Here is a 72,089-nt window from a genome sequence, read left to right as displayed (position 1 = left end):
TTTGTGCCTGAAGCAGTTACAACAACCAGGACCTCTATTTAAAAGATCTCTGCATTTTTCCACAACGATTTCGATAGTCAAGTGGCTCTCATTGCTCAGTTGCTGAGGAACTATTTGCACACTCGTGTGAGGAGCCAGGGAAATTAGAGAATGACATTTGTCCCTCGGGATCCGTCCATTAGAGAAGTGGTGGGCCAGAAGGAATGACTGGTAGTTCAAATCCCTAAGGGTGAAGATATTGCGTCTGCATCCCAGAAACACCATAAGGAAAATCCTCAGATGATCAACAGCCACCTGAAAATTGAGGAGTGGAAACCTTTCCCATAGATAATAACTGCTAGGTTACAAATGGGAACCATTATGGACAATAACACAGCCACGGATACCTTCCAATATCTGTCCTCACTGAGATCAAAGTATATTAAATCATCTGCCTTATGCAATGTCTGGTTTACCTCTCTGATACGTTGGTGAGGGGAAAATTGTGGAGTATTCCGGACATTTTGAAAGGCTGTGTGGTTAGGAAGTTGACAGTCAAGGTAACCTTAACTCAATGAAGACAGCAGTACCAAAACTAAACCATAATAATTAAACCATATTATCCTTATATAAAGAAGGGTCTTGACCCGAAACGTCACCCATTCCTTCTCGCCAGATATATTACCTGTCCCGCTGAGTTACTTCAGCATTTTGCGTCTAACATATTATTAAACCATATCACTTTAGAGATACAGATGCAGAACAGAAACTGGCCCTTCGGCACTCCGAGTCTGCACTGAGCAGCGATCACCCATACACTAGCACTATCCTACACACTAGGAACAATTTACAATTTTACCAAAGCCATATAACTTACAAACCTGTACATTAGTGGAGTGTGGTAGGAAGCTGAGGCACCTGGGGAATACCCATGTGGTCACAAGGAGAACGTCCAAACTCTGTACAGACAGCACCTATATTCAGGATCAAACCCAGGTCTATGGAGCTGCAAGGCAGCAACTCTACTGCTGCGCTACTGTGCCGTCCTAATCACTGAACCATATTTCAGTGATGACAGCCATGGAAAATCTGAGCCTGGGAATTAATAGGTCGGATATTGTATCTCTGAAGATTCTGTGGGTGTAAGTTCTTGGCAGATTGGAAAGTCCTTTCTTGCTGTGCTGAAATCCCTGACCCATCCTGTGTGGCTAAGCACAGACTCCTTCTGTGAAGGAATGCTGCTGGCAGAATCATTATTGAAACATCCATGAAATCCCAGGAGGCACCCAGTAGAGCATGTACTGCTTGTCAGCTGCAGCAAATGCTGTGGACAATGGGACGTGCTTGAGTAACCTTTGGTCATTTCTGAAGATGCCCAGTTACTCTTTGTCAGCAGATTGCCCCTTTAATTAGCTTTAGTTTACTTAGTTCAGGTTAGAGAAACTGAATTGAAACCGGCCCTTTGGCTCACCCAGTTTGTCTGCTTTCGTTTCAACCCCCCACACTCAGGGCAGTTTACAGAGGCCAATCAACCTTCAAACTTGCATATCTTTGTGACATGGTACGAAACAGGAGCACCCAGAGAAAGCCCATGGTGTCACAGGGAGAACAAGCAAACTCCACACAGACGGCACTCAAGGTCAGAATCAAACCCAGCCCTCTGGCGCTGTGAAGCAGCAGCTTTACCAGCTGCACCAACCAATATGCTGCCTGCCTAATGCACCAAATTAAATGGTCTGCTCTGTGTTGTGCTCTGACTACTCAACAAGCAGAACAGGTTGCAAACATTCCAATTTACATCTGTAAAGGTGGCAGCACACAACTACCAATGCCATAAGTTGAGTGAATGATGCTGCAAAAATGCCAAGCGGGTCAAAGTACACTGCACTGGTACATGGGACATTTATAGGAGGGTACAATGTCATTTGTAAGCTTTCATGAACATAATTTGATGCCGTCTGAATTCTTTTCATGTGATTTGCACATAAGGAATGAAAGGTCATCGATCCAATTTCTCTGCAAATCGCTGGCAAAGGCAAGAAAAAAAAACATTAAAATAAAACAATGATCGGATGGGAGTGAGGTTATAGTGTGTTGCAAATATGTTGTCTCTTTCAGCCATTTTTTGTCACAAAGCTGATAAAAGAGGATGACAGTCTCAATGCATTGATATGGATCTTTACAGATCTTTAAACTAAATCTCCTCATACTGTATGATCTCATTTTAGCAGGCTACTGAATATTGAATTATGTTTTCAAATTAAAATAAAATCTTTTTCTCTGCACAATCCCAGCAGAGGCTAGAAGTCACACGCATTTTAGTTGGTGGAGAACATTATCAGAGTTGAAATTTTGTCTGCAGTACATTAGTAGAGTAATTGCCTAGTGATAGGCGTTCATTGTTTTAAAAGTTTCAGATTGATCAAAGCAAATTTGCCACACAATGCAGCTCCTGAGAGGGAACGAACCAACAGCTGGGCTCTAAAATTGCACAGCATGTTTCAATAGAAGCCTTGCAAGGCAAGCGACTGGATCTTCTACACTAATGTAAGCCCTGCTGTTAAAAGGAGCATACAATTCAGGCATGAAATTCTGCAGGAAAAAAAAAGTTTCATGCTGAAGAAACTGGCTGTGCAAATGAACTTGTTTCCTGTCAGTTTCAATAGACTCAAGGGGGCTTTTCTCAAATCTTGGAAAACAACAGATGCAACAACAAACAGCATGGCCAAAGTCACAGTCTCCTCTCAATACTTTCTTGGAATTTGCATTGGTCATTCAATATTATTGATTTGCTTCCTGCATATATTCACAAGTGAAGTGAAAGATGTCTATTTCAGTTCAATATTTTTATTCTTTCTCCATTATTTTCTGGTGAAGGTACAGAGTATGTACATGGTGTCAATCAGCTCCCGCATTATGAGGAGAATTGCTGCTTCTGTAAATTGAAACTCTGTTATAAACAGTTATGATCATGAGTGACTTTGTTTCAATGCTTGGCAAATACATTCTTGACAGAATAAATTGAAAAATATACAGTCATAGTCATAGAACTATACAGCATAAAGACAAGCCCTTTTACCCAACTTGATCATGCCAACCAAGCTGCCTAACTGAGCTCCTGGTCCACATCCCTCGAAACATTTCCTAACCATTACCTGTCCATGAAACTTTTAAGCGTTATAGTTGTATCACCTCTATCATGTCCACTGGCAGCATATTTCATATACACACCACCCTCATGTGAAACATTGCTCTTCGAGTCCCTTTTAAATCATTCCCCTCTCATCTTGAAATGATATCCTCTAGTTTTAGACATCCCTGCTCTAGGGAAAAGATTGTGGCTATTCACCACTGCCAAAGGCCATATCATTTACCATGTAAGTTGAGTCCCGGTTTGTCTTACCAAAATGCAATACCTTGCATTGGTCTGAATTATCTTTATCTGCCTTTCCTTGGCCCAGTAGCCCATGATCAAGATCCTGATGTAATTTCAGATAATCTTGTTTATTATACACTATCCATGCCACTTTCATTCATATTCAAATCGTTAATATAATACTAACAACAGTGGACCCAAACCCCAAGGAAGTGGGAAAAGTCGAAGATGGTGTTAAGGCTATAGGCTCTCGCATGGGCCCGAGCTGTGCCTGCCTCTTTGTAGGGTACGTCGAACAATCATTGTTCCAGGCGTACACTGGCCCTATCCCCGAACTCTACCACTGCTACATTGATGACTGCTTTGGTGCTCTCCTGCACCCATGCAGAACTCACTGATTTCATCAACTTCACGACTAATTTCCATCGTGCACTCAAATTCACTTAGACCATCTCCGACTTCTCCCAACCGCTCTAGATCTCTTCGTCTCCATCATAGGAGGCAGACTATTGATTGACATCTATTACAAACCCACTGACTCCCATAATAATTGACTGTAATTGTAATTGCAATTGATTTTTATTAGGCAAGTACGAAAACAAAACAAGTATGTAAATCATACAAGGTATTTGATTTGCTATACATCATACCAAAAATGCAACAAACCACGCAACCACATGAAAAATTAACATAAACATCCATCACAGCGGCTCCTCCACATTCCTTACTGTAATGGAAGGCAATAAAGTCTTATCTTCTTTCCTCCTTTTTCTCCCGCGGTCAGGGGAGTCGAACCATCCACAGTTGGGGCAATTGAAGCTCCCACAGTCGGCGATCGAAGCTGCCACGTCGAAGCGATCAAAGCTCCCATCATATGGGAGGTTGAGGCTCCCGTGATATGGGCGGTCGAAGCTCCTGCGGCTTGGATAGCCAGAGCCGTATGGAGTTGTGCGGAGCTGGTCCGGACATCGCGCGGAGCTTCGAAAAACTGATTGTGTTAAAAAATTCTGTGTGGCAACGGCCTTCCGGCCCGCAGCCGCCTTGACGTCGTACACACCGCCTCGATGGGCGTGCGCAGCATCTCGATGCCGTACACAGCTTCATGACGCCGTACGTCACGCGCGAACTTCGCTCGAACTTCACGTCACTCACTCGACCTCTGCGTGGCCCCGCTTCCGGTTTGGTCGCGTTTGTAGCTGCATGCTTGTGGGACCGGCCCTGTACAGGGATCACTCGACCTCCGCGCGGCCCCCGCTTCCGGTTTGGTCGCGCTTGCCGCATGCAGGTCGCATGCTCGTGGGACAGGCCCTTAACACACTTCTACAGGAGGTTGCATTATGGATTTGTATGGCAATTCCAAAGTACAGGAGCGCAAGAGATTGTAGAGAGTAAGAACAAGGCACTACAGATGATGGTTTACCAAAGAAAAACACAAAATGCTGGTAACAACGGGTTAGGCCGCATTTCTGGAGAACATGGACAGGTCTCTTTTTCAGACTGATATAGTGGTGGATTTAATCTGGTTCATCACAGGCACAACAATCTACATGAACCGATGACTCAAGGCAGCATCTATTTTCAAGAATCCACTCCATCCAGTAAAGCCCTCATCTTACTGCAATTGCAGAGGCAGGAGGTACAAAAATCTGAAGTCATACACCACCAGGTTCAAGGTAGCTAGATTCCTACAGCTATCAGGTTTGTGTACCGGCCCGCACAATCCTAATCCTACCTTAGCATCAGAACTCAACAGATCACCTCTTGCAGTACTATGAACTTGTTTTTTTTCTAATTGTGTTTCACATTAATGCTTTTTGTGCAGCCTTTTTACTTTCTTGTAGAACTTACATGTAATTTATGTATAATTTATATTGTTGTGTGTTGTCTGAGTATGTGCCTGTAATGCTGCTGCAGATAAGATTTTACATGGTACCTATATCACTGTACTTGTGCATATGACATAAACTTGACGACTTGATTTAAAGCAACCCCAATAAAATAAATTATTGTTCTAGTTCTCTGAAGTGCCAACTCTTAGTACAAGAGTTTTCTTTACTAATGGTAAATTTCTATCAATGGTTTCTACTTCCTTGTACCCCATTCAAACGGTACTGTGAACTTATTATGGTGTATTACAGATTGGTTCAATGACAAATAATAATGAGGTGTACCTTAAGTGGGCTTCACCTGATCTCCACATGCTTGCTTCAATCTGAAGAGTGTTCAACAGAGTGCACTAGTTGATATACTTACCACTATGCAGGGCTGGATTTAGATGAAGAGGCCCAAAGCTTTTCCACTTGTGAGGCCCCTCCCAATCCCACAACCCCACCACTAGTGGAAGATGGTCCACCAGATTGATCGATTTGCAGCCGAGCGTGGTCAATGAGATAAGGGGCTGGAAAGCTGTGCTTATTTATTTATTTATTTATTGCCAATGCTCGTGTTGAGTTATTGGCTTAAAACACTATTATTCTGAAATGGCAGGCAATGAAAATTACTGAAGGTCTACAACAGTGTCAAACATATTATAAACCTTGCAGGGCTCTCACTTAATTTTTTTTCTCTGTTGTCAGCCGGGCAAACTTGGCAGATTTTTAAGTTGCCAAATGACAGTTTAGTTGTCATTTAAGACGGCTTACATGACTCGTACGATAATGTGCTCGGACGAAGTACGTAGTTACGTCAGAATTATGCTCAATGATGCATTCACATATTATTTCTGCTTCAAATAAAGTCACAAACTAAACATATTCACCAATCAAGACAAGATGTATACCACAATGACATGCAGCAAAATTATAATACAGTATCTCAACTGTTTTTACACATTGCAATGAATGCAATTTCTATTATTTCTTTCCACTTCCAAACAAAATGTGGTTGGATTATTCAGCGCAGGCTTGGCGATCGCTTTGCACAACATTTCAACTCCCCTTCCCATTCCGAATCCAACATTTCTGTTCTGGGCCTCTTCCTTGGCCAGAGTGAGGCCCACCACATATTGGACGAGCAGCACCTCATACTTACTTCGGTAGTACACCCCATAGGTTGTGGGCCGAGGAGCTTTATTCCAGTGTTTTGTGATCCAAGTCACAGAACTACATGATATTTTCACATATTGTGCAAAAATATTACATAAATTACCCCTGAAACTCGTCAAGAACAAGACTAGCACATTATTATTAAATTAGAGAAAAACCAGAAAAATGTCAGGTATTTTTCTTCCAATCAAAGCACGTTTAACATTGAGTTGTATGCCAGTTGGCCAATCACGCGCTTTGCTTCAGGCTAGCTAGGCAGGGAGCACACAACATGGCTTCACTGATGCCTGTTTTACTGGAGATTCCGATGAAGGTTCTTTCTAGTTCTGTAGAATACATGTTGTGGAAACTTGCAGCAGGGCAATTCAATTTAGTGAGAAAAACATTAAGAAGTCTGAAGAATGTGCAGCTAAGTGGATAGAAGTGGAAGAAAGTCTTGAAAGCAAAGTCCCTGCTGAGATGCTGCAACACAAAGTTGTGAAACCAGTGAAACTTTGTGAATCAACTCAATCTGAAAGGTAATCTGAAAGATCTAAAATCTGAATTCATGAAAATTAATCTGTATGGACTTTATTTAATTTAATTGCACCCTTTTATAATGTGAAAAAATGAGATTTGGAGGCTGTACATTCACTCATTCATTCATTCACTCACGCATGCATTCATCCCTTCATGCATTCACTCATTCATTCACTCACTCATCCATTCACTCAATCATTCCTTCTGCTGTACATAGCGGCTGTACATAGTGCCGTCCGTAGCGGCCGTTTCCAGGCCCCAACCAAAGGAGAAAAACAAATATTCATTGCACTTTATAGGCTGCCATTGGAGTGAGAAATTGTCAGAAATGGCTGATGTTTATGTAGAAATGAATTGGTGTATGTGAACTTAAACTTGAACTAATTTATCTATGGTAGTAACAGTGTTATTCTCATTAACATTAAGAAGAGATTGAAATGTTATTAATTAAAGTCCATGCAGACTTAATGATTATGAGATGGGGTTTTTTGTAGCCTCTGCCTGACCCTTATACTTAATTATATATTAGTCATATTTACGTCATATATATATAGGTATAATGATATATATTTAAGTGGACTGCAACACAGAAATAGGCTGCCCATGGTGTAATATGGGTATTGGCCACTAGATGGCGCTTACTTTCCCGATCTCATTTTCTAATTAGTTTAATTAATTAATGTGCAACGTTTGGCAATGATGAGTTATGACATCCTTCTCAATTATATTTCATCCAAATCTGTGGAAAATTTCATTGAGTTCGGTGATTTGGGTCACGAAAACTGATTTCAAGACACATATTTTGATGCTCGGCCCACAGCTTACCCTAATTTCATGTAGTCCTTGCTTTCTCCCTCCTTCCCCCCCTCCTTCCCCTCCCATTCCCAGATCTCCCACAGCGTATTGTCTCCGCCTCTTCCTTTATTTTCCGTGTGTGTGTCCCCCCCCCCCGACTTCAAATCTGAAGAAGAGTATTGACCAGAAACATCGTCTATTCCTTCGCTCCATAGATGCTGCCTTTCCCGGTGATTTTCTCCAGCTTTTTTGCCTACCAATGGGATCACACCACTGGCCACATCTTCCCATCTCCTCTCCTGTTGGTTTTCATCAGAAACCGCTCCCTCCGTAACTCCCTGGTCAATTCGTCCCTTCCCCCCCAAACCATCTCGTCTCCTGGCACTTTCCCTTGCAACTGCAGAAAATGCTACACTTGTCGCTTTACCTCCCCCCTTGACTCCATTCAAAGACCCAAGCAGTTTTTCCAGGTGTGGCAGAGGTTCACCTGCACTTCCTCCAACCTCATCTATTGCATCCACTGCTCTACGTGTCAGCTGCTCAACATCGGTGAGGCCAAGCGTAGGCTTGCCGATCGCTTTGCCCAACACTTCCGCTCGGTCCGCAATAACCGACCTGATCTCCCGGTGACTCAGCACTTCAACTTCCCCCTCGCATTACAAATCCAACCTTTCTGTCCTGGGCCTCTTCCATGGCCAGAGTGAGGCCCACTGTAAATTGGAGGAGCAGCACCTCAGGCAGTTTACACCCCAGCGGTATGAACATTGACTTCTTCAATTTCAGGTAATCCCTGCTTTCTCCTGCCTTTCCCAGCACTCCCTCAGCCCACTGTCTCCGCCTCTTCCTTTCTTCTTCCCGTCCCCCCCACCCTCACATCATTCTGAAGAAGGGTCTCGACCTGAAACATCCCCATGATCAACAGGTGAGTTGATCATGGGGAACAAGGATATGGCGGACCAATTGAATAACTACTTTGGTTCCGTCTTCACTAAGGAAGACTTAAATAATTTGCCGGAAATAGCAGGGGACCGCGGGTCAAAGGAGTTGGAGGAATTGAGTGAAATCCAGGTTAGCCGGGAAGTGGTGTTGGGTAAATTGAATGGATTAAAGGCAGATAAATCCCCAGGGCCAGATAGGCTGCATCCCAGAGTACTTAAGGAAGTAGCTCCAGAAATAGTGGATGCATTAGTAATAATCTTTCAAAACTCTTTAGATTCTGGAGTAGTTCCTGAGGATTGGCGGGTAGCAAACGTAACCCCACTTTTTAAGAAGGGAGGGAGAGAGAAAACGGGGAATTACAGACCAGTTAGTCTAACATCGGTAGTGGGGAAACTGCTAGAGTCAGTTATTAAAGATGGGATAGCAGCACATTTGGAAAGTGATGAAATCATTGGACAAAGTCAGCATGGATTTACTAAAGGTAAATCATGTCTGACGAACCTTATAGAATTTTTCGAGGATGTAACTAGTAGCGTGGATAGGGGAGAACCAGTGGATGTGGTGTATCTGGACTTCCAGAAGGCTTTTGACAAGGTCCCACATAAGAGATTAGTATACAAACTTAAAGCACACGGCATTGGGGGTTCAGTATTGATGTGGATAGAGAACTGGCAGGCAAACAGGAAGCAAAGAGTAGGAGTAAACAGGTCCTTTTCACAATGGCAGGCAGTGACTAGTGGGGTACCGCAAGGCTCAGTGCTGGGACCCCAGCTATTTACAATATATATTAATGATCTGGATGAGGGAAGTGAAGGCAATATCTCCAAGTTTGCGGATGACACTAAGCTGGGGGGCAGTGTTAGCTGTGAGGAGGATGCTAGGAGACTGCAAGGTGACTTGGATAGGCTGGGTGAGTGGGCAAATGTTTGGCAGATGCAGTATAATGTGGATAAATGGGAGGGTATCCATTTTGGTGGCAAAAACGGGAAAGCAGACTATTATCTAAATGGCGGCCGATTGGGAAAGGGGGGAGATGCAGCGAGACCTGGGTGTCATGGTACACCAGTCATTGAAGGTAGGCATGCAGGTGCAGCAGGCAGTAAAAAAAGCGAATGGTATGTTAGCTTTCATTGCAAAAGGATTTGAGTATAGGAGCAGGGAGGTTCTACTGCAGTTGTACAGGGTCTTGGTGAGACCACACCTGGAGTATTGCGTACAGTTTTGGTCTCCAAATCTGAGGAAGGACATTATTGCCATAGAGGGAGTGCGGAGAAGGTTCACCAGACTGATTCCTGGGATGTCAGGACTGTCTTATGAAGAAAGACTGGATAGACTTGGTTTATACCAAGTCTTTGTTCGGCATGGACTTGTAGGGCCGAGATGGCCTGTTTCCGTGCTGTAATTGTTATATGGTTAAATGGTTATATGGTATACTCTCTAGAATTTAGGAGATTGAGAGGGGATCTTATAGAAACTTACAAAATTCTTAAGCGGTGGACAGGCTAGATGCAGGAAGATTGTTCCCGATGTTAGGGAAGTCCAGGACAAGGGGTCACAGCTTAAGGATAAGGGGGAAATCCTTTAAAACCGAGATGAGAAGAAACTTTTTTCACACAGAGAGTGGTGAATCTCTGGAACTCTCTGCCACAGAGGGTAGTTGAGGCCAGTTCATTGGCTATATTTAAGAGGGAGTTAGATGTGGCCCTTGTGGCTAAGGGGATCAGGGGGTATGGAGAGAAGGCAGGTACGGGATACTGAGTTGGATGATCAGCCATGATCATATTGAATGGCGGTGCAGGCTCGAAGGGCCGAATGGCCTACTCCTGCACCTAATTTCTATGTTTCTATGTTTCTATTTCCTTCGCTTCATAGATGCTGCCTCACCCGCTGAGTTTCTCCAGTATTTCTGCCCACCTATTCACACAAGTTCTGTTATCCCACTTTCCTCACCCACTCCCTACATATTAGGGGCAATTTTACAAAGTTAACCTACAAAGCCAATGCGTCTTTGGGATGTGGGAGGAAACCCACACGCTTGCAGGGAGAATGTGCAAATTCAACACAGACAGTGCCCGAGGTCAGGATCAAACACAGGTCTCTGGCATGTGAGGCAGCAAGTCTACCAGCTGCGCCACTATATTTAGTTTTCCAACACACAAAAAATTATACGTTGATAACTTTGGTTACTAAAAAAATGAAAATATCAATTTTCAGTTTTAAATCTTCAAGTGACGCAATGTCCCCCTTTACAGCTACTGTATGTTTTAATTAAGTTCAGAACTATGAGCAGTACATTGGGCATAAAGTTGCTGCCTAAAAGTGTCAGAGACCTGGAATTGATCCAGAATATGTGCTGTCTGTATAGTGTTTGCTCCTTTTCCCTTTGATCGCATGGGTTTTCTGCGGGTGCTCTTGTTTCCTTCCACATTCCAAAGGTGTGCAGGAACCTATTTCAGACCCAACCCAAAACATAATATTTTTCTTTTGTCCAGAGATTCTGTCTGACCTGTTGAGTTACTCCAGCTTTTTGTGTCTATCTTCAGTTTAAACCAGCATCTGTAGTTCCTTCCTACACACACACTATACGATATAACTTTATTAATCCCAGGAGGGAAATTGTGTTAGTGTGGGTAAATATATTATACACACACACATATATTTATATAGTTATATATTCATATATAAATATACACCGTTTTGTTTTCTCGTTTATAACATTGTTTAGAGTATTGTTTACATATTCTGTTGTGCTGTTGCAAGTAAGAATTTCATTGTTCTAACTGGGACATGAGAGAATAAAACACTCTTGACTCTTGACTTACTCCGCTAATGTGTGGATTAGAACTAGTGATCGGTGGTCAGCGTGGACTCGGTGGGCCGAAGGGCCTGTTTCTTTAAATTAAACTAAAAACACTAAAACCAGAGGGAGTCTAAAGAAGGGTCTCTACCCGAAACATCACCCAATTTCTTCTATCCAGAGTTGTTAGCTGCTCCAAGGAGCTCCCCCGTACAATTAAAGCATGGAATAGTCTTCATCCTACCATAGATACCCAACCAGGCGCAACTAAATTTAAGGTACCTCTTTTTTCCCCCATGTACCCTTTTTTGCTTACGTCCAAGTCAAGAGTCAAGAGAGTTTTATTGTTTTGTGTCCCAGATAGGACAATTAAATTCTTGCTTGCTGCAGCACAACAGAATATGTAAACATAATTCAGAACAAGAGATAAAAGTTCAGTGTGTTTATATACCATAGACCATATATATACACAATAAATAAACAGATAAAATGCAATAGGCTGTTATTGTTCAGCCCTCCACCACCTCCAGTTTAAATTCCATTTAGAATATTTATGGAGGACCAGAAAACCAGAAGCAAGAGTTACTCCAGAGAGTTACTCCAGATCCAGGGTCAGGGGTCGATTCTGCGTTGATTTTCAGCGGTCGCGGCAAGGCAGCGACCAGACAGCAATGGCGGTCAGATCACCCACAATTCATGCCCGCAGGATGCAGACTCCCCAAGCGGAATACGAGGTGCTGTTTCTCCAAAACTGGATCTATTCTCTTCCAAATTTTTACTGAGCAGGTTAGATAATATTATCTGATGTTACTTTGGGTGTTTTTGCAGTTTTCTTGGGGATCTTTCATTTTTAAGATATTGATTGGAACATGGTCCTTACTGTTGAAGGATCCAGCAGTGAAAGGACTAGATTAGGCTGTGGCAAAAGGGAATGACATTGATTGACAATACTTTGTCATCACCTACATTTTTCACCAGTATGCAAGTTTGTAAACTCAACACTGTGGTTAGAAAGTAACACAATTTCATCGATCCAGTCGGTGGGCTTTCAATAAAATAAATATTTACAAGAAAACTATGCAGTGTGTTGCAGGGGGAGAGTGGCACAGTGGTGCAGCTAATGGAATTTCTATCTCACTGATCCAAGTTCAAACCTGATATCAAGTGCTGTCTGTGTGGAGATTGCATGCTTTCCCTGGACTGTGTGGTTTCCACCATTTACTCTGGTTTCATCCCATATCCCAAATCTGTATGGGTTAGTGCATTAATTGGGTATTTTAAATGTTCCCTAGTATAGAAAAGTGGCAGAATTTGGGGGAGAGCTGATGAGAGTGTGGAGCGATTCAAATGATCTGGGATGGGATTAACATCAAAAACATGTTTGACTGTCAGCACAAACTCAATAGATTAAAGGGCCATTTCTGTGCTGAATCTCTCTAGGACTCGAAGAGATCAAATATCCAAAATGTTTGCAGGGTTCAGGGTACCAAAGAATTGCACACATTTGGATAACAAAAACCGAGAATGGCTTGATTGGAGGGTTTTGTTGCTACTTTATTTTGAAACAATAAGTTAACATAATCATTTATTGACCATCATCATTTCTATCCATTGGGCGTAAATAAATGGTGCATATTTATGTGGAAGCTGGAAAATTTCCAGTCTCTTTTCGCCTCTTTCCCTCCAGTCACTGGCATTATTTTTCTCACAGACTGGCCACAATACCTACTGTTCTCTCATAAAGCACACGAATAACATGATCAGAGTAGTCAATAACTTCCAAGACCTTCTACAAACATATTTAAAAATAAGATTTTGTTCAGAAAGAAAAGCATCTTTGAAGTTATTTTTTATCTTACATTATTTATTCCCAAGCTAGTATGTTTTCATTTTAATAGGCACAATAGAGAACAGTACATATTGGGAGCATCCAAGAGTATTTGGCTCGTCCCCAAATGATCATTTGTTTTCTGTTCATAGTTGTTTGCACTAGATTTGCCATCACCAAGCAAAATTTGTACTGTACAGAAAAATGTTCATCAAAGCAACGTAGTTTATCACAGACATATAACCATATAACCATATAAAAATTACAGCACGGAAACAGGCCATCTCGACCCTTCTAGTCCGTGCCGAACACGTATTCTCCCCTAGTCGCATATACCTGCGCTCAGACCATAACCCTCCATTCCTTTCTCGTCCATATAACTATCCAATTTATTTTTAAATGATAAAAACGAACCTGCCTCCACCACCTTCACTGGAAGCTCATTCCACACAGCCACCACTCTCTGAGTAAAGAAGTTCCCCCTCATGTTACCCCTAAACTTCTGTCCCTTAATTCTCAAGTCATGTCCCCTTGTTTGCATCTTCCCTCCTCTCAGTGGTAAAAGCTTATCCACGTCAACTCTGTCTATCCCTCTCATCATTTTAAAGACCTCTATCAAGTCCCCCCTTAACCTTCTGCGCTCCAAAGAATAAAGCCCTAACTTGTTCAACCTTTCTCTGTAACTTAGTTGCTGAAACCCAGGCAACATTCTAGTAAATCTCCTCTGTACTCTCTCTATTTTGTTGACATCCTTCCTATAATTAGGCGACCAAAATTGTACCCCATACTCCAGAATTGGCCTCACCAATGCCTTGTACAATTTTAACATTACATCCCAACTTCTATACTCAATGCTCTGATTTATAAAGGCCAGCACACCAAAAGCTTTCTTTACCACCCTATCTACATGAGATTCCACTTTCAGGGAACTGTGCACAGCTATTCCCAGATCCCTCTGTTCACCTGCATTCTTCAATTCCCTACCATTTACCATGTACGTCCTATTTTGATTTGTCCTGCCAAGATGTAGCACCTCACACTTATCAGCATTAAACTCCATCTGCCATCTTTCAGTCCACTCTTCCAACTGGCATAAATCTCTCTGTAGACTTTGAAAATCTACTTCATTATCCACAACCCCTCCTATCTAAGTATCATCTGCATACTTACTAATCCAATTTACCACACCATCATCCAGATCATTGACATGTGGTATCATTCTATCATTGCCTATTGTACTTCTAACAAGATTGATCAAGGTTTTGTTAATTACACTGGTATTTTAAAATGTATTTTTTTTAACTACCAACCATGAACTAATAGACAACTAGGAAAAGCTGCATCTCACAATGACAAACAGAACAACATCTCTCAAATGAATGGTTTAGTTTGTTTTCAAAGCTGCCAATGAGAAATCATCCACTATGGCAAACTGAAGTGGATGGCTCAACAAATTATTTTCGTCCAATTTCATTTTTTACTTTTTTTTTGTTGTACTGCCAAAAATACAATTTATATCACTAACGAGCCTTCAAACATTTGAGCAATTCATGTAAAATATGGAGAAATACAAAATTATTTGGCTGACATTTGGGACGTGTTCATGACGAGCAAGCTGTTCATGGTGACTTGACTGTGAGCTTTTCTTCTTTCCTGAGCATTTCACTGTTCAACTAAACTTTAGATCCATATACTGAGAACTTCAGGCAAGAGAACTGTGCTGTCCTGCTTATCATCTCTGAACCAACAATGACCACTTTCCGGCTGCTATATTTACTCCTGGTACATTTACTCCCCTCTTCCATCATAGAAGCAGCCCTCACACGTCTTCTTGGTACTCTGCAGCTCCGTCCTTGTTCCCCCTCCTAGTCCTTACCTTTCACCCCATCAGACGTCGCATACAACACATAATCCTCCAACATTTTTGCCACCTCCAACGGGATCCCACCACTAGTCACATCTTTCCATCTTCACACCTTTCCACATTCCACAGAGACCGTTCCCTCCGCAACTCCCTGGTTAACTCATCCTTTCCCACCCAAACCATCCCCTCCCGAGGTACCTTCTCCTGCAACTGCAGGAGATGAAACACCTGTCCCTATACCTCCCTTCTCAACTCTGTCCAGAGACCCCAACAGTCCTTTCAGGTTAGGCAGAGGTTCACTTGCCCCTCCTCCAACCTAATTTACTGCATCTGTTGTTCAAGATGTGGACTCTTATACATCAGCGAGCCCAAATGCAGACTGGGCGAATGTTTTGCAGAACACCTTCGCTCAGTCCACCTGGACCTACCTGATCTCCCGGTTGCTAAACATTTAATTCCCCTTCCCATTCCCACACTGACCTTTTTGTCCTAGATCTCCTCCATTGGCAGAGTGAGGCTAAATGCAAATTGGAGGAACAGCTTCACATATTTTGCTTGGGCAGCTTACAACCCAGGGGTATGAATATTGATTCCTCTAACTTCAAGTAACCCCAGCATTCCCTTTTCATCCCTCATCCACCCAAGTCACACCAGCTTTTCGTTCTCACCTAGCAACTAACAATGACCTGCTTTCTTTATTGTAGTTACTTTTTTGCATATCTTTAATTCATTTATATCTCTCTCTACTTCATCGTCAATATCTCTCGTTTCTCTTTCCCATGACTTTCAGTCTGAAGAAGGGTCTCGACCCGAAACGTCACCCATTCCTTCTCTCAAGAGATGCTGCTAAGTTACACCAGCATTTTGTGTCTATCTTCTATTTAAACCAGCATCTGCAGTTCCTTCCTACACATAAGAATCCGCGTTCTATGCTCCGGTTATCACAATGGTCACTGTTTTTGATTTCACTGTTGCTATGTCTTGATAACTTCATAACACTTAACTGAGTCCTAACCTGGTCTCTACCATGAGCATCCAATCCCTTCAAACCACACTCGACACCAGTGCAGGCTCATGCTGCATTACTTAAAACCACACCAAAATTCATGTTTACTTTGCTTCCAGGCCGATTCTGATAAAATTAAAAACGTAGTTAGCTGAAATTGTTGAATTTACTATTGAGTTCTGAAGGCTGTATTATGCCCAGGCAGGTGAAAAAGTGATTCACTTGCACTTCTATTTCACATTTGTTGCCCATAATGTGGCCCCCACTACACTGGAGGAACCAAAGCCAGAATTAAATGGCCAATTAAGTGCAGCTCCTGCATTCAATCTGTAGGGGTCACATTAATTGTTATTGGTATTGGATTATTATTGCCATAGGAACCAAGATACAGAGAAAAAACTGTGTTTGCATGCTATCCAATCAAGTCCATTCATACATGGGTATAATCAAGTCATGTACAAGTACAATATGTAGAGTGAGAAAAAAAAACCGGAGTGCAGAATAGAGTGTTACAGCATTAGTGTTACAACTATAAAGAATGTTGATTAAAAAAAGTGCAGGCGACAGAATGAGGGAGGCTGGAACTATACCCTCAGCTTATCAAAAGTCCATATAGTATTCTGATAACAGCAAGAAAGAAGCTGTTTGTGAATCTGATGGTATATACTTTCAAGCTTTCGCCTAATGGGAGAGGGGAGAAAGTGTAAGTTGGCCTTGATTTTGTTGGCTGCTTTCCCAAGGCAGTTTTTTTTTTTTTTTCTTTTTCTTTTTTATTTTGTATGGATTTATTGACATTTAATCTGTTCAATTAGTTTAATCAATCTCTGTAAAGCACTTTGGTTCAAATTGATTTTGTTGAAAAGTGCTATATAAATAAACATTATTACTATTATTATTATTATTATTATAAATGTAGATAGAGTTGATAGGAGGGAGGTTGGTTAATTTAATAGACTGGGCTTTATCCACATCTCTCTGCAATTTCTTGTGATGTTTGGCAGAGCAGTTGCCAAACCAAGTTGCGCTGAATCCCTATGGGATGCTTTTACTGGTACATTTGTAGAAATTGGTAATAGTCGTTGGAGACATGCAAAACTTTCATGTGCTTTCATGGCCTTAGCATCAAGGACCAGATTGGACTGGGTCAGAGTAGTCGAGAGTGTTTAGGCCTCAGTTGGGACATGAAATGTTCAGATAGCATTTTGTCAGCACACTCTTTAAGGTTACCTAATTTAAATCCAAGGCCAAGATGAACAAGGCCGAAGGGCACTTTGTTAAAAGACAAGTGGTAGTGGTGTAAAGTTCATCCAGCACAAGATTAGTATCAGCATGGCATGGGATGTAAACTGCTGTCAGGATTACTGAAATGAATTTTCGCTGCAGATAGCAAGGCCGACAATTCATCATTAGATATTCCAGGTCCGGGAAGCAGGATTTCACAGGGATCACCATGATCGAGCACCACATGGTGTAGATTAGGAAGCAGATACGTTGCGTGGCACGATAACGCCAAGCCGTTAACCAGTGAGCGAGAAGCTTTTGAGTTGTAAGGTAGATTCAGGTGAAGCAGGGTAACCTATGCCTCTGTGAGACCTTTTTACCCAGGATGGAAAAATAGTAAGATTAAACGAGTTTACCAGTTTGAAGTTTGATCTTTATTTTATGAGGAGTTACGATGAGGGATTACGTGAAGAAGCCCGTTCAGCCGCACGTGCGTCGATCTTCAAAGCAGCGGTGTGAAATCACAGATAATAATAATAGTGACTGAAGTATGATAGTAAGATGAAAGAAGACTAGAACTACCAGATGATCGTAATGAGGGCTGGGAGCAGAGGGCACGTAATCCCTCATCGTAACTCCTCATAAAATAAAGATCAAACTTCAAACTGGTAAATTCTCATTTAATCTTACTATTTTACTTCGGAGTCACGTGAGTGACTACATGAAGATTTCAAAACTCTGATTTCATGCCGCAGATTCAAATCCGGCCTCTCACTGCAATGATTGACTCAATCATAATTAAAATTATCAATAAAACATCACTCAAACATTGCTTAAAGAATCATCAGTTTATTTGAACAACAATAATAGTAACCGCTCTATCCCAGGGGGAAACTATGTAACTGAACTTAAAACAGAATCGGCAAAAACCCCCAGCCTTGTAATCGGCTTATGGTAAAACCTCTGGAACATCAGTTAACTTGACCATCCTGCGGCCTCGAGAATATGATCTATAGGCACGTCCATCGCCCTAGCCGCTGAAGTTGCTGCCGCCCTGGTGGAATGAGATTTAAAATTCTCAGTGTCAATCCCAGCGCTTACCAGAACCTGCTTTAGCCACCTTGAAATAGTTTGTGCCGACACCTTACTGTGCGGTTTTTTGTGGCTTATGAACAATGCTGACTCTGTTCCCCTCAAGGTTCTGGTAACCTCAATATATCGGGACAAGTATGACACTACACATAGGCAGGAATCCTTGGGGTATGCCGAAAAGACAATCTTACATCCCGTCACACCAATTCGACTCTGCTTGAGCAAAGCATAAACATAAAAAGTAATGGCATCTGCTGACACATCCATCCTGTCTAGCCGCAGAATTTGTAATGTCTGCACTCGCAGGGCTGAAACCAACGCCATAAGCATGACCACCTTCATGGTGAGTTTAGCTAGTGATAGTACTGTGACAGGCTCCCATTCACGAAGCAGCATTAAAACTTCGCTCACATTCCAGATAACCGTGTACCTGGGTTAGGGAGGATTGAAATTAAACACTCCCTTCATGAATTTTGAGACTAATGGGTGAGTCCCTACTGAATGTAATTCTGACACCATAGGTAAGTATGAGGACAGAGCACTTCTGGCTGTGTTAATCGCACTATAGCTTAACTTTTCATCAAAAAAGAGAGTTGAAAAAAACTCTATCACATCTGTGATCCCTGCATTTTCATATGTAACATTGTGCCCTAAACAGAACACCTCCCACTTTCTTATTGAAGAGATGTATTGCTTTTGTGTACTATCCCTCCAGGCCGCAGTGATAACATCCACGGAGCGCTCGGATAGTCCTCTCCCCAGGTATGGTCTCCTTAGAATTTGCAAATCAACAGATCAATACGATCATGTAACGGATGCTGATCCACAGCTACTGGATTCACCAGTAGAATTTTGTGTTTGGGAACAATCATGTGAGGCTCAGTGGCCATCTCCAAAACATGAACATACCATGGCTGAGTAGGCCAGTCAGGTACCACCAATACTCCTGAAGCGGAGTCCTGCTTAATTTTTTGCAGACATCGACTGACGAGGCAGAATGGAGTAAATACATATATAAACATTCCTCCCCAGTGCAGCGAGAACGCATCCACACCTGCTGCTTCAGGATCATGTTCCCATGAGACATATTTAGGCAACTGGTGGTTTAATCTGGATGCAAACAAATCGATATCTGGCATTCCAAACCTAGCAACAACATTTTCAAATATCTCATGGTTCAACATCCATTCTATGTTGTCATTAAATTGTCGTGACCTTGTGTCTGCGACTGTGTTGAACCTCCCCGGCAAATAAATGGCTGAAATCCAAATATTCTTGTCAATACCCCAGCTCCAGATCTGTTTAGCCAAGCTATTACAAGCTTTTGATTTTACTCCACCCATATGATTAAAATATGCTACTACTGTAGCGTTGTCAACTTGCAACTGAACATGTACATGACTTTTAGCAAGACAGTAAGCTTTAAGCCCATAAAATGTTCCCAGAAGCTCTAAATAATTGATCCCTCTCAATTGCAGAAGGGATGCCTCATCAGTATTCCATCTGCCTCCACAGCTGGAAACCATGTCAGTAGCCCCCCAACCTTGGCCACTGACATCAGTCTGTAAAATTATAGAAGGTGGATCAACCAATACCTTCCTTGGGGCTACATACTTTTTTGCAGTATCGTCCATAGTTAACTCCTCGAGCTGGTGGGAGAGCATATAATTAATGGTGGTTGCCAGCTCTTCTCCCAATGGCTCCCCTGCTTCTTTGGGGACTGCAAACTTAGCTGCCAGATTAGGCACCATGACCTCTTGTCCATCACCCTTAGGGCTATACATAGCCATCACCCCGGCATCAGCATCTTCCTGACCCGGCTCACCCTCCTTCTCCATAAGGGGACGATTCTGCAGCCCTGCAACAGGCACTGCAGACACAGGCACTCCATCAGCCTGGCAAGGACTGCTCTCCGCCTCTCGGAGCGCGTCCTTTGCATGCAACCTCTCCAACAGGCGCTCAATCAGGGAGAGCCGTGAACCAACGGTCTCTCCTGGAAGTAAAACCTCCTGGCCCGACTCTGGGTCTATGGGCCTGACAGACTTAGATGTAGCCTTGCGCCCTCCCGGCATAGCTCCGCTGCTCTCAGACAACGAGTCTGCTCTCGCAAGCCCCCCTGCTTGCGACAAAGTCGGGGAGCTAGGCAGGTACCCACTGACCACATTCTCTCGGTCTTGCATCTCCTTTGCCTTGCCTCCACCTTGCTAGTTTTCTGCATTCTTCTCCGGAGCACAACCTCCAACACAGAAACCAGCCTCAAGAATAAGTCGAGGCACTTACCTCGTTTTAAACACCCGCTTGGAGAAGCGTTGCTGCTCCAACCGGCCGCTTGCACCAATGCGTCTGACGTAATGACGCACGTGCGGCTGAACGGGCTTCTTCACGTAGTCACTTACATGACTCCGAAGTAAAATCAAATACGAGAAGGTATAGGTTTAAGTCGAGAGGGGCAAATTTTAAAGATGTGCTGCAACTTCTTTGCACAGAGGGTGGCGAGTTCTTGGAATGTGCTGCTGGTGTAGGTGGTTGAGGCAGATATGATTTAAGGGACCTTTGGAAAGGCATATCAATATGCAGGGATATGGATTATGTGTGGGTAGATAAAAGATGGTATTGGCATCAGGTTCTGCACAGATATTGGGAGCCAAAGGGCCTGTTCTTGTGCTGTATGTTGTAAGACAGTGCACATAGCAGTCTCTTATTTCCATAAGAAAGATAGGTACGTGTCCATACCAAATTTGAAAGGAAAACTGAAAATGCAGGAAATACTTTATTAAGTATTCATTAAGCAGTCATTAAGTATCTAAGGAGAAAAACAGAGCTTTACTCCACATATGCTGCCTGATCCATTTGGAATTTCCCGTATTTTCTGTGTTAATTAGAAGGAAATCAAAGTTGTCTATAAATTGATAACTTGCGTGTTCTGCAAGATTTAATTGGTGTCCTTATTTCTAATGCAGCATAGCGTGTTTAACAAGTCACTGGAATTAAAATATTGCTCATGATAAAATTATCAATCAGAAAAATTATACACCATAGAAATGATCAACTGCTTTGTTAATTAAGAAGTCCATTCATAATTGTCAGCTGTTCATAAAGCCAACAAAGTGTTTGTTTTGTCAGAATAGATTTAATGACTCGTCGTGTTAAATAATTTAAATTTGCTAAAAGCATTCTGAAATTCAAAATGTATATTATTCCTAAACTAAACTGTACACATTTTTATGTCTTTTAGGTTTGTATCATGCTCAGTGCAAAGTGATTGAGAAACAACATTCTTCTCGAACGTTTAATGTCTGTGCCTAATCACTGCGACTAATAAGTCACTAATTTCTAGCTAGCTAGAAAATCATTCCTCTTTAGCGTTGAAATGGTCTGAATAATGGCTATTTGTCTCCGACTTCCAATTATTTGTTAAAAAATGTGAATTATGAAAATATTTTTTAGTTTCTTACAACTTGTGATTTGTCATTAATTGTAGATTTAATAGATTGGGCTTTGCTGCAGCAGCCATCTGCCATAAGTTTAGGTTTTTTAAATATTTGCCCATCAAAAGTTGTGAGCGGATAATGTTGCTGGGAAAACATTTGGCGATCGAAGACCTGCAGGGACAAGGCTTTTAAAGGTGTCTTTTATTTAATCATTCCAGTTGAACAGCATATTAACTGTGCAAGTATGAGAAGGAAGTTGGGTGTGGAGGAACTTAATGCCAAATCAGGTACAGGCAGATGTGAAGCAATGGAAAGGAGACAAAATTGAACTATAAAAGTGAAAATACAATTTTAAATTTGTACAATTGGGTGGCAGAGTGGGGCACCTGGTACAGATGCTGCCTTGCAAAGCTAGTGATCTGGGTTTGATCTTGACCTCATGTGCTGTTTAAGTGGAACTTGAAAATTCTATCTGTGACCACGTGGGTTTCCTCCGGGTGCTCCAGTTTCATCCCACATCCTAAAAATGTGCGTGTTTGTAGGTTAATTGGCTGCTGTAAATTGCCCCAAGTGTGCAGCAAGTGGTTGCAGAATTGTATTGTATTCAAATTTATTGTCATTGTCTCAATTTGAGACAACAAAATGAATTTCCCTTACAGGCAGTATCATAAAAAAAATCATTAAAAAATAAATAAATAATAAATAAATAAATAATAAAACACATTAAAAATAAAATTGAAATTGAATTATTAAAAAAAAAAGCACAAACACAGAAAGTCCACGACACAACATAACATAAATGGCACCAAGGTGAGGATGGCACCATAGTCCAGCCAGCCTCCCCTCCGTGTTCATCCGTGGTCGGGGCCTTCCGAGCACCCGCAGTCGCTTACCCGGGTGGCCCGATGTTCAGGCCCTCACGCCGGGCTGGTGGAACGCAGACGCCGAACCCCGACGGTGAGCATCCTCCTCCTCAGAATGCAACAGAAATAGTGTGAACGGGTGTAGCAACTAATATCATCAAGGACTGAAACTACCCTGGCCACATCGCACACATGGGGATGAAGGTACAGGAACCCGAGATCTGTGACCTCCAGGTTCAAGAGCAGTTTCTTCCCATCAACCATCAAGCTCTCAAACCACACAGCACAACTCTAACACAATTCTGAAGACAAACCCGTTAAATGGTCCTTAACATCTTCACAATTTAACAATTTTAAACATAAAAGCAGAGTGCATAAAAAAGTAAGGGAGAATTGTGTCATTGTGCAGCATGCCCCTTTGTACATAAATAATTAATGAAACTGACATGTTGGAATTATTTTCTCATCTCAACAACATATTGAATGTGACTTATTACTTGAACAATCTTCATATTAAACTGTACTGCAGGAGTTCCTTGGCAATATTAGCATCACACGAGTAAACTGCACTTTCCATTTTCATTCAAAGGGTTGATTTCCATGAAAAGTGGTGGCTTTTGATTTATTTTCTTTTGAGTATTGTTCCCATTTTAACATGCAGTTGTGGGAGCAAGAATGGCAATCTGCTTTCAAATCACCATAATTGCATTTTCACTCCCTTTTACAAAGAAGTGCTCATTTAGCTCAATTAAGTCTCATCAAATTACTAAAATGAACTGGATAATAGCTGGATATAACCAAGGGTTTATTCATAAATTATCCAGGATATCTCCAGCTAAATGCAATCCTTGGATTATTCTTCAATAGATTTTTAAACTGTTATTATGAATTTAGTACAAATCCATAAATTAGTCCTCTTACAGCAAAATGATGTCTAAAATCTATGAAAAAAAGATGTTAATGTAATTCATTTATTTCAAAATAATTTGAAGAAAAAATAAAGTATCTCTTCTGAAACTCCCTTATTGGTCTTTCCTGTCAAATGCATCACTTCATTTTGTTATGTGGTTTTGCTCATTATCCCTGCCTGCTTTATCTCCCATCTGCATTATCATCACCCCAGATATATTTCACTTTTCATCCTGCTTGATTTGTTTCACCTTCTTAAATATGAGACGTCATTCTCATCTTGGCAATATATTCCCAATGGGCATTTCATTTTGTGAAGTGTGTGTGTGTGCGCTTTCATTTTATACATGTTAACCTGTCTGAGTATTTATGTATACAGGTACACAACCTTTTATCCGAAAGCCTTGGGACCAGACACTTTTCGTAATTCAGAATTTTTCGGCTTTCGGAATGGAAGATTTTTAGCGTAGATTTTAACGGCTGGCTCAGTGGTAGAGTGCTCGGCTCATATCCGCAAGGTCGCGAGTTTGCGCCTCGATCCCGGCAGTTACTCGATCGCGAGTTTGAGTCTTCAATGTAGTTTTTTCTTGCAGAATAGGAGAGAATAGGGAGGGTTAGGCTGGGATCATTCTCTGCGAGATGATCTTAGTGCGGGAGACAAGTGTAGGAGAGGTGTATTGACTGTGTGGGCAGAACTTTGGAAGTGATTGCCCACCATTCTCAAAAGCCGCTGTGTCTCCCTGTCCCTCCAACCAGAGGAATCCGCTCCCCGATTTGCCGCTACAGCAACAAGTGGCACTTCGCCCACAGCCCGAGCTGCGCCCTCTCATCCGCAACCCGGGTTCCTCTGGAGTTGGAGTGGGGCTGGGCTAGAGTTGTTGCTGGCTGTGAGTCTCTGGGATCTCCGTGCTTGCAGTGGGCCTGGGGGTCGGTGTCCCGATGAGGGGGCGCAGCTCGGGCTGTGGGCGAACTGCCACTTGTCGCTGTAGCGGCGCATCGGGGAGCGGCTTCTGGTGGTCCTGACGTCTCTCAGCTCCTGTCCAGGGGGGTGGCCGGAGACGTCAGGACCAACAGGAACCCGCTCCCCGATGCGCCGCTACAGCGACAAGTGGCAGTTCGCCCACAGCCCGAGCTGCGCCCCCTCATCCGCAACCCGGGTTCCTCTGGAGTTGGAGCGGGGCTGGGCTAGAGTTGCTGCGCTGGCTGTGAGTCTATGGGATTTTCGTGCTTGCAGTCGGTGTCCCGTTGGTCCTGACGTCTCCCGTCACCCCCCTGGAATGGAGCTGAGACTGGGAACTTTACCGCCCTTGCCCCCTCCCTCTGCAACTGCAAACAACCCCACAGTTCCCAGTCTCAGCTCCTGTACAGGGGGGTGGCCGGAGACGTCACAGCCCGAGCCATCAGCTTCTGTCCCTACGGGGACAGCGGAGAGCGTGTTCCTCTGGAATTGGAACGGGGCTGGGCTGCTGCTGGCTGTGGGTCTCTGGGATCTCCGTGCTTGCAGTGGGCCTGGGGGTCAGTGTCCCGTTGGTCCTGACGTCTCTGGTGACTGGCACTGGCTCCGACGTGAAGACAGTGCAAAGCCCCCGCGCCGGTGCAATGGGCGGGGAGCTGGAGAGGGGAGGGAAGGGGTCACACACATGGTCGGGAAGCAGAGGGGTGTAGGTGGGGTGAAACTGAAGGGAGCGACAATTTGCTGCTGCCTGCCCGCTGAGTTAAAAGTTCCCACGCAAGACTAACGATACCCTGTGTATCGTGAGTCTACCGTGGGAACTTTTTAACTCAGCGGGCAGGCAGCAGCAGATTGTCAATTATTAACCCTCCCGCGCAATCTACTCTCACCTTCTCTTTTATGAATGGGGATTTAGTTCCCCTTTCCTCGAGGACCGACCGGAGGTTCCGCTGTCACCTCTGCGGGTCGCCCTCGGTGAACGTCTTCAAGGACCTTTCTTCAAGGACCGAAAAAATGTCCGCTATTCGGAGCTTTTCGTTATTTGGAACTTCGGATAAAAGGTTGTGCACCTGTACTACATTTTAGTTTTTCAATATGGAGAATACACAACAAGTTGCTGTGCATTTCAAGAAGCATGCAGACATGCTTTGGCAAGTCTTTTGGCCTATAATGCATAAAATGAAATGAAATTTGGTTCTGATGAAGACAATAACCATCCTTAACAGCTCCTGAACCGAGCATCCACTTTGGTGGGAGGTTTTGAGTGAACCACATTGGTGACCACACATAGTCCAGACTGAACAAGGATGGTAAATTTCCTTCCGTTATTGAACAGAACCTTACTGCAGTCTTAGGCGTTATATTTCCTTTTGCATGTTCAAAACACTACTACCGGCCACTCATTAAACTGAACAGCCAGAATTGCAGCAGTAGATTTGTGTTCAATGGACGCTGACACCATCTAATTGAGATGGCTGCACATATTTTGCACTGGGTTAAAGCAGACCTAGTTAACTACACATCACAAACCAACAGCTGATTTCCAGGACTAACTCCCAATGATTCGAATTGCCTTTTGTTTCTTGTCCAGTTTAGTTTAAATACATCATAGAAAAAGACACTCTGGCCCACTGTGTCCACACTGATCATTGATCACCCATTCACACTAGATTTATGTTATCCCACTTCCTACAGACAATGAACAACTTACAGAGGCTCATTAACCAAGAAGCCTGCGCATCCTAAGGTGCTGTTATCTGAATCCACCAGTGTCCTTCTCCATTGCCACTCAGCAACCTCCACTTTGCTATTTATTTCTTGGCTTTCAAATATCTCAACATTCTGCAATTGGACCATCCATTGCCGTTTCACTATGCTTATAATTATTTTTTAATCTCCATTTTCCTCTTGCAGTTGCAATTAAAGTTTTACAAACCTATAGAATCATTTTTTGAGAGAAGAATACATATTATGCATTATATGAGAAAAGGTGAAAATAGTCACCTCACAGACACTCACAATAAGGTTAACTCACATGGTTTATTCTATTTACAGTGGTAAAAAAGTCCAGGACCACACTGTTCCTCGTCTTCAGAGCACCTGTGAAATGACATTGGCGATCTTGGGCTCATTCCAGCAGGTTAGTCCTGGTCTTCAAAGGAGGAGATGTGGCAATCTCAAGCTTTGTTGTGCAGCTTGCCCTTGCCTCAAGAGGAGTGGCTGCAGTACAGGTGTCTTCCTTGCACCTCAGCTTCAGGCTTGGGGAGGCAATGCTGGCAGCCTCTGGATTATCCTGGCGGCCAGTCTTTGCCTATATGTACACGGGCAAAGTCTCTCATTGTCTGTGGTCAAGGTTCTGGCATTTCCGGCTTGCTCCAGCCACTTAGACGTAGCCTCAGGTAGAGGCACTAGGTGTCTAGGGCTTCTTTTCCCAGCAGACGAGTCTTGACCACACAGTGGTGCTGGTGGTCTCAGGTGTGTCCCAGTATTCCTCATATCTGTAACAGGGGAACACAACTCAGAGGGGGGCAGCCCCTACCTTCATCTACCTTCCTCATTTTCTTCTTCAAAGGAGGTGTGGCAATCTCAGGCATCTTCCTGCAGTTCGGCCTTGCTTTGAGATGAGTGGCTAATGGTACAGATTTCTTCCTGGCTACTCAGCTTCAGGCTCGGAAAAGCAATGCCAGTGGTCTCAGGTATATCTGGCAGCCAGTCTTTGCCTGTGTGTGTGTGTGTGTGTGGGTGCAGTCCCTCGTTGTCTGTGGGTAGGAAGAAGTTCTGGCATCTCTGGCATGCCCCAGCCACTCAGTCAGCCTCAGGTAGAGGCACTGGCTTATTTTCCCCCAGTCTGGATAACACAGTGGCACTGGTGGTCTCAGGTCTGTCCCAATGGCTCAGCCTTTCTCATACCAACAACAGGGAAACACAACCATGAGGGATACAGCCCACTTTATCTCCCTTCCTCGCTCTTTTCTTTCTTTCATGTTTCATCTTCCTTCCACTCTCTTCTGTTCTTCTCTTGCCCTCACCCTGTCTGGCTCAAAAGCCTAGGTTTTATAGAGAGTAGGCTGACAAGGTTCAAGTGGCCAATCCATAGCAATAATGCTGGGAATAGGCCTCTCCAGGCACGTCAGCTAGTTAAAAATATCAGAATGACCTCCAAGGAAGGGTGCCTTCACTATATCAATATATATTCATGTTGCATTTATTCACTGTGCTGTTGGAGAGCTTCGTGGTCTCTGAAAAGCAATGCAAAAAAAAACAATAATGGGTCTCCATGAAGATTCATTACCAAAATCTGAATTTTCCGTTATTTTTCCTTCCCTTCCCCATTAATGAGCTAATTTGCAATCCTTATTACAGTTTGGCATTAACTGCATATTTTCTAATCATTTCTGAAAACATTTCATGAAAGTTTTTCAAGTGACTTTTCAAAATCCACATTAATCATTTCAAATGAATGGCCCCAGTAGCTAATGCAGGGGCACCACAAATTAAGTTAACTAGGCTGAATCAATACCTACTTGGTTTATAATCAATGCTGATCATTCCTTATAGCTTAATTATTTTAATAAATGTCAATAGCATTGCTGATTGACTCAAGCATATGGATATTACTAATAACTCAATTTATTACTCAAACATATGGATATTGCTAATATTTAGTTAACTTGGTTATAATTGCTCAAGTTGTTAGTCACTCCTTTTTGAGCACCATCATAAAATACATTGTCATGTTCATAAGATATAGGTGTAGAATTAGGCAATTTGGCCCATTGAGTCTGCTCCTCCACTCAATCAAGGATGATCTGTTTTTCCCTCTCAACCCCATTCTCCTGCTTTCTCCCTGTAACCTTTGAAAACCTTGCAAATCAAGAACCTATCAGCCTCCTCTGTAAAAATACCAATGACCACCGCCACCGCTATCTATGGCAATTAATTCCACAGATTCACCATGGTCTGGCTGAAGAAATTAGCCTCCTCGTAATTAAAACTCATAGAACCATGTGCAAACAGGCCCCTCGGCCCAACTTGCCCGGTCTGGCTATTTCTTAGATGCTGAACTACCTCCTCCTACTGTCTCCTACCGCAAGGCTAGGTTCTGGGATCACAGCCATTTACAATAGACATTGATGATTTAGATGATGGGGATTGGAAATTTGCAGATGACACAAAGCTGGGTGGCTGTGTGAACTGTGAGGAGGATGCTATGAGGGTGCAAGGTGACTTGGACAGGTTGGGTGAGTGGGCAGATGCAGTTTAATGTGGATAAAATCTGAGGTTATCCACATTGGTGGCAAAAAAACAGGAAGACAGATTATTATCTGAATAGTGACATATATAGCCATATAACAATTTCAGCACGGAAACAGGCCATCTCGACCCTTCTAGTCCTTGCCGAACACGTATTCTCCCCTAGTCCCATATACCTACGCTCAGACCATAACCCTCCATTCCTTTCCCATCCATATAACTATCCAATTTATTTTTAAATGATAAAAACGAACCTGCCTCCACCACCTTAACTGGAAGCTCATTCCACACAGTCACCACTCTCTGAGTAAAGAAGTTCCCCCTCATGTTACCCCTAAACTTCTGTCCCTTAATTCTCAAGTCATGTCCCCTTGTTTGAATCTTCCCTACTCTCAGTGGGAAAAGCTTATCCACATCAACTCTGTCTATCCCTCTCATCATTTTAAAGACCTCTATCAAGTCACCCCTTAACCTTCTGCGCTCCAAAGAATAAAGCCTTAACTTGTTCAACCTTTCTCTGTAACTTAGTTGCTGAAACCCAGGCAACATTCTAGTAAATCTCCTCTGTACTCTCCCTATTTTGTTGACATCCTTCCTATAATTAGGCGACCAAAATTGTACACCATACTCCAGAATTGGCCTCACCAATGCCTTGTACAATTTTAACATTACATCCCAACTTCTATACTCAATGCTCTGATTTATAAAGGCCAGCACACCAAAAGCTTTCTTTACCACCCTATCTACATGAGATTCCACTTTCAGGGAACTGTGCACAGTTATTCCCAGATCCCTCTGTTCACCTGCATTCTTCAATTCCCTACCATTTACGTATGTACGTCCTCTTTTGATTTGTCCTGCCAAGATGTAGCACCTCACACTTATCAGCATTAAACTCCATCTGCCATCTTTCAGCCCACTCTTCCAACTGGCATAAATCTCTCTGTAGACTTTGAAAATCTACTTCATTATCCACAACCCCACCTATCTTAGTATCATCTGCATACTTACTAATCCAATTTATCACACCATCATCAAGATCATTGATGTACATGACAAACAACAGTGGACCCAACACAGATCCCTGTGGCACCCCACTAGTCACTGGCCTCCAACCTGACAAACAACCATGCATCATCACTCTCTGGCATCTCCCATTCAGCCACTGTTGAATCCATCTTGCTACTCCACCATTAATACCCAACCACTGAGCCTTCTTAACCAACCTTCCATGAGGAACCTTGTCAAAGGCCTTACTGAAGTCCATATATACAACATCCACTGCTTTACCCTCATCAATTTCCCGAGTAACCTCTTCAAAAAATTCAAGAAGATTAGTCAAACATGACCTTCCAGGCACAAATCCATGTTGACTGTTCAGACCCTGTTTGTCCAGATGCTTATATATGTTATCTCTAAGTATCCTTTCCATTAATTTGCCCACCACTGACGTCAAACTAACAGGTCTATAATTGCTAGGTTTACTCTTAGTCCCCTTTTTAAACAATGGAACAACATGCGCAGTACGCCAATCCTCCGGCACTATTCCCGTTTCTAATAACATTTGAAATATTTCATGTTAGGAAAAGGAGAAGTACAACAAGATCCGGGTGTCCTGGTTCATCAGTCACTGAAGGTAAGCATGCAGGTGCAGCAGGTTGTGAGGAAAGCTAATGGCATGGTGGCCTCCATAACAAGAGATGAGTATTGGAGCAAAGAGGTCGTTCTGCAGTTGTACAGAGCCCTAGTGAGACCATACCTGGAGTATTGTGTGCAGTTTTGGTCTCCAAATCTGAGGAAGGACATTCTTGCTATTGAGGGAGTGCAGCGTAGGTTCACGAGGTTAATTCCCAGGATGGCAGGACTGACATATGTTGATAGAATGGAGAGACTGGGCATGTATTCCCTGGAATTTAGAAGGATGAGAGGGCATCTTATTGAAACATATAATAGTATTAAGGGATTGGACAGGCTAGAGGCAGGAAACATGTTCCTGATATTCGGGAGTCCAGAACCAGGAGCCACAGTTTAAGAATAAGGAGTAGGTCATTTAGAACGGAGATGAGGAAATCTTTTTCACCCAGACAGTTATGTATCCGTGGAATTTTCTGCCTCAGAAGGCAGTAGAGGCCAATTTTCCGTATGCTTTCAAGAGAGAGTTAGAGGGCAGGGTCGGGCATTGTGGATGATCAGACTTGATCACAGTGATCACAGATGGCTCGAAAGGCCGAATGTCCTACTCCTGCACCTATTGTCAATTGACAACTTGTTCCATACATCCACCATCATTTGTGTTACCCATCAGATATCTATTCCCCTTCACCTTAAACCTCGATTCATGGGCAAGACTGTCTGTACATCTACCCGATCTATTCCCCTCATGATTTTATACATCTCAGTGAGAAATTTATACACCTCAAACTCTTCCTCGTTTCTCGATACCCCTGATATATTACATTATTGTTATCCGACCTCTTTATAACGAATTTTGGTTACCATGACTTACCTACCGACGGCGCTTGCAGCCCCGCTGCCCCTCCGGCCCCGGCCACCTCCCTCAGCGGTGATAACGCGTCGCCGCTCCCAGCCAGGCCCAGCCGCCGCCGCCAGCCGCCGCTCCCCAGCCAGGCCCAGCCGCCGCTCCCCAGCCAGGCCCAGCCGCCGCTCCCCAGCCAGGCCCAGCCACCACCATCGACGCCGCTATCGCTCCACCGCCCACAGTCCGGGCCCTGCCCGCCACCCCGTGCTCCCCCAGGCCCTGCCCGCTGCTCCTACCGCCATCACCTCGGAAATCGCTGCCACCGCCGCCATCCAGACAGCTCCTCCCACCGACGCCGCCGCTGCCTTGGTCGCCCCAGCGCCCACAGACCTCCTCGCCTGCCGCCGTCTTCGCCACAGTCGCCAACTTCATCTCCATTCTCCACCACCAGCTTTATCGCCGCCACCAACGACGCCATCGCCCCACCTTCGGCTTCTCCCAGACCCCGACTGCCGCCACTACCGCCATCTCCACCGCTCCCTTCCTTACTCAATCGCCACGGCCGCCATTACGGCGGCTCCCCGGCAGCGCCTGACACGGCCAACGCCGCCGCCCCGGACGCTCCCTTCGCCGCCGTCACATATATCGGCGCTGAACCCGCAGTTGCCGGTGCCGCACTGGCCGAACCCGCAACCACCACAACCCCCACCGCCACCAGCGCCACCACTGCAGCCGTCGCCACCACTGCTGCCGCCGCCACCAGAACTTCCCCATCCACAAGATCGCCATCAGCGTGGCCACCGACAGCAGTAGCACCGTGGCTATCGCCACCATGGTCGCTGCCACACTCACCACCCCGCCGCCACTATCACCATCCCTGCCCCGCCACCGCTTCAATCATCCCCACCCCGCCGCCACTACCACCATCCCTGCCCCGCCGCCGCTACCACCACCACTGGCCTGCCTGCTACCACTACCACCATCACTGGCCTGCTACCACTACCACCATCCCATCCCTGCCCCGCCGCCGCTATCACCATCCCTGCCCCGCCGCCACTACCACCATCCCTGCCCCGCCGACGACCTTTACCTACACTCCTGGCGTCCGCGACCCCAACCAATGACTCCGCCGATGCTCCAGTTCCAGACCCAGCGTGTGGACTCCAGATCTGTCCATGTTCTCCAGATCTGCTGAGTTACTCCAGCACTAAGTGTCCTGGTGTTTATTAACCAGCGACTTTGTTGTTTGTTTGTACTATTTATTAAAATGACAATACTTATTCGGTTATAGCAGACAATCGGCAATAACGGACCCTCCTCCCCCATTATACGGTAGTTTATTGCAATAGAGTTGTTAGTATGTGACAAATTGTCTTCATCTTTTTGTTGCTCCTCACAGCTGAATTGGTATATCATTACAGGGATCTGACTGACAAAACGTTTATTGTTCTCTTCACTTAATTGTATCCGATGTTTGCAAATATTTCAGGCTCAAACACTGCAATCTTCCAAAGGCCCCTTAGTAAAGGAAATATCTAACTTTTCTACATATAACGAAATCAAAAGCTTTTAGTTTTTGTCTGGCTATTTACCTCTTATATATAGAGGTAAATATCTTAAGCTATATTTAAGAGGGAGTTAGATGTGGCCCTTGTGGCCAAGGGGATCAAAGGGTATGGAGAGAAGGCAGGTACGGGATACTGAGTTGGATGATCAGCCATGATCATATTGAATGGCGGTGCAGGCTCGAAGGGCCGAATGGCCTACTCCTGCACCTAATTTCTATGTTTCTATGTTATATGGAGGGATATGGAGAGAAGGCAGGATCTGGGTATTGATTGTGGATGATCAGCCATGATCACATTGAATGGCAGTGCTGGCTCAAAGGGCCGAGTTGCTTACTCCTGCAACTATTGTCTATTGTACCTCTTCTAATACACGTACGCTAATACACGGATGGCGCCTGTAAAGGTCCCCTCGCCAACAGTTTGTCTCGTCCCTTCTCGGTTTTTATTATTTTAAGTATGTCTTAAATGTATGTTGTAATGTTTCTTGGAATGTTCTTTGTGGGGGGGGGGGGGGTTGGGGGGGGGATCAGGGAAACTTTTCTCAGCCACTTACCTCCACAGAGATGCGATTTTTTCTGTGTCGCATTTCCGTCCGCCCTGCGGCCTACAACATGGAGGTGTGCTGCCTTTCCTGGGGACCGGCCCGGAGCTTCAAGCCGTGGGCGCGGCGCAGATTTACCATCGTGGAATGGGCGATCATTTGCAGAGGATCGCCAGCGAAAACGCTCCGACCGTGAGGTCTGTGGACTTTAACACCATGAAGCAGCGATCTCCAGTAAGAAGAGGCCGATTCGGGAGCTCCATACCATGCAGTGTTCCGATCCGTCCCGACGCCGGAGTTTCCATCATGCCGACGCGAGCGCTTGAATATCGGACTGTTGGTACCAACATTGCAGAGGGTTCAAAGGCCCGGACTACGGGTAAACAAAGGAGGAAGATGACTGAACTTCATTGCCTTCCATCACAGTGAGGAATGTGGATTCCACTGTGGTGGATGTTTATGTTAAATTGTATTTTATGTGGCTGTGTACTGTTGCTTTTCACTTAGTATGGCTGTATGGCAACTCAAATTTCACTGTCTTAATTGGTTGTGACAATTAACCAATTAGACCTAAAACTGAAGTGCAATGTTCACACAGGAAATGTTCTCAGGCCTATTCTGTTCTTGTATCAAGTGGGAAAACCTCATTTCCAGAAAAAAAGCAGAACAGGGAAGAAAATAGAATGTTGGTGTGCTTAGCTTCCTTTGAAAGGATTCCAAATGAAGTTCCCCTCTCCATATTTACAAAGGTGATTCTGTGTATTTTTTTACCAATAGCTTTCCACCATCCATAAGGCACAAGATAGGAACATGGTGGAATTGTTCCCATTTGCCTGAACGAGTATAACTGCAACAGCACTCAAGGAATTAGACACCCTCCAAGACAAAGCAATGTACCTAAGTGGCCCTCAGTCCTTCATTCTAAGCAGTTACTAACCTCCATCACCAACCTACTGTGGCAGCAGCGTGAACCATCAGTAAAATGCACTGCATACAACATTGCTCACAAACTGGCATGCTGTGCCACCTTCAAGGAATGAAGCAGTTCATGCATGGAAACACCAACTGGTGTTTTCTTTACTTAGAAATGAGAAAATGAAAAAAAAAATCTTAATTTAGAGAGCAATGAACCTTTGAAATACCTGAAAACCTACTCCAGGTCTTATTTCTTATGTTCCTTAAGCCACACGTTAACAAGCCTCCTGCTAATTGGGTTTCTAGGATGCATTTGGAATTAATATGGCCATTTCAATTGTTTGTCTTCATAGTTTCATTTCCTGAAGGTAACTATTTGTCATTTAAAATTTTAAGAACAATTAGTTTGTTTTAAGAGATGATAAATGACATGTACATTGTACATCTGAAGTCGCACAGATCACTAGCTTGAAGGAAACAAATAAAAGGTGAAATAACTAAAATTACTAAAGCACATGAGATTCATGATGGCTATTATACTTATACAAAATATTATTAACTTGCCCCGTTAATCTTTTTAATTTCTCAAGTCAGTTCTCTCAATTTATTGGTGTTCTTTTTTTAAAATCAGGATAACTATGCACTAGGGTAGAACCCATTTGCACCAGTTCTGCATTCAAAAATGAAATGTTACAAATAATGGAAACCTGACTAAAAACACAAAAAAGTCAGAATTACACATCAGGACACACAGCTTATGCAAAACAAAAGATTTAATATCCATGACTTTTTATTAGAACTGCAGAAATGTTAGGAATGCAATGTTTTAGACAGGTTTGTGTTTATAGGTGTAACCACCTTCATTGATATCACTGTCCTTGGGCTGGTATAGTCACATCTTTCAATTAGGCATTTTGCAACTTTCTGATTCTACACTGAATTGAATAATTTCAGATTTTATTTGCCATTCATGTAGTCTAACCTATATGTATTTGCTATTTCCCTTTGTACCTCTGGTAGACCTGTTTTATATTTAATTTCTATTACCTTTTACCCAAGATCATTTATTTTGTTAACTGATCTCTTCTCCCTTCAGCAGACTATCAAACTGCCTATCATGGACCTGGCCTCCTTTCAAACTTTCTGCCCTCTGTGCTTTCCCTGCCTCTTTACTTGTTTGCTACATTTATGATTACACTTCTGATAAAAAATGATATCAATTTGATATGCTAACATTGATTTTCTCTCAAATGCTGCCATTTGAGACAAATTGTTTGTCTATTTATTTGTTTATGTGCCTGTTGTGCATGTGTTGATGGCATTGCCAGCATTTTTGTGTTCTTTTCTATTTGCCCTTAAGAAGTTGGTGGTGAGTCATCTCTCTGAACCGCTAAAAACTGTTTGATATATATTTTTTCCCATCTCCACTACAAATTGAATCTGACTTAATACTTGAACAATCTTTATAACAGGCTGTAGTTCCTTGGCAATATTAGCATCACACGAGGAAACTGCTTTTCCATTCTCATTCAATGAAGTGATTTCTATGTAAAGTGATGGCTTTTGATTTATTATCTTTTGTGTTTTGTTCCCACTTTAACAGATGCTGTTGTGAGAGCAAGAATGACATTTAAACTATGGTGTTCCCATTGTCTTAATGGGTAGGAAGTCCCAAGGTTAAAATTCAGCATTATGAAAGAACAGTAAAATATTTCCAAGCACGTGGCTTATCTAGGGTAATCCTGCTAAAGTAATGGTCTTTCTTATGTGGCCTTTGAGAATTTGCAACATTTTCTATTGTTAATGGTTTCTTATAGCTGTCTACCAAGATATTTGGGATATAGTCCCCAATCTGCTCTTTTAATGATGATAATCACAATATTCAGAATTATGAAGTTGATTGGGCTTGGATCTGACATGACATTGGTCTGCTGAGCATAGCACCAGACAAGATGTTAGAGGAACATTAGCAACACCCAATACAAATTTACCATGAAGCATTTATGAAGATTAGATGCCAAGAGGGGTGTATGGTGGGAAGCAGAGATGGTAATGGTAGGAAAGGGAGTATGTGACTTGATTATCAATGAATGGGGCTGCTGTGAAGAACATCTGGAGACAGTGATGTTTCTATTAATTTGGCCTTTAAATAATTTAAAGCACGTGCTGTGGTAAACTTTACTTTCTTGAACAAGCCAGCAATCAAACCAATTAAATGGTTGTCAACTAAAATACTTTGCCACAGTAGAAGTGCAGGGTGTTAAATAAAGCATCAAACCAAGTTTGTTCCAGTTTGGTTTACCCCATATATCATGCTAAATCAATAATTTGTTAAACAATAGAATGCATCTGTCTATAACACGTGACAATAAATTAAATTGAAACTGATATCAGTGATTGTTGCTGTGTATACGGGGCTTCACTTTTGCATGACTTTTCTAGGCAACGGATACTTGATGAAACAGTACAAACAAAGTAACTTCACAATGTTTTCTTATTCAGTGCAGGGTGCATGTTGTGCTGTTGAATTGAATGATGAATGACAGAAAATAAAACTCTGGGAGAGGGGCTCATTGAAAAACATGCCACCAAGTGATTTGAACAATGCACTCAAAGAACAATTTATTTAACATCACATTGAAGCACAATAAAAACAATGTAATTGTCTTAATTGTTAATGGGTGGCACAGTGACACAGTGGTAGAGCTACTGCCTCACAGCACCAGACACTCAGGTTTTGATCCTGACTGGAGGGTTTGTACATTCTCCATGAGGCCACATGAGTTTTCTCCAGTTTCGCCGATTCCCTCCTTTATCATGGTTTACTTCTGAGTAGAGTCTGAGAAGCGATATGGGAAATAGATCTGCATTATAAAGATGGTTAGCACTTGTTTACGGTAAGCATCGTGTGTATTGATTCCCCTGTAATTATTAGAGTAGTGATTTGTTACAAATGGAGAAATTGATGTTTATTTTACATTAAACTTGGGTACATAAACCTTTATACAGTTTACTTTGATTTAATTGCATTCATAAGAATACCCAAGCACTCTCTCGTGCCACACTGTTTACTTAGCGAGGTCTTGCGTTTTATTTGGCATCCCTTGCTTACCAAAAAGAATCACTATATAATTGAAACAAATGTGCAAAGACCAAGGCCAAGATAAAAGCATTCATTGTCCTTTCGATTTGAATGAAGGGGTCATCAACCTGAAACAATAGCTATTTTTTTCACAACGGATGACTGACTGATCTGCTGAGTATTTTCAGCATTTTCATTTATTTTAAATACTCCTAAAATTGCTCTGAAGGTTGACACTACCTTCCAGGTCGGCGATCAGAAACCAGAACCAGCAATTGTCTTAGTTAATGTATCTTCAGTGTCTATGGAATTCAGAGAAGTACTGATGATATGAATTACAATTTAGTTATAAATCTTAGGTGATTAGTCCTCAGTCAGTTTATTTCTTTGAAAGAAGTGATTTTTTTCATATTGATTCCTCCAGTGTGACGATTCTCCAACTTGTACATCATAGCTTCTTGCCTAATGCTTACAAGTTCCTGCAAAGCCTACTCTGGTCAGGTCTCATCATTATGGTATAAACAGAATGTATCCCTGGAAGTGAATTATCATGTATATTACAATAAAATGTTTGAACTTTCTGAATTCCTGTTCAGGAATGAACTTCTTCCTCAATATGATATCAATGTTTTAATAGAGTATTAGACTAAGTGGGATCCATTGGGTCCCAGATTCACACGGGAGGGCTGGTCCTACCACGCAATATTCCACCTCTCCCCCAATTCCAATATTTCTGGAGCGCTGGTATGGGTGTTGTGGGCCGAAGAGACTGGTTTCCAGAGGGCTAGTATGGACATTGTGGGCCGAATGGATTCTTGGTCTGGCAGCTCAGTCACTCAGGCCTGGCAGCTCAGTGACTCAAATCTGGCGGGCTGGCAGATCACTCACTCAGGCCTGGTGGGATGGCAGCTCAGTCACTCAGGCCTGGTGGACTGGCAGCTCAGTCACTCAGGGCTGGTGGGCTGGTAGCTCAGGGCTGGTGGGCTGGCAGCTCAGAAACTGCCGGAAATTCTACCCAAAACAGGTGAGAGACTGTGAGAGAGAAGGGTGAGAGGGTGGAGAATCCATTTTAGACTTTTTTCATCTATTTCTACAGATCACAGCAATGAAGGAGGAAAGTCTAACCTGGAATGGATCTCACAGGGAGCCAATGAAGGGAGGGAGAAAAATACTGGGGTGAGGTTTAATACTTACAGGGGGAATACTTACTGGGATGAAGGGACTAATGGGCTAGAACCGGCCTGATGGGCCGAAGGGACAAAAATAATCTGTGTGAAATCTCAGCGAAAGGCAGTATTTCCGGACTTTTTCTGGCCTGGTACGGGCCTTTTAGCCTAAATTGCTCATCCTGGGCTAATACAGGCATTTTGGGCAAAGGGGACTGGTTTCTGGGCTAATATGGGCCTTGTGGACCGAAATTAGTGGTTTCAGGTATCCAAAGGTGGGCTGGCAGTTGATTCTCTCATTCACGGTAGGTGGGCTGGCAGTTGACTCACAGCTGGTGGGCTCACACACACACACTCTCCATCTCACACACACATATCCTTCATCGCACACACAATCCATCACACACACACAGACACCCTCTATCACACACACACACACCATCACACATACACACACAGCCACACACACGAACACCCTTCATCTCACGCACACACACACACACAATCTTTCACGCACTCACAGCCACACACAGACAGCCTCCATCTCACACACACACACTAACAGCCACCTTCCATCTCACACACACACACAACATATATACAACAGTAAAACTTTCTTGAATCTACTCACGCGGTTGAGCGCGGCTTCTCCACTGAGCGGAGACTTCCGGAGTGAGCGGCGTTTCCGGAGTGAGCGACACTTCTGGAGTGAGCGGGACTTCCAGATTGAGTGGGACTTCCAGAGTGAGCGGGACATTTGGATGAAGAAGAGTGTAGAGCCAACAATCAAATTCATTGCATTTCATGTCAAGCACAGTGAGTGCAGGGCCAAAAATCGAATGCATTACATTTCAAGGCAAGCACAGTGAGTGCAGCGCCAACAATCCAATCCATTCCATTTCAATTCAAGTCAAGTCAAGTCAAGTCAAGAACAGTGAGTGCAGGGCCAACAATCCAATCCAAGTCAAGTCAAGTCAAAAGTCAAGTCGAGTCGAGTCGAGTCGAGCACAGTCGAGTCGAGCACAGTCGAGTCAAGCACAGTCAAGTCAAGCACAGTCAAGTCAGTGCAGAGCCAACAATCCAATCCATTCCATTTTAATTCAACTCCAATCAGGCACAGTGAGTGCAGGGCCAACCTCACACACTCACATTCACACACACACACCCTCCACCTCACACACACCCTCCACCTCTCTCACACACACATACACACGCTCACACACACACACTATCTCTTTCACACACACTCTTTCACACACATAAACACTCTCACTTTCACACACCCACACTCTCTCACACGTCATGCACACACTGACTCACACACACGCACAATGACTCACACACCATATATATGACAGTGAAACTTTCTTGAATCTACTCACATGTGCAACTTCCGCAGTCAGCGGCACTTCCGCAATCAGCGGACCCCTGCACTCAGCGGAATGTATGAAATCAGCGTGACCTGTCCAGTCAGCGGAACTTATGCAATCAGTGCGACCTGTCCACTCAGCAGAACTTAGGGAATGAGTGAGACCTTTGGACTAAACACAGTGGGGGCTAACAAAGCATGTCTTCCTTCCAAACACAGTGGGGGCTAACAAAGCATTTCTTCCTTCCAAATATGGTGGGGGCTAACAAAGCATTTATTCCTTCCAAACACAGTGGGGGCTAACAAATAATTTATTCCTTCCAAATACAGTAGGGGCTATAAATCATTTATTCCTTCCAAACACAGTGGGGGCTAATGAAGCATTTATTCCTTCCAAATGCAGTGGGGGCTAATAAACCATTTATTCCTCGCAAACACAGTGGGGACTAACAAAGACTTTTCCCCTAGCACTTCTTCCTTGCATTTCTTCCTTGCTAGCACAGAGGCGGGGGTAACAAAACATTTATTGCAAGCACATTAAGGGCTAACAAAGCATTTCTTCCTCGCAAGCACAGAGGTAGCAGACAAAGCATTTATTGCAAGCACATCAAGGGCTAACCAATCATCATTTATTGCAACCGCATTGCGCGGTAACAAATCATTTATTGCAAGCACATTAAGGGCTAACCAATCATCATTCATTGCAAGCACATTGCTGGCTAACAAATCATTTATTGCAAGCACAGTAGGGGCTAACAAAGCATTTATTGCAAGCATATTAAGGACTAACCAATCATCATTTATTGCAAATACCTTGCGGGTAACAAATCATTTATTGCAAGCACATTAAGGGTTAACAAATGATCATTATTGCAAGCACATTGTAGACTCACAGTTCAGTAGACTCACAGTCCAGTAGACTCACAGCGTAGAATCATAGTTGTGGACACCCTCACAATCTTCCAGAGTGACACTCACGTCCGGCATCCGGGGCTTTATACTCCTGCCGCTCCCCCCCGGGAAGGGCAGTTATCTTCATCATGGATATGACAGGCAAGAGGACCAATCAGCTGATCTCAAGATTTTTTAAACATTCATAACTTTTTTTTTAGCGAGGACTGTGAGTAAGATGGCAAAACAAATTACAGTGATATAGGGTAGTATTTTTTTCTTAAATCAATTAACAACATGGACAGGAAGTGGTCAAGATGATGGATGTGCATAAAAGGAGTAGTATCCAGCACCTATGACCCATTGGTATTTGTGCTAAACTAGTTTCTGTTCCATCAGTTGTACTATTGTATCAATCCAACAAAAGGAGTGCTTCAGCTTTATATGACTCCTTGTGAAGTTTTGATCAATTTTTATGATATTCTTATCTGAATCTTGGGAGTTAGGATGTATGGTGATGCCAAATGTCAAAAACTCTATCTTAGCAAACATTTTAAATTCTATGTATGTAAATTGTGCCCTTTATAAATGGCCCGAAAGCTGGCATTCCACATCTAGCAATATTATCTGAAGTTCCTACAAAATAGTAATAGACAATAGACAATAATATTCAATGTCTAGCTGTATGGTTATGGTAATAATTTGGATTGAGCTCTACCTACCTCTGACAATTTTGTGTTACCCTTGGATCCCCTGAATAATCTGGACAAAATCAGAAGCTGTCCTACCCTTGCCATTTCTCAGAATAGCCAAGTGATTTCACAGCATGATGAAACACTTTCCCTCCTGTGAAGACTCAACCAGTTAAGTGGACTGCTTGTGAGTGAGAGTTACACTTAAATGCGACAGGACTTTCTGAAAAACCTGCAGGCACCCAGGTATCTCAATGTCACAAACATTGACCCATATCCCTATAAACCTTTGCTGTCCATGTACCTGTCAAAATGTCTTCAATACTGTTATTGTATCTGCTTCAACTTCTGAGGTAGCTCACTCCATATACCCATCAACCTCTGTGTGGAAAAAAATGCTCCTCAGTTTCCTATTAAATCTTACCCCTCTCACTTTAAACATGTGGCCTCTAGTTCTGTCTGGGAGACGAAATAGCATTAAAATATTAATAACATTAATAGGCACTCTTCTCATTAGGATTTCCTTGTTCTATTGGCATTACTGGTTTTTAAAATAAAGTTTTTCTTTTCAGTTCTGTTTTACTTTCATAAGCAACACTGTAAACCTGAAATGGGTGAATCAAAATGAGCAATTCAGCCTTGCAGGAACAATTACCTGCAACAGGATTCAGCCACAGGAAGTCTCATTCAAATCAGCACCAAACTAGATAAATAATCTTTTTTAAAGCACAACTCAAGGAACTGCTGCAGATTTTCCCCTTGCTGCCTTTATAAAATCAGATAAGCTTGAATATAAAATGCCAGTGACAAGGCATTTACAAAATATTCTCTAACCAGGGTCATTGATGTCTGAGGTTTTTTGAGACTCCAAGATAACTATCAGTTTTCCCAACCTTATTAGGCATGCTCCCTGCGCCACTGACTTCTCGGAATCGCTAGTAGAGCTCTAATAGGAAAACCACAGGGCAGCCACTCTGCTGCTATGATAAACCTCAATGCAATATTGTGTATTAATATTTCAGTTGCATGGGAGAACATGTCAAAGACTACTGGTGAGACTAATCTTCAGTAAACCTGTCCATGTAAGTTGAATGTATTCCGACTACCAGCTGTGTGACAGAAAACATGGGGAAGGGTTTCTTGTGCTGGTGTGGATGGGGAGAGGTCAAAGTCAAATAGTCCACCGAGTATTAGACAATAGACAATAGACAATAGGTGCAGGTGTAGCCAGCACCACCATTCAGTATGATCAGGCTGATCATCCCCAATCAGTACCCCATTCCTGCCTTCTCCCCATATCCCCTGACTATCTTTAAGAGCCTTATCTAGCTCTCTCTTGAAAGCATCCAGAGAACCACCCTCTGAGGCAGTATCCTGTGGATTTTTTTTTTAAGAATATCTTTAACACATGGAAAAATACCCTCAGGGGTGCCCGAGAGGGGGGGGAGGATGAGCACCTCAATTGGACGGATCAAAGGTTAACGACTAATGGCAATGGACAACCGACTATGTATCAAATGCAGATGTGGTAAGGTTTGCAAGAACAGCCGAGGCCTGAAGATTCCTCAGACCCGGATGAAATGTTTGGAGGGACAGGGAGTGTCACAACGCACAGGTATTTTACCTGGTGAGACGCAGGAGGAGCCGGGCCCGGAATCATCCCATAGAGCCCGAAGCCTCCAAGTGGCGCAACTAGTCCCTCGGAACAGTTCTCTGGAGAAAGTTCGAGTCAGATGGCCTCAGTTCTGCAAGGCGGCAGTCTGGCATCAGTTTGACGAGGACGTCGACAAGGTGCTGGAAGCAACTGCGAAGGGAGACGTGGACCGAATGCTGTGGACGATGATGACAATCATCATCGGCCTAGCAGTGGAAAGGTTTGGAGAAGTGGAGAAGAAGCCGGCCAGAACACCTTTCACCATGAACCAACGAGCAACGAAGATCCACAAGATCCGGCAGGAGCTGAAGTCCCTCAAGAAGCAGTATAAAGAAGCCGGGGAAGAGCAACGTCGCCCCTTGGCTGAGCTGCGAACCACCTTGAGGAAGAAGCTGATGACCCTCCGTAGAGCTGAGTGGCACCGAAGACACCGGAAGGAAAGAGCCAGGAAGTGAGCATCATTCATAGCCAACCCCTTCGGCTTCACCAAACAACTACTCGGGCAGAAGCGCAGTGGGAGTTTGGCTTGCTCTAAGTAGGAGATCGACCGGCACATCCAGACGACCTACAGTGACCCCATCAGGCAGCAGGAGCTGGGCCAGTGCAACATCCTGATAAAACCACCTCCACCCATCATGGAGTTTGATAGTAGAGAGCCACTCCTGAAAGAGGTCCAGGACGTTGTGAAGAGAGCAAGAGCTGACTCAGCCCCTGGCCCGAGCGGAGATCTCTACAGGGTCTACAAGAACTGCCCCTTGTTACTGAAACGGCTGTGGAAGATCCTGAAAGTCATCTGGAGGAGAGGAAAAGTTGTGCAGCAGTGGCGATTCGCTGAAGGAGTACGGATCCCAAAGGAGGAAGATTCCAAGAAGATCGATCAGTTCAGAATCATCTCCTTGCTAAGCGTTGAAGGCAAGATTTTCTTCAGCATAGTGGCGAGGTGGCTGACCAACTTCCTCTCCAGCAATGGTTACATCGACAGCTCAGTGCAAAAGGGAGGCTTATCTGGAGTGCCGGGGTGTCTAGAGCACACAGGAGTGGTGACCCAGCTCATCAGAGAAACCAGGGAGAACAAGGGTGACCTGACAGTGCTCTGGCTTGACCTGGCCAATACCTACGGCTCTATCCCGCACAAGCTGATCCAGACAGTCATGGCCAAGCATCATGTGCCGGGCCAAGTGGCAGATCTCATCCTGGACTATTACAACCAGTTCAGCATGAGAGTCTCATCAGGGTCAGTAACATCAGAGTGGCACAGACTGGAGGTTGGGATCATCACAGGCTGCACCATCTCTGTGATCCTTTTTGCCTTGGCGATGAACATGATCGTCAAGTCTGCTGAGCCAGAGTGCCGGGACCCTCGGACCAAGTCAGGAATGCACCAACCACCAATCAGAGCCTTCATGGATGACCTGACTGTCACCACTGAGTCAGTGCCAGGAAGCAGGTGGATCCTGCAGGGGCTGGAGAAACTGATTGGATGGGCAAGGATGAGGTTTAAGCCAGGAAAATCAAGATCACTGGTGCTTAAGAAGGGCAAAGTCATGGACAGGTTCCGCTTCAGCATCGAAGGGACATCAATCCCAACTGTCTCCGAAAGGCCAGGTTTTTAACAGCAGCCTGAAGGATACAGCATCTGTCCAGGCAACCTGTCAGGAGCTGGAGAGCTGGTTGAGAGCAGTGGACCGGTCGGGGCTTCTCGGCAAGGTCAAGGCATGGATTTATCAGCATGGTATCCTGCCAATGATGCTCTGGCCACTGCTTGTCTACAAAGTCCCAGTATCCATCGTAGAGATATTGGAGAGGAAAGTCAGCAGCTTTCTCAGAAGGTGGCTGGGACTGCCCAGGAGCCTTAGCAGCATTGCCATTTACGGAAATAACACCAAACTCCAGCTGCCCCTGAAGTCCCTGTAGGAGGAGTTCAAGGTGACTCGGGCCAGAGAGGTGATGCTGTACAGGGACTCCTGCGACCCCAAGGTAGCTCAAGTAGGGGTGGAGGTGAAAACTGGGAGGAAGTGGAGAGCCGGCGAAGCCGTGCTGCAAGCAGAGTCCAGGATACGCTACAGAATCCTGGTGGGAGCAGTGACTCGGGGAAGAGCTGGCCTGGGAATCTTCCCATCTCCCCAGTTTGACAAGGCCAAGGGGAAGGAGAGGCGCAGGCTGGTCCAGGAGGAAGTGAGGGCAGTGGTGGAGGAGGAGAGGTCTACCAGAGTAGTTGGATTGAGGCAGCAGGGAGCCTGGACAAGGTGGGAGCAGGCCATGGACCGAAAAGTCACATGGACTGAGCTTTGGCAGGCTGAACCACAGCGCATCAAGTTCCTGGTCCAGGCAGTGTATGATGTCCTGCCCAGCCCATCGAACCTCTTCATCTGGGGCAAAGTGTAATCTCCAGATTTCCCGCAATACTCAGGCAAGGGGACTTTGGAACACATCCTGAGCTGTTGCCCAAAGGCTCTTGGGCAGGGCCGGTAAACATGGTGTCATGACCAGGTTCTCCAACCCATTGCAGAAGCCATCAGCATGGGAATCAGCTGCTGCAGACGAGAACGCCCCACCACCCAGATGATCACCTTTGTGAACGTCAGAGTGCAGCTGCCAAGAACCACAGCAGCCAGGAATCCGTCAGGAATCCTGGCGACTGCGCAGGACTGGCAGCTTTCCGTAGACCTGGTGAAACAGCTGAAGTTCCCACAGCACATTGCCATGACCACCCTGAGGCCAGATATCCTCCTGGTCTCAGAGGAGACCAAAAACATCATCTTGTTGGAACTGACAGTGCCATGGGAGGACCATCTGGAGGAGGCCCATGAGAGGAAGATGGCCAAATATGAAGAACTCGTCATAGACTGCCGCAAGCAGGGCTGGAAGGCAAGGTGTATGCCCATCAAGGTTGGCTGCAGAGGTTTTGCAGGGCAATCGCTCTACAAAGCCTTGAGTGCACTGAGCATCAACGGAGTGGTAAGGAGAAGGGCCATCAAGAACACCACAGAGGCAGCGGAGAAGGCCTCGAGATGGCTCTGGATCAGGAGAGGAGGTCCCTGGGGAGGAGCGAATACCACCTGAACACAAGTCGTGGTCTGATCAACCACGGTCGCCTGGGTGAGGGTGTCTGATGTTGAAAGACGCGAAACACCCAATGACCCCAGGTTACATCACTGATGATGTGTTCAGGAGCATCTATCGATGTATTTGTATCAATGATGGCAAATTATCCAACCTCGCTCAGTGAGGTATAAAATGGCCATTGGGCTAAAGGTACTCTGGAGTGCAGCAATCTGAATGAGTGGACCTATTCATCTATCCAAATGTCTCCATTGTGATTGCAATTGTAGAAGCAAAAGACATGCCCTGATCATTGTATTGTCACTGGAGCCCCTTTGTTCCCATATCAGCACACAAGATTACACTTTAAAGAAAGCTACTTACCATTTGAACGTCTCTGACACTGGAATCATACCAGACAGCTATGGTTAATTAAAGGTTGAATTTCCCTATGACATGTTCATCAGACGGTTGCTTCATCTAGATGATGTGACTCCTTCTTCCATGCTGGTATGTAGATGCACAGCATTCCAAAATATGCAAGGCGTACTGCCTCCCAAAAACAGTGTGCAGATTATGATTTGATTGCTGGGGATTTCGTACAGGTAAATATTCTCTTACGTAAATTTGGTGCAGATGTGCAGATGTGGTGAAGATGTCGCTATTTAGAGCATACTGCACATCACTCTACACTGTGCACCTGTGGTCGAACTATTTAAAGACAAGTATGCAGACACTGGAGGTGCCATATAACGATGCCATGAGAACACTGCTAAGGCAACCTAGATGGTGTAGTGCCAGTAATATGTTTGTGGCTGCAGGAGTCAGTACTTTAGAAGCTATCCGAAGACACCACATGTATAAATTCATTTGCAGGATAAATGACTCTAAAAATATGCTTATTGTGGCTTTGTCAAACATAAGGGTTAGCACTACACGGTACGAATCCCAGCTGTGGAGACACTGGTATCGTTGTCTCGTTGTAGGACATTGATCATCTTTTAATCTGGATTTTTAACTTATGTATTGTGTTTTTTTAAGTTTTTTAAAATATAAATTATAATGTTTTTATGTGATACTAGACCAAGTGCAGACCCGTTGGGTCTGTTTCTCCAACAGCGTTTGCGGGGAGGGGAGGGGGGCGTGAGGTGTGAAGAGGGGAGGGAGGAGCAGGAAACGGGATAGATTTGGGAGGGAAAGGAGAGTGCGGTAGGGGGTGAGAGATGGGGAGAGAGATGTGCGGGAGGGGGGAGGGGGGATGGGGAGGAGGAGAGGGATGGGGAGAGGTGTGGGGGGAAAGAGTCGGGAGGGAGAGTGGAGGGGAAGGGGGAGAGAAGTGGAAGAGTGGGGAGGAAGGTGGAGAGGGGTAGCGGGAGTGATGGAAGTGGGACAGAGGGATAGGGGGAAGGGGGTGGGGGGGAGAGAGGGAAGGGGATGGGGTAGACAGGGAAGGGGGTGGGGGAGAGAGGGGGATGGGAAAAAGGGGTGAGGAGAGGGGGAGGAGAGAGTGGGAGAGAAGTGAAAGAGTGGGAGAGAAGTGAAAGAGTGGGGAGGGAGGGAGGGGTAGAGGGGTAGCGGGAGTGGTAGAAGAGGGACGGGGAGTGGTCGAAGAGGGACAGAGGGGTAGGGGAAGGGGAAGGGGATGGTGGTAGAGAGAGGAAAGGGGGTGGTGGTAGAGAGGGAAGGGGGTGGGGGAGAGAGAGAGATGGGTGGGAGAGTGAGAGGGGTGGGGAGAGGGAAACATAGAAATTAAGTGCAGGAGTAGGCCATTCGGACCTTTGAGCCTGCACCACCATTCAATATGATCATGGCTGATCATCCAACTCAGTATCCTGTACCTGCCTTCTCTCCATACTCCCTGATCCCTTTAGCCACACGGGCTACATCTAACTCCCTCTTAAATATAGCCAATGAACTGGCCTCAACTACCTTCTGTGGCAGAGAGTTCCAGAGACTCACCACTATCTGTGTGAGAAATGTTTTCCTCATCTCAGTACTAAAGGATTTCACCTTTATCCTTAAACTGTGTCCCGCTTGTCCTGGACTTCCCCAACATCGGGAACAATCTTCCTGCATCAGACAAATGCAATTCAGGACTTTTCTCTTCACAAGCAAAGTCAGAATGATGGTTAGTGAAGAATTCGAACAATCGCTGAACGTTCAGATGCTGCACATGCCTCCTGCACCAAAGGGGGGTGGGGGGGGGGGGGATCGGGGGGGTGCGTGTGTCGTCACACACAAAGATCTTGTAGCGGAGAGCTCCGCTATAAGATCTTTGGTCACACACTAAGCTCGTGCCTCCACAAACAGTTGAGCGTCTTCTTGAATGGAGAGCGCGTGGCCGCCTCCACAAACAGTCACACACACTGTGGACCCGCCCCCACAAAAAATATTGTGTGAGGAAGGGGAGGAGGGGGGTGGAGAGGGAGAGGGGGAGGGGGAGGAGAAGAAGAGGGGGAGGAGAGGATGGGGGAGAGAGGTGGGGGCATCTCCAGCATCTGTAGTTCCTTCTTAAAAACAGAGACTGTGCACGGTAAGGGAATGAGGAGGGAGAGGGGTAAGAGTGTGGAGGGATGGGGGGGAAGAGTGGGATGGGGGGGGAGAGAGGCGAAAGAGTGTGTGGGGGGGGGGGGGGGTCTCTAAGCTATTACAGTAAATTAAACATTGTCACTAATGCAAGCATGTTGTAGAGTAATAAGTCTTTAACAAATAATCTCGGAGCTGCCTGTGAAAACTTACCGGTACTCGCGGTAAAGTGAAGCCGCGGTCTCAATTAATAAGCGGCCGATTCGCGATCGTGGAACCGAGGATCATCTCCGCAGGCGGGCAGGGGGGGGTGGGGGGCTGTGGTCTGTAGCGGTTGTTTGCTCGTTTTCAGACCCTGATAACGGGAGAAAAACGGAGGGATATCGATCGCTATTTACAGCGAGTACCTAAGTTCCGCGATCGGAGCACTTTTTCCCGGCAAGTTTTCGCAGGCAGCTTCGAGATTATTTGTTAAAGACTTATTACTCTACAACAGGCTGGCATTAGTGACAATGTTTAATTGACCGTGTTATAGTTTAGGCCCTCAATTTCATGAATGAATGAGTGAGTGAGTGAGTGAGTGAGTGAGTGAGTGAGTGAGTGAGTGAGTGAGTGAGTGAAAAGTAGGGACTTTGCTTTCTTGCACTTTAATCCACTTCGCAGCACTTTCTTCAGCCTTTTTTTTATGCTTTTCCCACTAAATACAATGAACCTGCTGCAAGTTTCCATGACATTTATTCTACAGAAAAACACATCGGAATCTCCAGTAAAACAGGCATCTGTGAAGCCCCCTCAGCCATTTTGTGTGCTTGCCTGAAACAAAGCGCGTGATTGGCCAACTGGCAGACAACTCAATGTCAAACGTGCTTTCATTGGACTAAAAAATTCCCGACATTTTTCCCGTTTTTCTCTAATTTAATAAAAATGTGCAAGTCTTCTTCATATCGAGTTTCAGGGGTGATTTATATAAATAATTTTACACAATATGTGAAAATTTCATGTAGTTTGGTGACTTGGGTCACGAAACTGCAGAATAAAGCTCCTCGGCCCACAGCCTATTCTCTGTACTCCCAATATGGCAACAATGTATTTGAACATTGGGCATTGTGACATCACACGATGGAACGTTCACTGGGGCTGTGGCTCCTGCAAAGGCATATGTAAATGAATCCATTCCGATTGGACATCTGTGAGCATCGGGCGTTGTGACATCACATGATGGAACATTCACCAGGGGGCTGAGGCTGCGGCTGGGGCTGCTTCTATGGGTTAGAAGCCAGTTTCTTTTTGAAATATTGAGGTGGTGGGGGGGGTGAAGGATTTGATTAAAAAAGTGTACTTAAACACGACGAAATGTAATGAGGAGCGGATACTTAGAAAGAAAAGCGAAATCTCTACCGAAATGGAAAAGACGTCGGCGATTCTGCGTCCGGTTTCGGAGTTGCGGAGAATCAAAGGAAGAAACGCGGCCGGAAGCCGTACATGCAAATGGATCCATTCCGATTGGACGTCCGCGAGCGTCGGGCATCGCGATTGGACGTCCGCGAGCATCGGGCATTGTGACATCGCACGGCGGGAACGAATCGAAAGGCAGGAAGGGATCCGTGCAGCAGGCTGGTCGGATGGGGCCAGAGTTTTAAAAGTATACTAGACCAAGTGCAGACCCATTGGGTCTGCTCCCCCAATGGTGTGATCCCCCAACCCAATATTCCACCATGCACCCGTCTCCTCCAATGGAACTGAAGCCGTTCTCAAAAGTAAGATTCCAGCACTGCCCTGCCTCTTTAAAAAAAAATCCAATGGCACCTCCCCTGCCTGCTGCAGCAGTGAAAAGTTCAGTGTTCCTGTCTTGCAACTTTGTTTCGAAGTGTGTTGGAAGCTGATAGGAAGGAGCAGCGAATCAAAAGGAAGAAAGGCAGCTGGCAGCCAGACGGCAGGCGGCAGCGACAGACTTTTATATAATAACTAGACCAAGTGCAGACCCGTTGGGTCTGCTTCCCCAATGGTGTGATTCCCCCAACCCAATATTCCACCATGCACCCGTCTCCTCCAATGGAACTGAAGCCGTTGCCAAATGTAAGTTTCCAGCACTCCCCTGCCTCCCTCAATTGCACCTCCCCTGCCTGCTGCAGCAGTGAAAAGTTCAGTGTTCCTGTCTTGCAACTTTGTTTCGAAGTGTGTTGGAAGCTGATAGGAAGGAGCAGCCATCAATGAATCAAAACGAATCAAAAGGCAGGAAGGGATCCGTACTGCAGGCGGACGGATGGATTTGCGTTTTATATATTGATAGATAGATAGATAGATAGATAGATAGATAGATAGATAGATAGATAGATAGATAGATACCAAGATTTTATATGTATTTATGATATTTGATATGCAATGCATTTTTAATGTAATGTTGCCCCTTGTCTGGACCTTGAGTCTGTAATAAAGTTTATGATGATGATGATGATTATTATTATTATTATTATTATTATTATTATTATTATTATGAATGCTGTATTCATCTATTGTTTATGGCATTGTGGAATTAATGCAAGCTTCACTTCCTTGGGTCAGGAATATCTGAAGGTGCATTGCTTAATGATAGCCTACCTCTCTAAAAGGATAGAGGCATTGTTTTACCAGGAGCAAATTTTTGGGAAACCAGTCTAAACTCAGGGACATTTACATGTCCTTGTCATGCAAATCACACGACCTCGTGGTCGCGTTGAGGCGCACGGGGTTCGTATTGCCGCGCGGGGCCGGTCCCACTTAGAAGCGCGGAGGGGTATGTAGTTGTGCGCGACTTTGCAGTGAACTAAATCTTTGCATGCCAACGGCCTGTCGTGGAACTGACGGCCAAAGTGGGACAGGCCCAAGACCCTGGCGCGACGTAACGTCTCACCTTCAACAGCAGCAGAAGCAGGCAAAAGATCGCCACTCGGCCTGGGGCTAACGGCCGTTGCGGTCCGGCTCCGGCCCCACTTCTACTCCCAGAGCGGGGCCCAGAAAATCGAACATAGACACAAAATGCTGGAGTAACTCAGCGGGACCGGCAGCATCTCTGGAGAGAAGCAATGGATGATGTTTCGGGTCAAGACCCTTCTTTTCAGACAGAAGAAGAGTCTCAACATGAAACGCACACATTGCTTCTCTCCAGAGATACTGCCGGTCCTGCTGAGTTACTCCAGCTTTGTGTCCATCTTCAAATTACGTCACGTGCTTCAGAAGGCTGTGCATACGCATGTAATCATGTCCGATCTTTGCAGGACCGCCGCGGTTCAACGCGACAACGAGGTCACGTAATTTGCGTGCCAAGGGCACGTAAGTGGGACAGCCCTTAATTCTCTGAGCACAACACTGTAGGCTTTGGAGAAGAGGAGAGATGGCGTCTAACCATTGGAAATAAAAAGATTCCCAAGCAATTTCTAGGAGGTCAATATCAGAAATCCAGCCCCAATCACATCTGATTGCACAAAATTCAGCAACCTCATAAAATGCTAAATACATCTAAAATGCTTTATGTGTAATGTTCATTATATTTTATTTTCACATTGAGATTGAGTGGATGTTGTGCTTTTCTGTAAGTTATGGTAAAGATCTTTCAACACCAGAGCCACCACCCCTGTGGTGATTTCAGCAACTATAAAGGCAGCTAAATACTTGTACAGTCAGAGCAACGTCGAATATAATTAAATCAGCAATCAGCCTGAATGTGAGTAATGATCTCTTTAAAGAGCAATTGTTTGGGGCACCCTCCTGCTGCAGAACGTGCACTCAGCATGCAAGGTCAGTAGAGGGCTTTAATTGGGGCACCCCAAAAATGGCAGTAATGGCATCAATTTGTATGATTTTTTATACTATTTGGAAACACTATTTGCTGACAATAGTTTTACTTTTAGTTCAGAGATGTAACATGGAATTAACCACTTATAATAGCGTCCATATTGATTTTAAGTTTTCCCACTTTCTCACCCATTCCCTGCACATTAGAGGCAATTTTAAAGAGGCCAATTAACCTAAAAACGCAAACCTCTGTGATGTGGGGTGCACATTGAAGAAAACCAAACTGACAACAGAGAGAATATGCAGACTGCACAGAATGCACCCAAGATCAGTATTGAACCCGGATTACTGGCACAGCCACTATGCCAGCCATGCCACGGTGTCTCCATTTGCAAGCTATGACGCTCATCAATACAGCACTGGCACAATGTGGTTTACAAATCCATACGCTTATTAGTTTTTTTCTTATATTTGTCACTGATAATCTGAACAGTTACTTCCCATTCCTAATTTCCCCCTAAACTGAGAGAAGAGGTAAGAGTCGTTAGTCTAGTTTAGTTTCAAATGTACCAAGTACAGTGAAAATCATTTTTGTTGCATGTTATCCAGTCAACGGAAAGATTACATGATTACAATCAAGCCGACAGTGTCAGATACAGGATAAAGGGTATAATGTTTAGTGTAAGATAACGTCCAGAAAAGTCTACTTAAAGATAGTCTGAGAGTCTCCAATGAGGAAGATGGTAGCTCAGTACGGCTTTCTTGTTGGTGATAGAATGGTTCTGTTGCCAATAGTCAATAGTCAATAGTCTATTTAATTGTCATTTGGACCCCTGGAGGTCCAAATGAAATGCCGTTTCTGCAGCCATACATTACACACAAATAGACCCCAGACACAACATAATTTACAATTTACATAAACATCCATCACATAGCTGTGATGGAAGGCCAAAAAAACGTATCTCTCCACTGCACTCTCTCCCCCCCCCGCCCCACCCCCCGATGTCAGAGTCAAAGTCAAGCCCCCGGCTGGCGATGGCGATTGTCCTGCGGCCATTAAAGCCACGCCGGGTGATGCGAGGTCGCACACCGGGTCTTGGTGTTAGAGACCCCGGCGTGCGCTCGCAGAGTCCCGCGGCCATTCCAAGCCGCGCGGGGCAGTGATGTAGGCCCCGCTCCAGGAGCTCTTCGACCCCACAACTCGGGCGGGAGAAGTCGCCGTTGCAGGAGCCCTGAAAAGCGGTCTCCCTCCAGGGAGCCGCGGGCTCCCGGTGCCGCCATCCGCAGACCCGCAGTAGCAGCCTCCGCATCAGCAGCAGCAGCAGCAGCAGCAGCAGCAGCAGCAGCAGCAGCAGCGGCAGCGGCAGCGCTCCTCCACCGCTCCACCCGCTCCGGTCTCGGCCAGCTCCGCGACGGTGAGGTGAGTCGGCACCAGAGTCCCCGGCTTCTTCTGTTGGAGGCCGCTCCTCGTTGCGGCCCCAACGACAACTGAGACCCGACGAGAAAAGGTCGGGTCTCCAGTGCAGGGAGAGATCCGGCTCAACACAGTGGGTTTTTTTGTGAATTTGTAAATTGAATTGGATTAGTACTTGGCTGCACAGTCATGGGTGTATATGGAGTAAAGAAATGGGCTGATATCGCATCCTTCCGGAGCACCAGTGTTGGGGATTATCGTAGAGGATGATTTTCCCCTATCCTCACTGATTGTGATCTGTTGATCAGGTAGTTAATGATCCAGTTGCAGAGATGAGTGCTGACTCCAAATTCCATGAGATTGGAGATGAGCTTGGATGGGATAACGGTATTTATCTCAATCAACATTGCTATTTATCTGCAACCATGACTTGGTGAATTCAGATAAGAATAGTTGATTTTCTTCAATGCAGGCCATCAGTGCAGAAGGTTGACCTTTACAGCAGTATGGTAGATTGAGATATAAAGTTGCACAGCACGGAAACAGGCCCTTTGGCCCAACTTGCCCTTGCCAACAACAATGCTCCATCTAAACTAGTCCCAAGTGCCCTGTACTAGTCCCAATGGCCCATATCCCTCTAAGCTTTCCAGTCCATGTACAGATAATCAATTCTTGATTATGTTTCTGAGCACTTTTTTTTTAAACCAAAATCCAAATTGATCTTTTCATTTGAATATAAATCCTTAGCTGCTTGAATGAGAATTGTATTCACATTAGCAAATCTTGCTGATATTTATCTGCAGATCCAGTAACTTAATCACCATACTACCACATCCCTTTCATGTCAGAACTAACTCCACCCTTTGTTTACAAAGAGTGCATGACAGAGCTCAGGTTTGCCTCGGCAAGGCCAGTATCAAAATCAAGGACAAGTTGCACGCTGGCCACTCCCTCTTTCCCTTCTCCCATCATGTAAAAGGTAGGGAAGTGAGAAAACGCACACCTCCAGATTCAGGGACAGTTTCTTCCCAGCTGTTATCAGGCAATTGTATCATCCTACTCAAACCAAGGGCAGTTCTGAACTACTAATCATGTATTGTCTTTCTGCTGACTGGTTAGCATGCAACAAAAAGCTTTTCACTGTACCTCGGTACACGTGACAATAAACTAAACTGATGTCTCCTTGGGGGCAAAAGATAAGTTATGAAAGGAAAGCAAAGAAAGTGTGGCAGGATTCGACTCTCCCCTGTGAGTGCAGCACCTAAGCCTAAGGGTTTGTTAACTGTCCATTTTAGATGGGCATACATTGTATCAAACTGTTGGTTCAATCTGGGAGACTGACAATTCTGAAGATGTGCTGTTCGATTAAAATTACATTGGTAAAGTCAAGGCATTGACTTTATAGAAAAAATCTCCCATGGACAATCATTGCCAAACGTACTCAACATAACAATGGACATTTTTACCTTATAACCATCACAATGTAGGTTAATTCAGCTGTTATTTACATGCTGGATATTTTATTATATTTATACCATCCATTTGTAAAACTATATTTGTGGCCAAGGGGATCAGAGGGTATGGAGAGAAGGCAGGTACGGGATACTGAGTTGGATGATCAGCCATGATCATATTGAATGGCAGTGCAGGCTCGAAGGGCCGAATGGCCTACTCCTGCACCTAATTTCTATGTTTCTATGTTTCTATATTATATATTATATTATATATATATGTATTATATATACGATGAATGAAAACATAAGGCCATCGAGGCATTTTGTGGACATAAAACGCTGTAAGGTAGCATTTTCAATTTAGAATGAAGTAAACTGGCACTTCAATTTGAAACCCTGTTAATAAAAGAAAAGCTTAGAGCAACCAAACGAGAAATTTAAATGAGAAAGTACATCACAAGAGAGAACATAGAGATAAAGTTGCAGATTAGGTTTCCATTGACGAATTTTGAGGTATGTATCATTGTACAATTCCCACTTCCCTGAACTCTCCAAACCCCATCACTAACCCTCCTTTTTTTCACCAACAAGATACTTGAGTCGGTACACTTTCAAACTGATTCTGTAAAATACACAAAGTTCTGGAGTAACTCAATGGGTCAAGCAATATCTCTGAAGAACATGCAGAGGTAATGCTTCTGCAGATGATGACCCAAAATGTCACCTCTCCATGTTCTCCAGAAATGCTGCCCAACCCATTGAATTACTACAGCACTCTACATCAGTTTTTGTAAACGAACATCTGCAATTCAATGTATGCACCTCAATTATCTTTATATGTAGTATTCCATTTCTTTACATGGTGCTTCACTGATCATTGGGATATTTTTCAAATAGAAACAAGCCAATAAAAAACAATGGGACAATGCAAGCTGACAACCGTTGGTTCTTCAGGAAACTGCTGGCCTTCAGCCATTCAAAGCTGAGCTGATCATGGAATTCTACATATACTCAGCGGCAGTGAGAGCGCGTGAAATGACCTGGAGATCAAATCCCAGCTGCATTTGATTTTCTTCACCATCACCTGACTTATCTCTGAGCCAGATTAATGTCATTCTGACGAGATAGACAGAAAGCATTTGTATCTGCCACTTCAGTGATAATGGTGCTTTTATTGTCACATGTGCAAAGTGTTAACACAGCGAATTTGGTTTTCTTACAAACAGTCCAATAGAGTATAGCCATACCCCCATCAAGTATAGCCATATCCCCTCAACACGTGGACAGAAATACTCTACTCAGCCTGCATGAGAGTCTACTGAACCCATAATTTTCAGAGTCCATGCTCCAGTTCTTATGACTCCAGGCAAGTCCCAGGCTGAAGGGGGCTTCCAGCCATCTCATTCCTTGGACGCCACGTCCTCTCCTTGCCCGTCCATCTTTGTTGACTGAGGGTGCCTCCCGCAGCCGACCATGAGGTAACAGTAGGCCTGACCACAGTTCCCTCTTGTCTCGTACTAGCTTCACTCTGCACCCATCCGTCCCCCAGTCTCTGGCCTTTGGGGGAGGAGCAGTGTCCGGCTGAGCGGGATCCCATTTCCAGGCAGGCAGTCCACCACATCCATCGAGCAGGGCTCGACAGGCTTTCCCTGAAGCCGTTAACCACTGGTCGGGTCTTTAGCAGGTCTGATTGATTTCCAGATTGAGACTCCACTTAGATCCCACCCTGCAAAGAATGGTAAATGAGGGTAAATATTTACTTAATGTGTTAACTTATTTGTCAGTATTTTAATGTTCTAAGCCTTTTGCAACAATTTGCATTCACAAGCCTTTAATGGTGATGTATTTTCACAAAGCCTTGGCCACAATTGATTCCATTGAAATACAAAAACCATGTTGCAAGGAACTTCAATTATGAATCCACATTCTCATCACCTGCATCTGGAAAGAGGAGGATATACCAAGGATCATCAGAGATATCATGATTGTGCCCATCTTTAAGTAAGGATTTAGTCTGACAATGGCTACTGCAAAGAGGAGTCTTTGTTGCCACTTACATAGAAAGTCAATGCCAGGATCCTTCTGAACCACTCCCTTCCAATGGCTGAAAATCTGCTCCTAGAATCATAGTAGATTCCTTCCCTATTGAAACACAGTAAATGTGGTCTTCACCACGCAGCAACTCCAAGGAAACTACAGAAAGCAGCACCAGTCACTATACAGTGGCTTGCAAAAGTATTCATACCCCTTGAACTTTTCCACATTTTGTCACGTTACAACCGCAACCGTAAATGTATTTTATTGGGATTTTATGTGATAGACCAACACAGAGTGGTGCATAATTGTGAAGTGGAAGGAAAATGATACATGGTTTTCAAATTCTTTTACAAATAAAAAACTGAAAAGTGTGGCATGCAAAAGTATTCAGCCCCCCTGAGAATACTTTGCAGAACCACCTTTCGCTGCCATTACAGCTGCAAGTCTTTTGGGGTATGTCTCTACCAGCTTTACACATCTAGAGACTGAAAATGTTGCCCATTCTTCTTTGCAAAATAGCTCAAGCTCAGTCAGATTGGATGGAGAGCGTCTGTGAACAGCAATTTTCAAGTCTTGCCAGAGATTCTCAATTGGATTTAGGTCTGGACTTTGACTGGGCCATTCTAACACACGACTTTGATCTGGCTGTATGTTTAGGGGCGTTGTCCTGCTGAAAGGTGAACCTCTGCCCCAGTCTCAAGTCTTTTGCAGACTCTAACAGGTTTTCTTCCAAGATTGCCCTGTATTTGGCTCCATCCATCTTCCCATCAACTCTGACCAGCTTCCCTGTCCCTGCTGAAGAAAAGCATTCCCACAGCATGATGCTGCCACCACCATGTTTCACAGTGGGCATTGTGTGTTCAGGGTGATGTGCAGTGTTAGTTTTCCGCCACACATAGCGTTTTACATTGAGGCCAAAAACGTCAATTTTGGTCTCATCTGACCAGAGCACCTTCCTCCACATGTTTGCTGTGTCCCCCACATGGCTTATGGCAAACTGCAAACGGGACTTCTTATGGCTTTTTTTCAACAATGGCTTTCTTCTTGCCACTCTTCCATAAAGACCCGATTTGTGAAGTGCACGACTAATAGTTGTCCTGTGGACAGATTCTCCCACCTGAGCTGTGGATCTCTGCAGCTCCTCCAGAGTTACCATGGGCCTCATGGCTGCTTCTCTGATCAATGCTCTCCTTGCCCGGCCTGTCAGTTTAGGTGGACGGCCATGTCTTGGTAGGTTTGCAGTTGTGCCATACTCTTTCCATTTTCGGATGATGGATTGAACAGTGCTCCGTGAGATGTTCAAAGCTTGGGATATTTTTTTATAACCTAACCCTGCTTTAAACTTCTCCACAACTTTATCCCTGACATGACTGGTGTGTTCCTTGAGCTTCATGATGCTGTTTGTTCACTAATGTTCTCTAACAAACCTCTGAGGCCTTCACAGAACAGTTGTATTTATACTGAGATTAGATTACACACAAGTGGACTCTATTTACTAATTAGGTGACTTCTGAAGGCAATTGATTGCACTGGATTTCATTTAGGGGTATCAGAGTAAAGGGAGCTGAATACTTTTGCATGCCACACTTTTCAGTTTTTTTTTGTAAAATAATTGGAAAACCATGTATCATTTTCCTTCCACTTCACAATTATGCGCCACTTTGTGTTGGTCTATCACATAAAATCCCAATAAAATACATTTACGCTTGTGGTTGTAACGTGACAAAATGTGGAAAAGTTCAAGGGGTATGAATACTTTTGCAAGCCATTGTATGTGGCGTTTCTCAACATCACTAAAGCCTTTGAAGCCATTAATAAATAGGAACTGTTGTTGAAATGTTGAAAATTATAAGGAAGGTGAATAGTTTGTAAATGAGTAGTTAGTTAACTCGAGAGCTTACAAACTGGGGAAGCATGAAGGGAAAATGGCCAGCACAGGGACCCGAAGAATGTTAGTGTGGCAATGAATAGATTTATCATGGTGTTTAGATTGCACAGGAAAGCTAGTTTAGTTAAAAATAAACATTAGGGTTGTAACAGCTGAGGTTAATAAAACTAATCAGGTGTACTGACATTTTTTGTAACCTATCTGTTATACAAATGGGAAGAGTGGTATCTATTATTATACGAAAAGTCTCATCTTACCCACTTCCTGTCTACGTTGTTAATTGCATTTAGAAAAAGCGCCACGCTATATCGCTATGATTTTTCGCCATCTTTCTCACAGTCCTCCTCTGCTGCAGCAGCCCTAAGGATTTTTCTGGTCGCTAAAAAATAAAAATGTTATGAATGTTTAAAAAATCTTGAGATCAGCAGATTGGTCCTCTCGTCTGTCAATCACCATGATGAAGGTAACGCCCCTTCCGGGGTGGGGGCAGGAGTATAAAGCCCCGGAAGAGAGAGAGAGAGAGAGAGAGAGAGAGAGTGTGTGTCTGTCTGTCTGTCTGTGTGAGAGAGAGTGTCTGTGTGTTAGAAAGAGAGTGTGTGTGTAAGTGTGAGAGAGAGTGTCTGTGTGTTAGAAAGAGAGTGTGTGTGTGAGTGTGTGTGTCTGTGTCTGTGTCTGTGTCTGTGTCTGTGTGTGTGTGTGTGTTTGTGTGTGTGTGTGTACGTGCATTTGTGTGTGTGGTTGTCCCTGCACTCACTATGCTTGAGTTGAATTGAATTGAAATGGAATGGATTGGATTGTTGGCCCCGCACTCACTGTGCTTGACTTGACTTGAAATGGAGTGGATTGTTGGCCCTGCACTCACTGTGCTCGACTTGACTAGAAATGTAATGGATTCGATTGTTGGCCCTGCACTCACTGCTTGACTTGAAATGCAATGGATTCAATTGTTGGTCCTGCACTCTGCTTGATCCAAAGGTCCCACTCACTCCGGAAGCCCTGCTCACTCTGGAAGTCCCGCTCAGTGGAGAGGCCGCACTCAGCCACGTGAGTATATTCAAGAAGGTTTTACTGTCGTATATATGTTGTGTGTGAGTGAGTGTGTGTGAGTCAGTGAGGTGGAGGGTGGCTGTGTGTGTGTGTGAGATGGAGGGTGTCTCTGTGTGGCTGTGAGTGTGTGATGGATTGTGTGTGTGTGAGATGGAGGGTTTCTGTGTGTGTGTGGCTGTGTGTGTGTGTGATTGAGTTGAGGCTGTGGGGTGTGCATGTGTGTGCGTGTGTGTGCATGTGTGCGCGTGCGCATGTGTGTGTCCACCAGCAGGGAGTCAACTGCCAGCCACCAGCCGTGAGTGAGTCAACTGCCAGCCCACCTTTGGCCTGCCTGAAGCATCAGTCCACAAGGCCCCGATTAGCCCAGAAACCTGTCTCTTTTGCACAAAATGCCCGTATTAACCCAGGAGGAGTATTATGGCCCAAAAGGCCCGGGCCGTTTGTTTATTTTTTATTAAAAGTCCCTTCAGCCCATCAGGCCTGTACTAGCCCATGAGGAGTCCCTTTGACCCATCAGTAAGTATACCCCAGTAAGTATTAAACCTCACCCTAGTATTATTCTCCCTCCTTTCATTGGTTCCCTGTGAGATCGACTTGAGGTTAGACTTTCCTCCTTCATTGCTGTGACCTGCAGAAAAAGATAAAAAATGTCTAAAATTGATTCACCACCCTCTCCCCCTTCTCTCTCACAGAGTCTATCACCTGTTTTGGGCAGACATTCTGGCAGTTGCTGAGCTGCCAGCCCACCAGCCCCGAACTGTCAGCCCACCAGGCCTCAGTGACTGAGCTACCAGCCCGCCAGGCCTGAGTGACTGAGATGCCAGCCCAATAATCCATTTGGCACATAATGTCCATACTAGCCGTCTGGAAACCAGTCCCTTCGGCCCACAACACCTATACTAGCGCTCCAGAAATATTGGAACTTCCAGCCCACCAGCCCTGAGTGACTGAGCTGCCAGCCCACCATGCCTGAGTGACTGAGCTTCCAGTCCGCCAGGCCTGAGTGACTGAGCTGCCAGCCCAAGAATCCATTTGGCCCATAATGTCCATACTAGCCGTCTGGAAACCAGTCCCTTCGGCCCACAACACCTATACTAGTGCTCCAGAAATATTGGAATTGTTGGAGAAGTGGATTATTGCATTGTGGGACCAGCCCTCCCGTGTGAACCTGGGACCCAACAGGTCCCACTTAGTCTAGTTTAGCTCTGACTCTATGACTGTTGTCAGCTGTGAATGTACTTTAATATGTCTTTTGATGATCAAGGAAAAGGTTCAAATTGATTTAAAATAGTCAAGAAATATTATTTAAAACTAAATATTAAATTTGCATTAAACACATTTGAGGGTTAGAAATTAACTAAAATATCACAGTTAAATAATAAGGAAGAAGCAAAATATACAACCTAGCTGCACTTACTTGATAACAAAATGGTCAGTGACACTGTTCAAATAAGAAACCCCATTGTTGAGTACAGTGATGGAAAAGATTAGACGATGCACTAGCAACTCACCTCCAACTCATTCTCAACTTCATTGCAATTCATAGGTACAGAAGCCAGATCAAGCTGACCTGCATTCTATAGTTACATGGTGGTTTCCCACAGAGCAGCATACAAAAAAAATCGCAGTACATTCCAGCCCAGGATCGCTGTCATTATCTTGCAAAATCCAATCAAATGTGGCTATCCTTCAATTTTTGTGCCATCATGTTCCTGTGAAAGACCTTATGACAACTTGCTTTGTTAAAGGTGTTAAATAAATGTAAGTTGTTACTGTCAATCATATTATGCATCAGGATTTATTTGAAGAGCAATGTATTCATAAACTATCAATCTCTGTTTCACAGCATTATGTATTACATTGCATTGACTGAAGTTTGATTAATATTGACCTGTTCATTCATTTTAAGTCTTTCATTTTTCATGTGATATTTGCCTGGAACAATTAGAGGTAAGATTGTAGGATAAACATCTCAAAATAAATTTAGTTCACAAGCTGAATAGGATCCTCAGTGCCTCACGAGCACAAGCTTTCTGCATATGGAGCACAGTAATGCATTTTTGAACACTGTGATACACTGTTTGGGAAGTTTAATTCATCAAATCCTTTGTGGTGGGAATAACTGCTGGTTGCATTGGCTGGATTAGATGCCCACTTAATCACTTATGCAGTCGCTAAAATAACAATTTTTTAAAAGCAGTGAATCATTTGCTTTAGATTTTGCAAGGTTAAATATTAAATTGCACAATGATTAAATATTTAGCTCAACTAAAAGTGAGCTGTGTAGTTACCTAAGAACCTGATTCTTAGATTTGTGTTGTGAAAATTGAAAGTAAATACGGCACAATTACCAAACCGTATGTTACGATAAAAATATTTATCAAAGCCGGCTCTCTATTGACTTTAGCATTTATTCAAAAAGGCTTGATATCCCCAAAGCAATTTAAAATAATGGTGTCCAATTCAAATGTAAAGGAATAATTAATGGAACAAAATGCAGTATTTACTCTCCAAACAGATGTATTTTCCCTATCATCATTCAATACACCATTACTCCCTCAGTCACTAGCCATCGCAGTGCTCAATAACCTGTATGAGCTCCCAGTGCCAATACATCTCTATTTTTTAATTCTCAGTTTCTGTTCCTGACTTGTTCCGTTGCTGTAATGTCCTCCATCCTTCCAACCAAGAAATCTACATTCCATGAACTCTGGCTTTTTGTCCAACTCAGCTCTCCATTATTACTTCTTCAGATGCATGGGATTAAAACTGAATTAAATCTCCCTAACCCGTTATCTCAATCTATTTCTTCTTGAAACCACATCTTAAAACCCTACCTCTGATTAAGTTTTTGGTTGCTGGAATTTAAGATAATCATAACAGTAATACTGTTATGTTTAGGACTAAAATGTAAAAAAAAAAGACATGTTTTACATGATGCACATGTGCAATTAAATATGCAAGTCTATACAGTATATTACCGCTTACCTATAGTGTGGCCATCATCACTCAATTTGGCTTTGAAATGGGTGTAAAAGGATGCATATTCCTTAATTTTATACGGAAATTGTCTCATGTTAAGTCATTCAGAAGTGGGGCAGTTTTACAAATGGATGGTGTAAATATAATAAAATACCCAGCATGTAAATTACAGCTGCATTAACCTACATTGTGAGGGTTAAAAGGTACAAATGTCCATTATTTTGATGAGTATGTTTGGCAGTGATTGTCCATGGGAGATTTTTCCTATAAAGTCAATGCCTTGTCTTTAACAATGTAATTTTAATCGAACAGCACATCTTCACAATTGTCAGTCTCCCAGATTGAACCAACAGTTTGATACAATGTATGCCCATCCCAAATGGACAGTTGACAAACCCTTAGGCTTAGGTGCTGCACTCACAGGGGAGAGTCGAATCCTGCCACACTTTCTTTGCTTTCCTATCAAACTTATCTTTTGCCCCCAATGAGACATCAGTTTTATTTATTGTCACATGTACCGAGGTACAGTGAAAAGCTTTTTGTTGCATGTTAACCAGTCAGCAAAAAGACAATACATGATTTCAATCAATCCATTTACAGTATAGATACAGCATAAGAGAATAACATTTAGTGCAAGGTAAAGCAAGCAAAGTCTAATCAAGGATAGTCCAAGGGACATCAAAGAGTTAGTTAGTAGTTCAGAACTGCTTTTTGGTTTGGGTAGGATGATCCAATTGCCTGATAACAGCTTGGAAGAACATGTCCCTGAATCTGGAGGTGTGCATTTTCTAACTTCTATACATTTTGCATGATGGGAGAAGGGAAAGAGGGAGTGGCCAGCGTGCAACTTGTCCATGATTTTGCTACTGGCCTTGCCGAGGCAAACCTGAGCTCTGTCATACACTCTTTGGAAACAAAGGGTGTTGAGTTAGTTCTGACATGAAAGGGATGTGGTAGTATGGTGATTAAGTTACTGGATCTGCAGATAAATATAAGCAAGATTTGATAATGTGAATTCAATTCTCATTCAAGCAGTTAAGGAGTTTATATTCAAATGAAAAGATCAATTTGGATTTTGGTTTAAAAAAAGAGGTACTCAGAAACATAATCAAGAATTGATTATCTGTACACGGACTGGGGTCAAACAAGGGCAAGTGGGACTAGTACAGATGGAGCATTGTGGTTGACAAGGGCAAGTTGGCCAAAGGGCCTGATTCCATGCTGTACAACTTTATAACTCAATCTACCATACTGCTGTAAAGGTTAACCTTCTTCACTATTGTCCTGCATCGAAGAAAATCAACTATTCGTATCTGAATTCACCAAGACACGGTTGCAGATAAATAGCAATGTTGGATGAGATAAATGGAATTTGGAGTCAGCACTCATCTCTGCAACTGGATCATTAACTTCCTGATCAACAGACCACAATCAGTGAGGATAGGGGAAAATCATCCTCTACGATAATCCCCAAAACTGGCGCTCTGCAAGGATGCAATATTAGCCCATATCTTTACTCCATATACACCTATGTCTGTGCAGCCAAGTACAATCCAATTCAATTTACAAATTCACGAAAAACACCAATGTATTGAGCCGGATAGCAAATAATGACGAGACGGAGTACATGAAGGAGCATGAAAACCTCGTAAACTTGTGTGAAGACAACAACCTTCCTCTCAATGTCAGCAAGACAAAGGGGATAGTGTTCGACTTCAGGAAGTGAAGCAGTACACATATACATTGATGGTGCCAAAATAGAGATGGTTGAAAGCTTCAAGTCCCCGAGAGCAAATATCACTAGCAACTTGTCCGGGACTACCCATATCCATGCAGTAGCCAGGAAAGCACACCCACACCTCTACTTCTAAGGAAATTTGTCATGTTCCCAACAACCTTCACCAACTTCTACAGATGCGCCGTAGAAAGCATTTTATCAGGATTCATCACAGCATGATGTGGGAATATTCATCCAAGTCTGCAAGAGAAATGTGGCCACAGCCCAGACCATAACGCAAACTTCGCCAAGGCAACAAGCTTAATGACGACATCTAACCCCAAACACTCCCTCTTCTCCCCTCTCCCATTAGGCAAGAGGTACAGAAGTGTAAAAATATATACCTCCAAATTCAGGGACAGTTTCTTCCCAGCTGTTGTCCAGCAACAGAACCATTCTATCACCAACTAGAAAGCAATCCTGAGCTACCATCTTCCTCATTGAAGACTCTCAGACTATCTTTAAGTAGACTTTTCTGGACGTTGTCTTACACTAAAAGTTATACCCTTTATCCTGTAACTGACACTGTCGGCTTGATTGTAATCATGTAGTCTTTCCGCTGACTGGATAACCCGCCACAAACTGATTTTCACTGTACTTGGTACATTTGAAACTAAACTAGACTAACTACTCTTACTTCTCAGTCTATGGGGAAGTTAGGAATGGGAAGTAAATGTTCATATTATCAGTGACAACTATACGAAACAACTAATAAGCAAGTGTGGCTTTGTAAGCCCCATTGTGCCAGTGCTATATTGATGAGCAACATAGCTTGCAAATGGTGACACAGTGGCACGGCTGGCACAGTTACTGTCTCACAGTGCCAGTAATCTGGGTTCAATACTGACCTTGGGTGCTGTCTGTGCGGTTTGCATATTCTCCCTGTTGTCACGTGGGTTTCCTACAGGTGCACCCCACATCACAGAGGTTTGCGTATATAGGTTAATTGGTCTCTTTAAAATTGCCTCTAATGTGCAGGGAATGGGTGAGAAAGTGGGACAACTTAGAATCAATATGGACGCTATAATAAGCGGCTAATTCCATGTTACATCTCTGAACTAAAAGTAAAACTACTGTCAGCAAATAGTGTTGCCAAATAGTATAAAATGATTATTTGATACCATTACTTCCTTTGTTGGGCATTGTGCCTCAATTAAAGCCCTCTACTGACCTTGCATGCTGAGTGCACTTTCTGCAGCAGGAGGGTGCCCCAAACAATTGCTCTTTAAATAGATCATTACTCACATTCAGGCTGATTGCTGATTTAATTATATTCAATGTTGCTCTGACTGTACAAGTATTTAGCTGCCTTCGTAGTTGCTAAAATCACCACAGGGGTGGTGGCTCTGGTGTTGAAAGATCTTTACCATGACTTACAGAAAAGCACAACATCCACTCAATCTCTATGTGAAAATAAAATAAAATGAACATTACACATTAAGCATTTTAGATGCATTTAAGCATTTTATGAGGTTGCTGAACTACAAAGGCAATCAGATGTTATCGGAGCTGGATTTCTGATATTGACGTCCTAGAAATGGCTTGAGAATCTTTTTCTTTCCAATGGTTAGACGCCATCCTCCCTCTCCTCCAAAGACTACAGTGTTGTGATTAGAGAATAATGTCCCTGAGTTTAGACTGATTTCCAAAAAATCTGTTTGCTCCTGGTAAAACATGTTGCGTTCACTGCATCACCACGCCGGGTTCAGCAATTGGTTTGTTTATTTTATTTAGTGTTTTCTTCCTCATTGTTGCCGACGTCTCCCAGCAGTTGCCCTGGGCCGTATTTCACAGGACACTCTCCATTAGCTGGTCGACATTAAGAGTTAACAAATCATCATTATTGCACGCACATTGTAGACTCACAGTTCAGTAGGCTCACAGTTCAGTGGACTCACAGCGTAGAATCACAGTTGTGGACTCTCCCTCATGATCTTCCAGAGTGACTCACGTCTGGCATCTGGGGCTTTATACTCCTGCCCCACCAGAAGGGGCATTACCTTCATCATGGTGATTGACAGATGAGAGGACCAATCAGCCTAATCCTAATCCTAATCTCAAGATTTTTTAATATATTCATCACTTATATTTTTCAGCGATCGGAAAAATCATTGGAGCTGCTGCAGCAGAGGAGAACTGTGATTAAGATGCTAAAATATCATAGCGATATAAGGTAACGTTTTTTTGAAAATCAATTAATAACGTAGGCAGGAAGTGGTCAAGATGAGACTTTTAGTATAATAATAGATAGCTCAAAACGAGGCCCTTCAGCCCACCCTGCCCACTCCAACCAAGATGCCTCAACTACACTAGTCCGACCTGTCTGCATTCGGCCCGATAGAGTGGCGCCCCAGCTGTCAAGATGCCAATTCTCAGGATCTGCCGCCTGAGGTTTCGTCAGTGGTTAAGGACAGTTTTAGCTCATGGAACACTATCATTAGCAAGGTTTAGAGAACAACAGACCAGACAGTGAGGCAAAAGTAAACACAGCTAAGGGGGAAACTGCAGGTCACAATCATGGGTGGATCAAGTACCATGCAGTCATTTTCTCATGCATGCTTGCATGCACAAAAACAGCAATTCCAAAATTGCTATCAGGGCAGTAGATAGAACTCCAACACTGAATAAGGAGTCCTAACTAATATCCTAATCTAACATATTGCACTGTTGGTCAATTATGCACCACGTTTACAGAGGTGCAAAAGCTGATTTGGATGAAAAGGCATACATTGAGGAAACTTAGGAATTATTTTATATTACTTGCTTAAGAGCAACCTTAAAGCTTTCCATGATTGTTTTAAAGCTTATTTATGTAAATTATTTTAAAAATGTACGGTTGTTGAAATACTTGAATATTTTAAAAGAAGGTTTTGTTTTCCCCAATAATTCCACCATTAGATTGGTGCATGCAATTTCATGTGAAATTCTTTTCTATCACAGAGAAGCCTTGAGCTGCATGTGTCATTACATGTTGTTGCCAGGGACAACAGAGAAAAGTGGCATGGAGTCCCTTGCTCATCATCAGTTTAACATATTATTACAGGTGAAGAATTTCCACAAATTCATAAGATCTAAAATTATTAAAACTGGAACAACCCGAATCTTAGTGACAGTGTCTATTATATTCGCTGATACTCAAGTAATATTAACTATTTCAGCTCATTCGAAGGGGGGGGGGTGTAAGGTTTACAATGTACATCAGACTATGGAACGCTGATGGAATTGTTTGGAACCTATACCATCCAGAATGAATTAATAAAAGTATTTGCCCATTGTTTTTATAAACCACCATCACTTCCATGACTTTTCATAAAAGGAAGTTATTTTATGCTAAAGCCGTTGAAAGTTATTCCTGGTCAATAGCAATATTTGCACTCTATACTCAGGGAGTAGGCTGCATTCTGTTATTGAAGCTCTTTTCCATTGATGAGCTATATTTCAAAAATGGAATGAACACATTGTCATTGTCATTGAAGACATTTAATGCTACCAACCACAGGCAATTCTACACAAATGCCTTCAGGACAAATCCTTCTCTATTTATATTTGGATACTTTTCTCTCTTCAAACCACAATGCTTAAAATATTCTCCAATATGACAGGCTAATTTAGTTAAATTTATTATTCTCACATGTACCGAGGTACAGTGAAAAGCTTTTGATTGTCTGCTATTCAGTCAAAGAAAAGACTCTACATGAATACAATCATGCCTTCCACAGTTCACAGTCCACAGGATAAAGGGTATACCATTTAGTGCAAGATATAAAATTGAATTATGTTAAAGTCTGATTAAGGATAGTTCATAGGTCTCCAATGAGGTAGATTCGAGGTCAGGACTGTACTCTAGCAGATGAGAGGACCATTCAGTTGCCTGATAACAGGGAACTATTAGGGAAGAAACAGTTCCTAAATCTGGAGTTATGCATTTTTGAACGTCTGTATCTCTTGCCTGATAGGAGAAGGGAGAAGAGGGAGTGACCAGGGTAAGACTGATCCTTGATGATGCCGGTGGCCTCGCCGAGGCAGCATAAAATGTAGATGGAGTCAATGGAAGGGAGGCTGGTTTTTGTGATTATCTGGGCTACGTCCACAGCTCTCTGCAATTTTGTGCAGTCTTGGATGCTCCAAACCAAGCTGTGATGCAACACAATAAGATGCTTTTACTCACATTTTACTTCGGAGTCACGTGAGTGACTACGTATGAAGGGCCGTCCGTCTGCGTGCGCGTCATTATGTCTGAACGCAATGCGCGCGATGGACTGGCAGGCACTGTGGCCTCCCAGCCGTTGGGATGAGCAGGTAAGGAAAGTTGAACTACCTACCTGCGGTTTTTTCGGGCTTGAAATTTTTTTCAGAGCCCAGATTTCGAGGAGACGGCCCGCGGGGATGTCGGCTGCCGAAGACCGCAGCTTTCCAAATAGCGGGCGACGGTCTTGTTCCCAACATTAGCGCCAACAGCAGAATCGGCAGGAGACTTTGCGCGGGAGCAGGAGCTCCGTGGTTGTCCTGCGGGGCGTAATGCCACCCGCAAGTCTATCAAACCCGTTGACTCTGATGAGTCCGGTGAAGAGGGATACCCTCCCTCAACGGAAAGCGTCTGAGGACGACTTCTCCCACATGGAGCAACGCTTCCCGACATTAACACCAACAGCAAAATCGGCAGGAGAAGTTGCTCCAACAATGATCTGCTCCAAGGGAGGGAGCAGTATCAACACGGCCTACAGCAGTGCCGGTGCCGGGAGCCTCGCACATGGGGCAGCCCAATGTCTTCCCCATTGGAGGGGGAACTACATGTGGAAGAAACCACTCTGAATCAGAGTACAAAGAAGAGGGGAGGAAACCTTCCCAGGGACAAGCAGAAGAAAGGAAGTAAGTAATTAGGTTTGACTTATATTGCACTGTTTAAGTCAACACCAAAATGCTTTACATAAATGGACTAATAAGCTTCCATACAAACCAACAGAAAATAAGTGCTTCTGCAATCATCCAGGTTCCACTGGGTGCTTCCCTGGATGGAATCTAGCTCTTGACAGCCCGGGTATTATGGAGAACCAGCAGGCAGCAGCACCTGTTTTCAGGGCTGCACAAATGCGTCCTGCTCTGCGGAGAGGAACATTCATGGTCCATTTCAGTCTGACCAAAGCTAGAATCGCATTTAGGTCCACTGGAAGGGCCATGTCAGCACAGATATTCTCAGGGGCCTGCGGCAGCACCTGTTTTCAGGGCTGCCTACGAACCTGACTCTCAGTGGAGGGGAGTGTGAATGATCAGTAGGTAACTGATCTCGAATTTAAAGTATGAACATACTGAAGCATGCATATGACTTCATGAGCGAGCAGTTGGCAGAATATTTGCATAGACGACAACACACCCCACACCTTCATAGGGGGTAAGCGATTCACTGAATCCGGTGGTAGCTTGAAAGCTGGGCACGGAAATATGATCAGAGTCGTCTTTCAAGGCAGACTCAAAATAATGGCCAGAATTGTCCTACAAGGCAGGTTCAGTATGATGAGGTTCAGACCAGACCCAAGCAGAGGTCAGGAGAAACATGGAATCCACACTTCCTTACCAGTCCTACTCCCAATCAAGGAGAGAAAAGGAACCCACATCAGGGGCCTTTGGGCTTACCACAAGACCACCGGTAGCCATGAAGGTAGGTGGGTCTGGGTTTACTGAAACAAGGGATTGTGGACCAGTGGACCAGTAATTTACTCTTGTGTTCTTGTTCAAAATGACAATAACATGAATTTTCAGAACTGGTTTTAAAACAGATAATAACATGTGATTATTTTTACTGCACAACATACATAGGTTCCAAGCAGACTTGGAACTTGGACTGGAATTGTCATCGAGGCAGGCCCAGTATTTTTGGGCAGGACTGCCATTCAGGACATGTGACAGATGGAGGATGTCACTTCATCCAGGTTTAACTCATTTGTGCAGTACAAACATTTAGAAACAGTAATTTTGTTACGGGCTAACTACTGTTTTATAGGAGCTTCCTATAAAATGGTCACATAGAAACATAGAGGTAAGGTTTACAATGTACATCAGACTATGGAACGCTGATGGAATTGTTTGGAACCTATACCATCCAGAATGAATTAATAAAAGTATTTGCCCATTGTTTTTATAAACCACCATCACTTCCATGACTTTTCATAAAAGGAAGTTATTTTATGCTAAAGCCGTTGAAAGTTATTCCTGGTCAATAGCAATATTTGCACTCTATACTCAGGGAGTAGGCTGCATTCTGTTATTGAAGCTCTTTTCCATTGATGAGCTATATTTCAAAAATGGAATGAACACATTGTCATTGTCATTGAAGACATTTAATGCTACCAACCACAGGCAATTCTACACAAATGCCTTCAGGACAAATCCTTCTCTATTTATATTTGGATACTTTTCTCTCTTCAAACCACAATGCTTAAAATATTCTCCAATATGACAGGCTAATTTAGTTAAATTTATTATTCTCACATGTACCGAGGTACAGTGAAAAGCTTTTGATTGTCTGCTATTCAGTCAAAGAAAAGACTCTACATGAATACAATCATGCCTTCCACAGTTCACAGTCCACAGGATAAAGGGTATACCATTTAGTGCAAGATATAAAATTGAATTATGTTAAAGTCTGATTAAGGATAGTTCATAGGTCTCCAATGAGGTAGATTCGAGGTCAGGACTGTACTCTAGCAGATGAGAGGACCATTCAGTTGCCTGATAACAGGGAACTATTAGGGAAGAAACAGTTCCTAAATCTGGAGTTATGCATTTTTGAACGTCTGTATCTCTTGCCTGATAGGAGAAGGGAGAAGAGGGAGTGACCAGGGTAAGACTGATCCTTGATGATGCCGGTGGCCTCGCCGAGGCAGCATAAAATGTAGATGGAGTCAATGGAAGGGAGGCTGGTTTGTGT

General features: G+C 43.9%; 1 long non-coding RNA gene and 1 pseudogene across 1 annotated transcript; one reads left to right on the top strand and one right to left on the bottom strand.

Moving 5' to 3' along the window:
- Positions 1-26,646: 26,646 nt before the first annotated feature.
- On the bottom strand, positions 26,647-32,274 carry LOC129701815 (uncharacterized). The gene is made up of 2 exons (XR_008724272.1): positions 31,654-32,274; positions 26,647-27,854 (listed from the first exon to the last, which is right to left on the bottom strand). It is a non-coding gene; the product is annotated as an uncharacterized LOC129701815 (long non-coding RNA).
- Positions 32,275-42,701: 10,427 nt separating this feature from the next.
- Positions 42,702-47,010, top strand: LOC129699636 (uncharacterized; annotated as a pseudogene).
- The last annotated feature ends 25,079 nt before the right edge of the window (positions 47,011-72,089 follow it).

The sequence above is a fragment of the Leucoraja erinacea genome, chromosome 1 (genome assembly GCF_028641065.1).
Source record: "Leucoraja erinacea ecotype New England chromosome 1, Leri_hhj_1, whole genome shotgun sequence".
NCBI lineage: Eukaryota > Metazoa > Chordata > Chondrichthyes > Rajiformes > Rajidae > Leucoraja > Leucoraja erinaceus.
The sequence above is the reverse complement of the archived record's forward strand: the minus strand, read 5'-3'. Positions and strand labels throughout refer to the sequence as shown.